This window comes from Meles meles, chromosome 7 (genome assembly GCF_922984935.1).
Source record: "Meles meles chromosome 7, mMelMel3.1 paternal haplotype, whole genome shotgun sequence".
Taxonomy (NCBI): domain Eukaryota; kingdom Metazoa; phylum Chordata; class Mammalia; order Carnivora; family Mustelidae; genus Meles; species Meles meles.
In genome coordinates this window covers 54739752-54811840 of record NC_060072.1, presented here as the reverse complement: position 1 = coordinate 54811840, position 72089 = coordinate 54739752, and the positions used below count along the sequence as shown (strand labels likewise).

The 72089-nt window shown below is 35.5% G+C and overlaps 2 protein-coding genes and 1 long non-coding RNA gene across 7 annotated transcripts; 1 reads left to right on the top strand and 2 right to left on the bottom strand.

Moving 5' to 3' along the window:
- Window positions 1–12256: 12256 nt before the first annotated feature.
- LOC123947542 (C-type lectin domain family 7 member A-like) lies at window positions 12257–16812 on the bottom strand. Its single transcript, XM_046013845.1, has 4 exons — window positions 16731–16812; window positions 15966–16117; window positions 12982–13088; window positions 12257–12588 (listed from the first exon to the last, which is right to left on the bottom strand). Exons 2-4 carry the CDS (start codon window positions 16044–16046, stop codon window positions 12459–12461), a joined length of 318 nt encoding a protein of 105 aa, XP_045869801.1. The 5' UTR covers window positions 16047–16117; window positions 16731–16812; the 3' UTR covers window positions 12257–12458.
- A 5900-nt stretch (window positions 16813–22712) lies between these two features.
- On the bottom strand, window positions 22713–25261 carry LOC123947543. Its single transcript, XR_006819762.1, has 4 exons — window positions 25159–25261; window positions 24415–24500; window positions 23794–23889; window positions 22713–22911 (listed from the first exon to the last, which is right to left on the bottom strand). It is a non-coding gene; the product is annotated as an uncharacterized LOC123947543 (long non-coding RNA).
- A 17713-nt stretch (window positions 25262–42974) lies between these two features.
- Window positions 42975–53931, top strand: LOC123947209 (natural killer cells antigen CD94-like). Of its 5 annotated transcripts, none has more exons than XM_046013262.1 (8): window positions 42975–43116; window positions 43473–43613; window positions 45463–45534; window positions 46596–46715; window positions 48000–48071; window positions 48230–48381; window positions 50306–50412; window positions 53539–53931. In XM_046013262.1, exons 1-8 carry the CDS (start codon window positions 43083–43085, stop codon window positions 53657–53659), a joined length of 819 nt encoding a protein of 272 aa, XP_045869218.1. In that variant the 5' UTR covers window positions 42975–43082; the 3' UTR covers window positions 53660–53931. The 5 variants fall into 5 exon arrangements, with proteins under 5 accessions (XP_045869218.1, XP_045869216.1, XP_045869219.1 ...); XM_046013260.1 differs by having other exon boundaries at window positions 47982–48071; XM_046013261.1 differs by having other exon boundaries at window positions 43001–43116; window positions 43476–43613; window positions 47982–48071.
- Window positions 53932–72089: the final 18158 nt, after the last annotated feature.

Below are 72089 nucleotides of genomic sequence, written 5' to 3'. Positions count from 1 at the left end.
CATATTCGAGAACCTGGGAGATGTAGTCAGTTAAACATCTGACTCTTGGTTTTGGCTCAAGTCACCATCTTAGGGTCACGAACTTGAACCCCTCATCAGACTCTATGTTCACCACAGAGTCTGTTTGGGTTTCTGTCTCTTCCTCTCCCTCTGCCCATACCTCCCTGGGCATATACACACTCTCTCTCTCAAGTAAATGAAGCTTAAAAACAATCCATATTTTATTTTTTTCTTTTTTTTTGGATATCTATATGAGATGATGGATGTTATCAAACCTTATTGTGGTAATCATTTCACAGTATGTGTAATGAAGTTATTTTGTACATCTTAAACTTATAAACTTAAACTCAATTATGTCTTAATAAAACTAGAAACTCAAATAAAATGGTGAGGTATGAATAAGTTATGTTGCTGCAATGTCAATTTTCTGATTTTATGTCATGTGTATTTTTATGTAAGTTGTTATGCAAATATTTGAAAAGTTATACAAGATGTTATTTTTGTGGAAACTTGGTGTAGTACCTGAGATCTCTGTATATTTTTGTAAGTTCTTGTCAGTCTGTAATTATTTCCATATAAAATGGAAAGAAAAATTGAGGAAGACATTTGTAGTGGTTATAACAAAAACAGTAATAAAGAGATGGCATTAAGAATATTTTTTTTTAAAGATTTTATTTATTTATTTGACAGAGAGAGATCACCAGTAGACAGAGAGGCAGGCAGAGAGAGAGAGAGGGAAGCAGGCTCGCCGCTGAGCAGAGAGCCCGATGTGGGACTCGATCCCAGGACCCTGAGATCATGACCTGAGCCGAAGGCAGCGGCTTAACCCACTGAGCCACCCAGGCGCCCTAAGAATATTTTTTTAAAAAACTTGTTCATTCGAATAAGAAAAAGGCAACCTAAATGTCAGAAAATTCTGATTGTATGAATAGTCACTTTCACTCATTGCCATAGAGATATTCACTGCATTATTGACAGTTAAAAATGAGAAATACTTGAGATGTCTGAGAATAAAGAAATAGATGAGTGAGGTATAATATATTTCATACAATGGAATTCTAGACTAAAGTTAAAATGAAGTTCCAGATCCACTTGTGTCTATTGGGAAAAGATGGAAGACCTAGTGCAGAATAAAACAGCATTGTAGATCATACACTGCAATAGCTCCATTTAGCTATACTTTCCTTCTGTATATTGTTCATTCATGAGTATGTCACATATATAAATCAATATACAGTAGTATATACATAATCATACAAAATATAACAGTTGCCCATATGTAGTCAAATACAAAATTACAGACAAAAATACATAAATTCAAGTTTGGGTTGTGTCCCTAAAAAGGGAAGGAATACAAAGCCCTTCCCACTACCTCTGGATCTAGAATACTAGACCTTTATTGCCAAAAAAAAAAAAAAAAAAGATGCCGCTTCCAGTCGGTGACGGGAGAAGAATTAGGCACAAACAAGTCAGCTGCAAGAGATTGGGAGCAGTGGGCAACAGTCGAAAAGACTGCAGCCACGAGCAACTCCACAGTCTCACTTTTATTAGATAGAAACAATAGCCAACAGAAGAATCGATGAGGGTCAAACGTTAGTCACACGTCTTGTGGACAAGCAAGGAGGAGGATAAAGTTTATAGTTAAACAAGCACATTCAAAGGACTCATCTAAAAAACAATGGGTGCTTCTGGGAAGAGAAAGGAGCAGTAACAGAAAAGGGAAGCAGGCGGTATTTCGTTCCACCCTGAGCTGACCTAGCAGGCGGTGTTCCGCCCTAGGCAAGCTGGGCATTCCCCGCTGCCCGGCTTCTGTGAAAGGGCGGCCTTCCACCCTGAGCGAGCCAGGCATCTCCAGCTGTCCAGCTTCACGGTCGTATATCGTCCTTCTCCTCAAAGACCTGTTGCCAGTATATGTTTTTCTTAAGGCCATATCTGAATGTGCTTGGCAACTAGTAAAATCCTCCAGGGACTATAGTTTAAGTAACAAATTGTTCCGAGGGGCAGTAGCAAAAAGGAAAGAAAGAAAGAAAAAGAAATATTTGTCAAAACACTTTTGAGAAAGGACAAAGTAGGAGAATTCACATTACCTTGCTAGAAGATGTATATAAAGACACAGTAATCAAGATATTGGTGAAAGAAAATAGATATTCAGATAAATGGGACACGATAAAGAATTTAGAAAGAGATTCACACGTAAATGGTCAATTGATTTTTGACAAAAGCGCCCTATATTTCAATAGAAGAAAAGTTCTTTCAAAGAGTGATGTTCAACCTCTTTGACCTGAGCCACAACAACTTCTTCCTAGAAACATTGCCAAAGGCAAGGCAAGCAAGGGCAAAAATGAACTATTGGGTCTTCATCAAGATCAAAACTTTTGCACAGCAAAGGCAAGTCAACAAAACCAAAAGACAACTGACAGAATGGGAGAAGATATTTGCAAATGACATATCAGATAAAGGGCTAGTATCCAAAATCTTCAAAGAACTTATCAAACTCAACACCCAAAGAACAAATAATCCAATCAAGAAATGGGCAGAAAACATGAACAGACATTTCTGTAAAGAAAACATCCACATGGCCAACAGACACATGAAAAAGTGCTCAACTTCACTCAGCATCAGGGAAATACAAATCAAAACCACAGTGAGATACCACTTCACACCAGTCAGAATGGCAAAATTAACAAGTCAGGAAAGGACAGATGTTGGCAAGGATGCGGAGAAAGGGGTATCCTCTTACACTGTTGGTAGGAATGTAAGCTGGTGCAGCCACCCTGGAAAACAGTATGGAGGTTCCTCACAAGTTGAAAATAGAGCTACCCTACAATCCAGTAATTTCACTACTGGGTATTTACTCTAAAGATACAAATGTAGTGATCCGAAGGGGCTCCTGCACCTGAATATTTATAGCAGCAATGTCTGCAGTAGCCAAACTGTGGAAAGAACCTAGGTGTCCATCAACAGATAAATGGATACAGAAGAGGTGGTATATATATGCAATGGAATACTATGTAGCCCCCAAAACTCCCTGAAATCTTGCCATTTGCAATGACATGGATGGAACTAGAGGGTGCTATGCTAAGCGAAATGAGTCAATCAGGGAAAGAAAATTGTCACATGATCTCTCTGATATGAGGAATTTGTGAGGAAGGATGGTGGTTTGTGGGGGGAAAGGAGGGAAAAACGAAACAAGATGGGACCAGGGAAGGAGACAAACCATAAGAGACTCTTAATCTCAAGAAACAAACTGAGGGCTGCTGAGGGGTGAAGGGATAGGATGGCTGGGTGATGGACATTGAAGAGGGTATGTGCTATGGTGAATGCTGTGAATTGTGTAAGACTGATGATTCACAGACCTGTACCCCTGAAACAAATAATACATTATATGTTAATAAAAAAAGAGCGATGCTGGAATAATTAGACATTTATATGCAAAAACTTTAAAAAAGGGAACTCAATCCATACTTTGTACCACATACAAAAATTGACTTGGAGTCTACAGGGAGGGTTAAGATGGTAGAAGAATAGGGCAACCTTAAGTTTGCCTCTCCAAATCATTCTGAACACCCCCCAAATTGATCAGAGGTCGTAGAGGACAAAGTTGCATGTCTACAAGCAAAAATCATAATACATAGAGGTAGGAGCTGAGGAGAACTGATTTGGTGGGAGAAAGAGCCACAGTGCAGCAGAGTGGCAGGAGCCCTGATCACAGAAAGAGGAGTGAGAATGAATGAGAGAGAGAGAGAGAGAGAGAGAATGGGTAAAAGTGAAAAAATGTGCAAGGGAATACATAAGAAAACTGTTCCCCCAAATTATTGACTGGAAAAACAAAAGGCTTAAATACTGCCAGTTTTTTGTAAACAGCGGAGTGCAGAGTCTGAAGATTCAGAGGTCAGCATCGTTGTCAGGGTTCTGCCTGGTGGTGCTCCTGTGCTGAAGGAGGGCGACACCTGTGAGCAGGCAGCACAGTCTGAGGATCCCCTGGGTGGCATGGGGTGAGACAGTTCCTCTGCTTGGAGTGCTTTTGGTAGAGGGGATATGGCTTCTCTGCAGGCAAATAATCCTGTGGCACCATTGGCAGGCTCGTTTGCCAACACAGGAACAAAGCCGGTGAGTACGGGAAACCCTGGTGCCAGTTGCAGGCTGCAATTTACCATAAACTCTGAACCGCTGCACCATCATGTGACTGTTTCCTAGGACAGGCCACACCAGCTACAATGCAGCCAGACCCTCCTCCAGAGGTTCAGCACAGTCTGTGCTTTGCCAGGGTCTCTGAAGTGTTGGGCTTTGAAACCCAGCCATGCCTGAGATCAAACACAGGAGTGCCACGTGGCCTGGCAGGCAGATAGCTTGGGCAAAGACAGGGTGAGCATGGGGATCTGACAGAAGCTGGGGACACAGAGCGGCTATTGTTTTCTCCTCTGAGAGAGCTTCCTGAAGATGGTGGGCAGGAACTCCCTATTCCAGAAAGGAGAGCAAGGAAAGGTATTTTCTCCCCTTGCCCACAAGTAGCAATGCCTCAGTAAGAGAAAAACTGCTCCACCAAGTGAAGACTGGAGGTATTTACATGAAGCCCTGCCTGCAGGCAGGTATCCCTAGGGCAAGTTGGCCTGAAAATCAGAGCAGCTGGCTCCTCCCTCAGAAGAACAGCAGTGAGGCGCCTGGGTGGCTCAGTGGGTTAATGCCTCTGCCTTTGGCTCAGATCATGATCTCAGGGTCCTAGGATCGAACCGCACATCTGGCTCTCTGCTAATCAGGGATCCTGCTTCCCCCTCTCTCTGTCTCTGTCTGCCTCTCTGACTACTTGTGATCTCTGTCTGTCAAATAAATAAATAACATCTTCAAAAAAATAAAATAAGGGGGAAAAAACTGTCAATTAAAAAAAAAAGAAGAAGAACAGCTGGAACCCTCCATAGGCACCAAATCAGTCATCGCGTCCTGCAAAAATTGAGCTCCAGCATAAAGAGGATCTAGGTTTCTTTGGGTTTTTAATTTTTTTTTTTTTTTGCATATAGGAAGGGCAAATTTTAAATTTTATTTATTTTATTTTATTTTTTAAAAGTACATTTATTTATTTTTTTCTTTTTTCCATCACACTTCTCTTAAAGCAGACCAAAACACACCTAGGATCTAGTTTTCTTCCTTTATTTATTTTTTTAAATTTTAATTTGATTTAATTTAATTTACTCTTTTTTTTTTTTTTAACCTCCAAAGTGACCAGACAGAGGAATTCACCCCAAGGGAAATAACAGGAAGAATTGACAGCCAAGGATCTAGTCAATACAGATATAACAAGAATTTGAAACAACAATTTTAAGGATAATAGCTGGGCTTCGGAAAAAAAAAAGCGTAAAAGACGCTAGAGAATCCCTTAATGCAGAGAAAAAAAAAAGAATTAAAATCTAGTCAGGCTGAAATAAAAAATGCTATCCAAAGATGCAAACCCAAATGGATGCCAAACAGCAAGGATGGATGAAAGAAAGCAATCAGTGACATAGAAGGTAAAATTATGGAAAATAATAAAACTGGAAAGAAGAGGAAAGGTAATGGACCATGAAGGTAGACTTAGTGACTTATTAAGAACTCAGTGACTTATTAAAATGTAATAACACTCATATTGTAGGAGTCCCAGAAAATGAAGAGAGAGAAAATGAGCAGAAGGTTTACTTGAGCAAACTATCACTGAAAACTTCTCTAATCTAGAGAAGGGCATGGTCATCAAAATCCAAGTGCAGAGTACTCCCATTAAATTTAATAAAAGCCAGCCATCGCCAAGGCATATCAGCCAAACTCACCAGATATAGAGACAAGGAAAGAATCCTAGAAGAAAGGGGAATAAAAGAAGTCCTTAACCTACAAGAGAAGACAGTTCAGGTTTGCAGTACACCTGTCCTCAAAACGGATAAAAAAATGAAGATCCATCTATATGCTCCCTACAAAAGACTCATTTTATTTAATTTTTAAATATTTTAAAGTTTTATAAAAGATATATTTATTTCAGAGTGAGAGAATGCACAAGAGTTGGGGGAGGGGCAGGGAGAGAGGAAGACAAGCAGCCTTCCTGCTGAGTGGGGAGCCTCACCCGGGGCTCGATCCCAGGACCCTGTAATCATGACCTGAGCCAAAACCAAGAGTTGGACACTTAACGGACTAAGCCACTTAAGTGCCCCACAAAAGATTCATTTTAGAACTAAACACACCTGCAGATTGAAAATGAGAAGATGGAGAACCATGTATCATGCTAATGGATGTCAAAAGAAAGCCAGTGTACTTATATAAAAAAATAGATTTTAAAAACAGACAGTAAAAAGAGATGAAGAAGGATATTCTATATAGTTAAGGGTCTTTCCCTTAAGATCCAACAATTGTAAATATTTATGCCCCTGACTTGGGAGCACAAAAATATAAAAAAAATTGATAACAAAAGTAAAGAAACTGATAATAATATAATAAAAGTAGGTTACTTTAACATCCCACTTACATCAATGAACATCTAAGCAGAAAATCAACAAGGAAACAATGGCTTGAATGACACACATTGGACCACATGGACTTAATACGTATATTGAGAACATTTTAACCTAAAGTAGCAGAATACACATTCTTTTTGAGTGCACATGGAACATTCTCCAGAATAGACCACATACTGTGTCATAAATTAGCCCTCAACAGGTACAAAAAGATTAAGATCATACCATGCATATTTTTAGATGACACGCTATGAAACTTGAAGTCAATCACAGAAAAAAAATTTGGAAAACCCACAAATACATGGAGTTTAAAGAACATCCTACTAGGGACAACTGGGTGGCTCAGTGGGTTAAAGCCTCTGCCTTCAGCTCCGGTCATGATCCTAGGGTCCTGGGATCAAGCCCCACATGAGGCTCTCTGCTCAGAGGGGAGCCTGCTTCCTCCTCTCTCTGCCTGCCTCTCTGCCTACTTGTGATCTTTCTCTCTGTCAAATAAATAAATCAAATCTTTAAAAAAAAAAAGAACATCCTACTAAAGAACGAGTGGGTCAAACAGGAAATTAGAGATGAAATAAGAGATACATGGAAACAAGTGAAAATGAAAACAAGACATTCCAAAACCTTTAGGATGCAGCGAGGGCAGTCCTAAGAGGGAAGTATATTGCAATACAGAGGCCTACCTCAAGAAGCAAGAAAAGTCTCAAGTGCCAGTCTAACCTTACACCTGAAGGAGCTAGAAAAGTAACTGGAAATAAAGGCTAAAGCCTGTAGGATAAGGGAAATAATAAATACTAGAGCAAAAATAAATGAGAGAGAAATGTAAAAATCAGTAGAACAGATAAAAGTTACAGCTGGTTCTTTGAGAGAATTAATAAAATTGATATACCCCTATCCAGACTTAACAAAAAGAAAAGAGAAAAGAACCCAAATAAACAAAATCATGAATGAAAGGGGAAAGATCTCAACCAATAACACAGAAGTACAAACAATTATGAGAGAATATTTTGGGGTGCCTGGGTGGCTCAGTGGTTTGAGGCCTCTGCCTTCTGCTCAGGTCATGATCCCGGGGTCCTGGGATTGAGCCCAGCATCGGGCTCCCTGCTTAAGTGGGGAGCCTGCTTCCCCCTGTCTCTCTGCCTGCCTCTCTGCCTACTTGTGATCTCTGTCTGTCAAATGGATAAATAAAATCTTTAAAGAGAGAATATTTTGAGCAACAAATTAGGCTATCTGAAAGAAATGGACAAAGTACTACAAACATACAAACTACCAAAACCGAAACAAGAAGATGTACAAAATTAGAACAGACTCATAACTACTGAAGAAATTGAGTTGGTAATCAAAAGTCTCCCAAACAAACAACAGTTCAAGGTTAAATGTTTTTCTAGGGAAATTCTAGTGGACATTTAGAGAAGAGTTAATACCTATTCTTCTGAAATTGTTCAAAAAATTAGAAATGGAAGGAAACTTCCAAACTCATACTATGAGGTCAGCATTACCTTGACCAAACCAAACAAAGACCCCAATAAAAACTATAATTAGAGATCAATATCCCTGATAGACATGGATGGAAAAATTCTCAACACAATACTAGCTAATTGAATTCAACACTTCATTAAAGGAATTATTCACCACAATTAAGTAGGATTTATTTTTGGACTGCAGGGCTGCTTCAGTTTTCACAACGCAATCAATTTGATACACCACATTAATAAAAGAAAGGATAAGAACCATATAACCCTCTAATTAGATGCAGAAAAAGCATTTGACAAAATACAGCATCCATGCTTGACAAGAACCCTCAACAAGGTAGTGATAGATGGAACATACCTCAATATCATAAAGGTCATATATGAGAGACCCACAGCTAATATCATCTTCAATGGGAAAAAACTGAGAGCCCTTCCCCTATGGTCAGGAACAAGACAGAATGTCCACTCTCACCATTACTGTTTAACATAGTACTGGAAGTTCTAGCCTCAGCAATCAAAAAGAAATAAAAGGTATCCAAATCAGCAAAAAAGTCAAACATTCACTTTTTGCAGACAATGTGATACTCTATGGAAAACCCAAAAGCCTGCACCAAAAAGTTGCTAGAACTGATATATGAGCTCAATGAAGTAGTAGGATATAAAATCAACATACAGAAATCTAGTGCAATTCTATACACTGATAACAAAACAGCAGGAAAAAATTGATGAATTGATCCCATTTACAATTGCACCCCCAAAACACAAGATACCTAGGAATAAACCTAACCAAATGTGCAAAAGATCTGTACTCTGAAAACTATAGAACACTTATGAAAGAAATTGAAGAGGACACAAGGAAATGGAAAAACATTCCATGTTCATGGATTATAAGAACTAACAGTGTTAAAATGTCTATACTACCCAAAGCAATCTACACATTTAATGCAATCCCTATCAAAACACAACCAGCCTTTTTCACATAGCTAAAACAAATAATCCTAAATTTGTATGGAGCCAGAAAAGACCATGAATAGCCAAATCAATTTTGAAACAGAAAAACGAAACAAAACTGGAGACAACACAAATCTGGACTTCAGGCTATATTACAAAGCTCTAGTCATCAAGACCACATCAAGTACGACACTGGCACAAAAACAGATATAGAGATCCATGGAACAGAATACAAAACCAAGAAATGAACCCACAACTATGTGGACAATTAATCTTTGACAGAACAGGAGAGTATCCAGTGGACAAAAGACCATCTCTTCAACAAATGGTGTTGGGAAAACTGGATGGCAAACATGCAGAAGAATGAAACTTGACTACTTTCTCATACCATACACAAAAGGAAATTCAAAGGGGATGAAAGACGTCAATGTGAGATAGGAAACCATTAAAACTTTAGAGGAGAACATGGGCAGCAACCTCTTTGACTTTAGCCACGGCAACTTCTTACTGGACATGTCACCAGAGGCAAGGGAAACAAAAGCAAAACATATGATTGGGACTTCATTAAGAGAAGAAGCTTCCACACAGCAAAGGAAACAATCAACAAAACTAAAAGGCAGTCTATGGAAGAGGAGAAGATATTTGCAAGTGCCATAGCTGATAAAGGGTTAGTATCCAAAATCTATAAAGAACACAACTCTGAGAAACAAACTGAGGGTTTGGAGGGGAGGGTGGTGGGAGGTTGGGTGAACCTGGTGGTGGTTATTATGGAGGGCACATATTGCATGGAACACTGTGTGTAGTGCATAAACAATGAATTATGGAGCATGGAAAAGAAATAAAATAAATAAAAAAATTTTTAAAAAGAACTTATTAAATCCACACCAAAAACCAAATCATCTAGGCAAAAAATGGGCAGAAAGCATGAATAGACATTATTCCACAGAAGACTTCCCAATGGCCAACAGACACATGAAAAGATGCTCAACGTCACTCATCATCAAGGAAGTACAAATTATAGCCATGGTGAGATACCACCTCATATCTGTCAGGATGGCTAAAATTAACAATAAAAGAAAAAAAAACCACAACAGGTGTTGCAAGAATGTGGGGAAGAGGATCCCTCTTGCGCTGTTGGTTGGAATGCAAACTGGTGCAGCCACTCTGCAAAACGTTATGGAGGTTTCCTCAAAAAGTTAAAAATAAAACTACCACACAACCTAGCAATTGCACTACTAGGTATTTACACAAAGAATACAAAAACATGGATTTGAAAGAATACATGCACCCCAATATTTACAATGGCATTACAACAATAGTGAAATTATGGAAGGAGCCCAAATATCCATTGACTCATGAATGGCTAAAGAAAATGTGGTATACAGATACAAGGGAATATTACACAGCTATCACAAGAATGAAATCTTGCCATTTGCAATGATGTGGATGGAGCTAGAGTGTATTATGGTAAGCAAAATAAGCCAGTCAGAGAAAGACAACACTTCAACTGTTTTCATATGATTTCACTGACATGTTGAATTTAAGAAACAAAACATATGAACATATAGGAAGGGGGAAAACAAACCAAATAAAAAGAGAGAGAAACCAGGAGAGGCTCTAATGATAGAGAACAAAGCAGGGGTGGATGGAGGGAAATGGGTAAGGGATGGGTTATGTCAGAGTTGCATATTGAAAAGGGCACTTGTGATGGGCGCTAGTTGTTGTATGTACGTGACGAATCACTGAATTACACTCTTGAAATCAGTATTGCACTGTACATTAACTAGCTAGAAGTTTTTAAAAAAATTAAAAAAAATGGAATCTAGAATTCAATGTAAACTTATAGCTTCTCGAAGACTGCATGGGAGAGATATTTTCAACCTCAAGTTAATTAAACATTTCTTAGGGAAAAAAAAACCTTCAGAAATCATGAATTTAAAAAATTATTATACTTTATCAAATTGGAAAGTTCTGCCCTTCTAAAGTTCCCAAATCTTCTAAAGATAATGATACGAGAATGAAAGATAAGAATAGAGACAAACTGTGGGTTGCAGTAGGGGAGGTGGGCAGGTGGGGCATGGATTGAATAGGTGATGGGGATTATGGAGGGCACCTGTGGTAAGCCCTGGGCATTGTAGGTAAGTTATAAATCACTCAAATCTCTACCTGGAACTAAATAAAATAAGATAAAATGAAACAAATTAATTAATTGGTATATCTAAAAAAATGCACTATGTAAACATTTTTAAGAACATGTTCTCAATTGAGGATAAAAACTATATTTCACATTTGTAATGCTAGGAACAAAGTGCAAGTTACTACTCATTTGTCAGAAACTATAAATCCAAGTTTTCCTGCTCTCCTTCCCAAAAGAAAAAGAATAATAAGAAAACAAACAGCCAAATAAAAGTAGGCAAAAATTTGAATCAACACTTTCTCATAAAAGAAACAAATTGAGGGTTGCTGGAGGGAGGTGGGGAGCAATAGGGTGGCTGGGTGATGGACATTGGGTAGGGTATGTGCTATGGCAAATACTGTGAATTGTGTAAGACTGATGATTCACAGACATGTAACAAATAATACATTATATGTTAATAAAAAAAGAAAAAAAACACATGGTTGACACAAAACACATTGAAAATATGGTTAGAATTTTTTATTCATTAGGAAAATACTAAAAGCACATTTAATTATAGTACACTCTTATGAAAATGGCTTTAAAATCTAGAGTACTAAATGTTGGAGGGATGCAAACAATGGAACTTTCATACACTGTGGATGGAAATGCAAAGTGATATACGCACCTTGCAAAAGCAGCTTGTAGTTTACCCATGGATAAAGAAATTAAGACCCAGAAGTTTAAACTTGCAAGAGAGCACATAGCTAACTCAAACTCGGATCTAATTCAAGATACTGTTTGCTTTCCAGGATACCACATTGTCCTTCTCTTGAAAAGTAAGGAATCAAATAGAAAGGCATACACAATTTTTCTGAATAGTAATAGTTTTAATTACTTTTGGCACTGGATTCCAAACAAAATATGCATGATAGTGATCGAAGTTTTGCAGGATTACTTCCTTAATTTGTTTGAGTTACAGAAATAAACTATAGAGATACTTGTTTTTTAGTCTTTATCAGAAGAACTGATATTCTCTTACTCCACCAAACTGTGCCCATAACATGGCAGTCTCTATGTGAAAAGGAGAGGTGGAGGGACCGATGTACCTCATTCTTGTGCACCCAGTACTCCAATGTCATATCAGTTAAAAACTGAAATGTGGGTACAGCCCATGGACTCTGAAAAACAACCTGAGGGTTTTGAAGGGGCGGGGGTGGGAGATTGGGGGAACCAGGTTGTGGGTAATAGGGAGGGCACGTATTGCATGTAGCATTGGGTGTTGTGCAAAAACAATGAATACTGTTACGCTGAAAAAAATAAATAAATTTAAAAAAATAAAAAAAAAAGAGCAAAGATACTCTGAAATGAGAGGGAAGATTAGGACTTTCAAGAGTCTGGGTCTTTATAAGAAAAAAATATTGTATTTGTCTTCTGTTGTTGTTCCTATTATCAGGTGGCCATAGAATTAATTTTCTTCGCACAAATAGAATGCATGAGTCTGGAACAGTCAGAAGGAGCTATCTGCTTTGCAGCCAGGCTTGCACATTTTCCAGCCTTTAACCCTTTCCATTCAATTGACCTGAAACAGGAGCATATAAATGATGTAAAAAATTTCATAAATGCAGACATAATAGAAAATATTGGTCCAAAACTAAGGTGGTATGTTTTTTCTTTCCTTATAGAAACTCAACCTTTGTGCCCTAGGCTATCCCAGAGAGTGATTTATAAAGAAGACAGGCATGCAGTCAGAAAGCCTCTCTCTCTACAGAGTCCTTTTCTGAGCTTAAGTCCTTTGGAGGTGTGCGTGGAGTTGGTGTGTTTGTGTGTGCATGTGTGTGTGTTTGTGCACACATGTATGTATGTATATGCCTATATACATATGTGTGCATGTTTTTCCTCTATACTTTTAGGAATGCAAATCCCTGTGTGTGATTATAGAAATTACTAGTTAGTATCTATTTTGGAACCTTACATTTTGTGGAAGGGTAATGAGTTATCTTCCCATGTCCAGGTACTTTGGATTCCTTTACGGGACAGTCCAATCCAAGTGAAATAGGACACCTGATTTTGAATGAAGTTCTGTAAAACAACGAACTCATTTTGTGAGAAAAAAATCTTTTTAAGTTTCTGAAATTAAGTAATAATCTTGTTAATATTATTTTGTAATTGTGAATAACAAGAAGCATATAATTAATTTCATCCTGATTCTATTTAAATTATAAAATAATGGATTTTGATTATTGATATTTTATTAAAAACAGAGGCATGATTGAGACATAAAATAAGGGTCTTTTAGTTTAACTATGTTTATTTCTTAATTTCCTTTCAGAACTCATTCCTGCAGCTCAAAGATGATTTCTTAGCAAAGTCTGGTTTTTGCCTTGGAGGGCAGGTATGATAGCTCTAAGATTACTACCAATGTTGTTTTATATATTTGTTCCATATGCACTGTGTTTATTTCTTACAAAATGGTCATCTTGAGGAAAGGGTCCTGATCCCATCAGATCAGGTGTTTGTATAGCTTGGTATACTTGCTAAGTATAAAATATCGATATTCATCTTATACTTTAATTTTTACAAAGCATCTGCACATATATTATTTTACCTGATCTTCCTAAATATGTTGGAAAGAAAATACAGTCAGCTTTTTTTGGGGGGGAGGACACTCAGGATAGTTTATTTATTTGAGTATAGTTGACACACAATTATTAATTTCAGGTGCAGAGTAAGTATAGTGGTTCAACTTTATAAGTTACTGTTCTGCTCACCACAAGTGCAGGTACAATGACAGCGAGTTTTATTACCTACTTCCTGCCATTTTCAAGTGGGGAGGCTGATGCTCTAATTCATTTAGTTACACAAAATAACATGTGAAAGAGAGTTAAATTCATGGTTTCTTTTTTTTTTTTTTTAAGATTTTATTTATTTATTTGAGAGAGAGACACACTGTGAAAGAGGAAACACAAGCAGGGGGAGTAGCAGGAAGGAGAGGGAGAAGCAGGCTTCCTGCTAAGCACGGAGCCTGATGGGGGCTCAATCCCAGGATGCTGGGATCATGACCTGAGCCTAATGCTTAATGACTTAGCCAGGCTAAATCATTAGCATCACTTAATGCTAATGATGCTTAATGACTGAGCCACCCAGGCACCCTAAATTTATGGTTTCTGAGTATACTTTCTGTTTCTCCATTCTGCTTTAATTTTCACCCTTAGTTTTTATTCCTTAGTTTTATTCCTACCCCTCGAGAAAATGAGGAAGGCTTAGTCACTCTACCCAGAGATGTGAGCATCTGAACATCAGCTGTGACACTTGACTTCAGGGTTTCTCCATATGGCTTTATTTATCAATGAAGATAAACTGAAGGAAAAATTAAGGCTTCTAAACCTGACACTCATACTTGGACTCTCTGTATACCCATGCAGCCCAAGTTAAGATTTCTTATGTTGAACCATGCGTCACCTGTGGGTAAACCAATAGAGGATAACTGAGTACATCTTTCACAATGTTCTGAAATTTCTGTAAGTCTATAGGAAGGCTGAAGGTAAACAAATTCAGTTAAGGTAGAGACACTCATAGGAAGAGCCAAAGTTCCACAAGCTAACCTTCTCATCTCTTTTCCTGTGCTTCTGTATTAGTGCTGGGTGGTATAAGTACAGTTACATAATATTTCTAAAAATGTGGTCACTTTCCATGTGTATTGTATAGTTCTCATCTAAGAAGATTATAAGGTATTTTCTCACCTCAATATGATTATTAATTTATGCTGAACAGATTTCACACTCATTCCCTTATCTGGCTACATTCACTATATTTTTATATAAATTCTTTACCTTGTCTGTAAAGAAATTAGGATTTTAAAAATTAATTGTATTAACAATAACAACAGAACAACTGCAGTTTTCTTTTTTTTAAATCTGAGATATAGGTGGTCATATAAGATTATATTAATTTCAGGTGTACAACATAATGTTGTACATAAGTAGCAGAGGAGGTGAACCATGAGAGACTATGGAAACAACCTGAAGGTCTTGAAGGGGTGGGGGGTGGGAGGTTGGGGGAACAAGGTGGTGTGTATTAGGGAGGGCACGTATTGCATGGAGCACGGGGTGTGGTGAAAAAACAATGAATATTGTTATGCTGAAAAGAAATACTTGAATGTAATGAGAAATGATCACAATAAATCTAGTCAACCTCTTCACCACACATGCAATTTTGTATTGGAGTAAAAAGGAGATTAATTCAGACTCTGCAAATGTTTTCTTTGTGGATTTCAAGTTTGCTTGGTTTTACTGATGGTTTTTATGGTCATATTTTTTATAGCTATTTCAGAGCTGTTGAACATAGGTGGATAATTGGACTAGTACAGAGAACTGAGTGATTCTTACTATTAATCTATCTTTGGTAGGATATTAAAAGATTACCCTCATCTGAGACTATTAACATATTAATTTTTTAGAAATAATGGTGAATTATTTCTATATTCAAAGCAAGACATAATGGTAAGTATTATAAAACATTCATTTCAGTTCTTTGGAAGCTAACATGAATTGAAATGTTATATGAGTTGGGATGAACTGATCTTCAATTTAAATTCATATAGAGATTTTTTCTTTTACCTCCAGCTTTACCTTTACCTTTATGATTTACTCTTAGGAGACATAAAGGTATTTGTGATAAAACAATATATTTTAAAGATAAATATTTTCTAGTTGCTTCATGTTTGACTTTATATTTGATATACTGTGGAAGCTCTAATAGTGGATGAATTAGACAAGTTAAATGAAATTCTAATCTCATTTCAGTTGGTGTGTCTGACTTCAACATGGATCTGTCTTCAACTGTCTGGATCTGAGTCAGCCTTTGAAGCACTCAAATATTACTGAGCATTAAGGTTTAGCAAACAACTATAGGTTAGACAAATACAATGTGAGGTAGAAAACAGAAAATGTACATCACCAGTTCCTTTTCATCTTCTATTTTAACAAGCTTGGAGCCCATTGTCTTGCACAAGTTCCTACTGTCTTCAAAGTTCTTCATTTCACTTGAAAAATGATAGCATTTATCTTCACAACATGACCATTGAGTTTTACATGTGCCATACTTGTTTCCTTGAAAACAAAAGATATGCCCCAGAGACAACTCAGTGTTGTCCCTGAGATGCACATCTGGTTTGAGAGATCGAGTCCTAGTTATTTGAAGGACACTTATTTATTTTATAAGACTGATGCTCTCCATTTCTGCTTTCTGAAAAGAGCCAGGAAGAGGGTCACATTATTTATGTATATCCAAAAATCTCTAGGAAAAGGACCCTACTGAAAGGACTCTATGGTGGAAAGTGGCTTCTTTGTTTTCTCAAGATGAGGAAAATCTGTAGGTACAGAGTTGATCTTAACTTAGTACTTGACTATGTTCCAGTGTGTTCCAGTATTAAAGGGCATAAAAATGATTAGTAAAGGAAAAAAAAGAAAATATGATAAAAGAAATCTTTGGGGATGTTTGTAGAAAAATATTATTTTGAAAGGTGGTGATATAAAATACAAAATATCATTCTTCCAGAAAAATCTAAGCTCTGGGAAAGACTGATTTCTTTTGCAATTATATAACAATGAAAATGGGACTCTATAAAAAGTCTGTAAGAAAGTCCAATTTGATCAGAGCAGCAGGATATTGCCAGGGAAACAGTAGAAACCTGTAGGTCTCAGTCAATCCATACCTGCATACCTGTGTTAAGTGGAGATTCTCTGAAAGTCGTAGTTTTAAATGTGGATTTGTCTTCTTGTGTTATATTGTCCAGCAAAAGAGTCTGTGGTTGGCTTATCTTCTGACCCTGAAAAACTTAAGTCTACATCATTAGCTTGAAGGATTCAACATGGGACTGAATAAATGGCATAATTTAAATTTTAATATATTAGTCAATGTCCATGAGTAAGGACCATTTTTTAAAAAATATTTTATTTATTTGACAGAGAGAAATCACAACTAGGCAGAGAGGCAGACAGAGAGAGAGGAAGAAGCAGGCTCCCTGCAGAACAGAGAGCCCGATGCGGGGCTCGATCCCAGGACCCTGGGATCATGACCTGAGCCGAAGGCAGAGGCTTTAACCAACTGAGCCACCCAGGCGCCCCGAGTAAGGACCATTTTTATTCCTGTTGTTTTTAGGCCTCTCTTCTCCACGTATGATTTACACACTTATACCCCATTTGTGGAAAATCCATAAACTGATGACAAGACATCTTACTCGACCTTGATAATACAACAATAAGAAATGCAAAGCTTCTGGCTTCAAGGAACTCACTGTAATGGGGAGAGCATGAAATTATAGGACTATGTGGTGGGTGATAGAGCAAAGGTAATGGGAGGTGCTCTTAGAACTCAGAAGAGGGCTGATGGACTAAATATATGTTCTAGAATAGTGTGGCAGGTCAGCAAGACTTCATGTATTAGTATTGACCTTAAAGTTGTTATTTTTCTATGGATGAGAGATAGGAAAGTGGAAAGGATGGATGATAAAATTCTAGATTTGGGTACTCAGTTTTCTAAAATTTAAAAAGGGAGACAACATCGTGTATTAATTTTGTTCAAAGTCAGTCCATCCAGAAGGTACATTGTATATAAGTGATTTTAGGGGAATAAGGCTGTGAAGAAAAACAAAAATCACATCATAAAAAAGATAAAATTTTATATAGATGCTAATTTATTAACACAGGACCTCAGTCTAAACGGTTTTAATTTCCACACCAGTACACTTGTGAAATCAGTAATGTTCAATAGTCTGCTAGTTATTCTTTTATTTTTATTTTTATTTTTTTAAATTTCTTTTCAGCATAACAATATTCATTGTTTTTTCACCACACCCAGTGCTCCATGCAATATGTGCCCTCCCTAATACACACCACCTTGTTCCCCCAACCTCCCACCCCCGCCCCTTCAAGACCCTCAGGTTGTTTCCATAGTCTCTCATGGTTCACCTCCTCTGCTACTTACTCTAATGGCTTTAATTATCATGAAGACTATGTCACTACCCCATTCACTGAAAATCATTGATATAGAATTTGTTTAACTTTTAAAAGCTACTTAACAGTAAAGCCAAATGATCAGATTTTAAATAGCACTTGATTGCTGAGCAAGGGATGAACACAAGTGAAAGATATGGGTATTATGAAAAGTAATTTAGAGGCACAATTGCTTTCCTGAATCTTCCATGCTGCAGTACTACAAACTATAACATTACCAGCTCCATACTGGGCTGTTTGCAATCACCTCAAACTCAAAAGTACTTATACAGCTCAATATCTTTTGCAAAACAGTATAATATCCACTGACCTTTTCTATTTCTTTTCTTGCAAATTACCACTACCCACATAAAAGGACCCCAGAATATGGACTTAAAATGTCATTTATTCTTCTCCTTTATTTCCCACAACTTAACAGCCATAAAATGAAGGCTGAATATTTATTCTTCCTTAAATATCTGCCTTTCTTCCCATCTATTCATTTATAATTCTTCTTTAGGTAAATCAGAGTCTTACTCTTTGTATGAGAAACATTTTCTGAACAGTTCATTTTTCAATCTAACTAAGGAATATCCTTACTATCCTTCTGTGGAAAGTCTGTGATAGAAATCCCCTCAATAGTTAGATGGTTTAATTCTTATTTGTTTTGTGTTTTGATTTTGAAATGATAAAATGATAAAAACAGAATTTGAGTGTTTACTACGTGACACAAATTGTATTTGATAATGAATGAATAATGTTTGTAACAACATAGAATAGTGTTCCTGGATACATGATAAAATTTCTTGATTAATATATTATTTTGTTCAGTGATTATTTTCTTTTAGTTACCCTGTTTCTCACTCTCTCCACAATATAAAAAAGTAATTTCCCAATAGAACCTTTTAAAATATTGATAATGAATTCTTACAACTTTTAAAAAATTTTTATTTGTTTATTGAAATATAGTTGACAAACTAATTTTATAATAGTTTCAGGTGTATACCATAGTGATTTGACAACTCTATTCATTATGCTAGGCTCACCACAAGTGTGTAGCTACCATCTGTCACCATGCAATGCTATTATGATAACAATGAATACATTCCCTATGTTGTATCTTTTGTTACCATGATTTATTTTTTCCATAATTGGAAGCCACTACCTCCCACTCCCTTTTACCCATTTTACTCATCCCTCAACCATCTTCCCCTCTGGTAACCATTAGTTTGTTCTCTGAATTTATGGTCTGTTTTTGGTTTATGTTTGTATGTACTTAAAAAAATTCTACATATAAGAGAAATCATTTGATCCTTTTCTTCTCATCCTGACTTATTCCATTTAGTATAAAACCTCTACATCCATCTGTACTGTTGCAAAAGGCAAGATTTCTTTCTCTTTTATGACTGAATAAAACTCAAAGAGTCTCTTATACACTGTAGGGAGGAACACAAATTGGTGCAGTCATGTGGAAAACGGTATGGAGTTTCCTCAAAAAATAAGAAAAAATAGAAATATCATATGTTCTAATAAATCAAATCCTGCGTATTTACCCAAGAAAAGGAAAACAGGAATTCAAAAAGGTATATATACCCCTGTGTTTCTTCCAGCATTACTGAAAATAACTAAGAAATGGAAGCAACCTCAGAATCTATTGATAGATGAATGGATAAAGATGTGGTGTGTGTATGTAAAATGGAATGTATCTTTTATCAGAATTGTCTTTTAAAGAGAACAGTTGATGTTTTATACGTAGTATTTTACTTATTTTAAGGAGAAATAATATACTTCAAAAATATGTAAATTATTTTAAAGATGTTCCTTTTATAACTTAAATTAAGCACTTTTCTTTCTTTCTTTTTTTTTTTAATTTGACAGACAGAGATCACAAGTAGGAAGAGAGGCAGGCAGAGAGAGAGGAAAGGAAGCAGGCTCCCTGCTGGGCAGAGAGCCAGATGCGATGCGGGGCTCAATCCCAGGACCCTGGGATCATGACCTGAGCCGAAGGCAGAGGCTTTAAACCCACTGAGCCACCCAGGCGCCCCAATTAAGCACTGTTTTAAATCCCAGTCATTTAATTGTTTTTAAATTGAAGTATAATTAACAGAAGTGTTATTTTAGTTTCAGATACATAATATAATAATTCAACAATTCTATACATTAATCATGCTCATCGAGATAAGCATACTTTTAGTCCCCTTCATCTGTTTTACCCCACCCACCTTCTCTCTGGCAACCACCAGTTTGTTCTCTTTTGTTAGTCTTTATTTTCTTTGTTTGTTCGGTTGTTTTGTTTCTTAAATTGTACAGATGAGTGAAATCATATAGTACTTGCCTTTCTCTGACTTATATCACTTAGTGTAATACCCTTTAGGTCCGTCCATGTTGCTGCAAATGGCAAGATCCATTGTTTAACAGCTGAGTATCTTTCCATTGTATACACACCACATCTTTACCCACTCATCATTAGATAGACACTTGAAATAACTGGTATTTTTCTTCCTTGGTTTTAAACTGCTTTTATTTTGATTCTGGTATAGTTAACACACACTGTTGTATTAGTTTTAGGTGCACAATATAGTGATTCAACAATTCCATACATCATCCAGTGCTCATCACAAGTGCCCTCCTTAATCCCCATCACTTATTTAATCCATTCTCTCACTGCTTTCCCTTCTGCTTACCACTGGTTTGTTGTCTTACATTCAAAAGTCTGTTCTGGGGCCCCTGGATGGCTCAGTGAGTTAAGCCTCTCCCTTAGGCTCAGGTCATGATCTCAGGGTCCTGGGATCAAGCCCTGCATTGGGCTCTCTGCTCAGCAGGGAGCCTGCTTCCCCCTCTTTCTGCCTGCTGCTCTGCCTACTTGTGATCTCTCTCTGTGTCAAATAAATAAATAAAATCTTTTTTTTTTTTAAAAAAAGTCTGTTTCTTAGTTTGTCTCTCTCTTTTTTCCTTTGATTATTTGTTTCATAAGTACCTCATATGAGTGAAATCATATGGCATTTGTCTTACTCTGACTGACTTAATTCACTTAGCATTAAACTTTCTAGCAAATAGCAAGGGATTATTTTTTATGGCTGAATAATACACACACACACACACTACATTTTCTTTATCCATTCATCAGCCAAAGAACACTTGGGTTGTTTCCACTTCTTAGCTAGGTAATAATGCTGCCAAAAATACAGGAGTGCATGTATTCATTTGAATTAGTGTTTTTCTACTTTTTGTAGAAAAATTTGCCATGTGATAAATTTATTTGCCATGTGATAAATTTCCCTATATTTACATGCAATCCATATAATTATATAAGTAGTGTGTTATGTTAACAATTTTCAATTTAAATAAGTTTATTTGAAGGAAAATTGTATACCATCACCACAAATGGATGTTACAAATTTTTTGCTACAATGTTACAAATAACCTACAACTACTAAAAGATAAATTATATCCATTGATCTCCAAATATCTTCAAGGTAAGGATGAATGCATTTCAAAAAGGATTATACTATTTATTAAACTGCATTTTTAAAAGACAATTAAATAAAAACAAATCTTGATGTGAAACTCATCTCTCAGAGTCCGGAGAGAAAAAAAAAAATGGGGAAAATAAAATACATAGCCTAGAAGTTCTTCTAGGTGTTCTTTAATTAATAAGGAGTAAAACACTTGAATGCAGCACTATGAGGCATTCTGATTATATAACTTGAATCATTCTAAGGTTGTTCCTCACCTTCATCTCTATAAGGTAAGATTTAAATGGACCTTACACAAATACAGCAGAATTGCTTGTCTCAATGTTGCTACAATATGTTAGGTGCAGAACTGAAATGTAAACTATATTTCAATCCAGAAGATACTAAATAAGGATCCATTACATGTAAGATGTCCTGAAAATGTTAGGGCTAACAAATGTAAAGGTTTTAACTTCTAAAGAGTATATTAAAAGTACGCATAGAGGAGACTTCCTGCCAGAATGGTGGCATGTAGAACTGCTCATCAGCAAAATAACCATAACTGATGAAAAGCACCATTATAAAATATCAACCATTTAAAGTCTTTGGAATTTGCCTAGGGGCATATGCCAAAGTAAGAAGCATTTATATAAGACAATGTGTTAAATGTTGATGAGACTACTGAGAGTCTGTACCCTTGCACCATGACTTGTGAGCTGAAAATTATTTGGTTGAAATAAGATTATGATTCATGAAATAAACATAAGTAGGGGAACTTCAACCTGATTCAGGGAAGAATGAAAAACTTAATGTTTTCTTGGCATTTGGTGACATGATCAGAGATGTATTTGTAGAAATCTTTTTTGGCTATTTAAATAGGAGTTTGAGAGTCTGTTGACTTCAGGGTAAATTAGGAAGTGATTGGAATAGTACAGGAGAAAACTATGGATGATTGTATTAAGTATTTATGAGAAGAAACAATTTAAAAACTAAATTTGTTCTGCAGAATGGAAACATGGAGGTAGAACTGAGGATGGGACCGCTCATTGAAAAGAGATGTCAGAGAGGAGGGAGCGATTCTTCTGAATCCAGCATGACTGACCATCAACAAAACCTCAAAGATGAGCTTTCCGAAAATATCTTGAATACAATACAGGGTTTATAAGTAAAGGAGGCATCAGAGGCTTCTGAGGAATGTTGTAATCGCCAAGTAATGACATTAGTGGTGAAGGTGGAAGGGTTTTCTGGGTAAAATTAGAGATCATAGCTATGGAACTAGCAGAAGAGGAAGACCAATAAAAATAGTCATTCCTAAAGCAGGAGATTTTTGGTTCAAGGCACAGATCTTGTCTAACTTACCATAGAATCCCAAGACTCCCACTGTTAAAAGGAGAAAGAAACAGCAGATTCCAAGAATCACTACAGTGAGACACCAGGCAAATGGCACTGAAGACTCTGCCCAGAGAGAAAATGAGACACGGAGAAAGTCAGCAGAGAAAACACTGAATTAAAGAGCAGGGTTTGGAGGGAGACTTTCCCATAAATTCAAGAGCCTAACTCTTGAATGTCTTCAAACTGGGAATGCTAAACTGAAAGGGACGTTGATCATCTGGAAATAATAATGAACTGAGAGTTACATGCCTGGCTTCTGCTCCCAACTCTGTTAGTATGCTATCTTGTAGGGAACGCACTGATTCTACCTTTATCAAAATAACTCCCCAATTTTTCTTAGTGATTTAAGGGTTCAAAGTGGAATAGATATATGGACTTTGTTTCAAAAAAGTAAACTAATATGTTCTAAAATATATCTGTAGAAATCACTTTTAATGACCCACAATCAGAAGGTATTTATTAGCTTGTAACATCCTACATTTGCTTAGGTATTTAAACATACACAGTTGTCTCACTGGAGCCCCACTAGTGTTCTCAACATTGGGAATAACCACAGCTATTATATGGAAGAAATTATAATCACAAACATGTATCCAATAATGTTAATCAAGTGTCATTTCTTTAAACATCACAGAATGAGTCAGTAGTGACATCAGGAGACCCACAATTGTTTCCAAACAAATTGAAAAGAAATAATTTCCACACTTGACTCGATTATGAATATATGATTATAGCACTCAAACTACTTTAATGTACAATGGATATTTGGTTTTCAACACTGCTTTTTCACTTACCTCGTAAGATATAGTTTAAGCAACCTCATGAACCTGGGCAAGTTTCACTCTTATTTGGGTCAGTTGCATCTGATTGAAGTTACTTGAGTCACATAGATACAGGTTAAGCAACTGGAGGACAGGTAAGCTAGGTGTTCTACATGTACTTTACCTTTTTCTATAGATGATTGCGTTTTTCTCGTCTTTGTCTGATTGGAGTTTGAAGTATATATTTTCACTTCTGAGTAAACTGGCTGGTCTTTCCTTTCTGAAGATTAAGACAGAAATGCACTTACTGCTTTATATTCACATTATTTCTGAGAAAGCATGTAATTATTAATATTGGCAGAGTAAGGTTTTTCCCAAATAAAGGAAATAAATGGAATTGTTTTCTGCTTAGTAGGTTAAGCCAATCAGGTAAATCTTTTAAACGACAAAATCTTGAACATAAGTTAGACATAATGTATCAAATGTTAAAATACAATGAAATTCTTAAGAAAAAAAGATTTTATTTATTCATTTGAGAGAGAGAGAGAGAGGATGAGCAGAAGGGGGTGTGGGGGAAAAAAGATGGGGAGGGAGAAGGAAAGCAGACTCCCCACTGTGCCAGAATCCCAAAGCTGGGCTGGATCCTAGGACCAAGAAGTCATGACCTGAGCTGAAATCAAATGCTTACCTGACTGAGCCACCCAGGTACCCCTTGTCCAAAAACAAGCAAACAAACATAAAACAAACAAACAAAAGAAACAGAAAATATATCAAGATTCAGTAAGAATTGGGGAAAAATACTTACTTTCTTTTTGCATTTGCTTCTTCGCTGGAATAAGTATGATCTCTGCATAATTTTCATTCATCTCTGAGAAACTTTAAGATACAATTCTATAAGACAGAAAGATTGTCATAATGTCAGGGTCCTGAGATTGAGCCCCACATTGGGCTCTGTGTTGAGCATGGAGCCTGCCTTGGATTCTTTCTCTCCCTCTCCCTCTGCCCCCCGCCCCAATGCTAGCCCTCCCTCTCTCCATCTCTCCAATAAAATAAAATAAAATAAAATAAAATAAATTATGATCATTCAGAAAAACTTTTATAGTGGCTTTAAAGATTGTTTGCCAAGTCTGGAGTATATCAGAATGCAGAAACTATATCACATAAATAAGCAAAGTCTTGATGCGAATGTGAAATAGAGAAATACATTATTATGTAGACAAGAAAAATTAATCATTGATTAAATAATTAGTTAATACTCATATCCTACCTTCCCTGATGTGACCATTTGCTTTATTAACACATGTGGTTAATGCCAGGGATATACTGAAATATTTGCTAAGAAAACTATAGTTATATTTAGTAGTACGCCATGAAAAATTCATCTTGTAAAGTAACTTTTAAGTCTGAGTTAATTAGCTTGTCTGCCTGCAAGATGAAATTGACTTTTTTTTTTAATTCTCTATTCTTTGTGTTCTCTATACACAATCAAGCAGCACTAGTCCCAGTGAGATGCGCTGAAAGCAATACCTATAGATATAGCTGGTGATACCTGTATCCGTGGGCTGCAGCTTCTAAGGGCACTGGAGTCTGATTCAAACAGAAGAGGGGAGCCCCAGCAGGCGGATGGGATAGACGTGGGAGCTGGGACCCAATGTGATTCTTCTGGGCTCTGTATGCTCTCTGCTCTTGTTACCCATCAGGCTTCACTATTTGTCAGCTACATGTGAAAGTGTGAGAAAGCAGTTCATATTTGAACTTCCGGCTTCTCATTTGCATACTTTAATATGGAAATAGGCAGTTTATCCAACAGAGAAGATGAAAGGGCAATATAATTTAAAGGGCCATGCCCATTTTGTGCAGAATCAAAATACAGTGTGTATATATATATATATATATAATAGACCACCATCACCACTAGACCATCACCACTAAGTGCTAAGATTCTAAATATAATCCCTATAACAGACACTAACCTTTAGGGTTCTAAACAGAAACTGTTCTTAATGAGATATTTAAATCCATCTTCTAAACTACTATTGTATCAGGAGAAAATCCATAAACAATAACAGCCCATCATTCCTCACATTTATCTGAAAGAAATATTTGAACAACAAATTCTTTAAGTCTTACAGTTTATTAGATTGAGAACCACTCAATCCCTGGCTCTTTCAAAATACATGTAAATTCAATTGGTTTACCTCTCGAAACATTTTTCCCCCTTTAACATGCTGCATTTGCAGTCTGCTTTTCAGTTCATTCCAACGTAAGTATAGAGTATATTTAAACTAAATTTGAAGTCTTAATAATTGTTGGTGCCCTTCCTCTTCAGTCTGTAATTATAAGAAATAGAAACACGTTAGCTTCCTTCTTTGTAGTCTGAAGAAGCATTGTCTGTGGGATCAGAAGTAAAAGGTCGCAAACACAGGTGAAATAAATGGATTCTGGCGCAGTAGAGGAAGACTGAAATGGTTTTATGTTTTCACATTCAATAATCACAGAAAAACACAGTAAAGGGATATATTTCAGTTGTGGATTCCATTCATATGGAAAAACTTTGGGGGAGTGGCACATTTGTAAACATCCTCCATTGAGTTCTAGTCTGGAAAAATGAGGTAATGGGAAATCTCTTTTGGTAGTAAAAGAAAGAAATGTTCAGACAGAAAGAGTGCAATCAAAGGATAACTACAGGCAGCCTGTGAAAGAATAATGCTACTTTTGTTCTGACTGTATGTTCCTTTGGGTTTTCTAAAGCCATTTCTCATTTGTGTCCTGATCTCTCCAGCTGCTAGAGACTACACACCTCAACAGCCCTCTGGCAAGCTCAGCACTCAACACCAATGTGATGGGAATATTAGACCCTGAAATTATTTGCTGAGGCCTCAGCTTCTCACATTTGTAAGTCTGTCAATTGTTTCCATTCTTCTTAGCACTTCATCCTTTTTTAAGGAACGATAAGACTATAATAGTTATTTTCATCATACAGCACATGTGTATTATTTCCCAAAATTTCACTAATTCTTTAATCTTTCCTATTCAACATGGGTCTCTTAGTCTTAATTATGATTAAGCCTCACTTTACAAGTTACTTTCTCTAATTTTTTAATATTAATTCACCCAGATTACTGAACACTTTAAAAGTCAGCACTGTGCTAAGCACTTAGAGGTATCAATTCAATTACATGCAACTGATGAAGCACTAAATTCTACCTCTGAAAATAATAATACAGCATATATTAACTAAATTAAATTTAAATGAAGACTTAAAAAATATGAAAATAAGTACAAAAAAAACCCCAACCCTATTCATGTAAGCCTCAAGTAGCCATTACTTAACATCAAGAATAAAAAAAAAACAAGTTTAAATAACTCAACATTTAAATTATGGAGGGGCGCCTCAGTGGCTCAGTCATTTGAGCATCAGACTTTTGATCTCAGCTCAGGTTTTGATCCCAGGGTCATGAGTTCAAGCCCCCATTGGGCTCCATGGTGGATATGGGGCTTACTTAAATACACGGAAAAGTTGAGAGTACTAAGAAAATGTTAGCATTGGGAACACAATATTTGTCATCTATGAGGCATACATATTCTTAAAAATAATATTTGAAAAATATTACATTTTTCAAAATAGTCTTTATGCCTTATTTCTCTGATTATAAAAATTAAGAATCAGTTTTATATTTTCTGACTTCCTTATACACTAAATACACTGCAAGCTTATTTTCCTTTCTGTCCCATGTAGTATTTAAATAATAATGGGTTACAGCCATTAGCAGTAAATATTTTGCTCCCTGAAGAAAGAAATATTAGTACTTTGTAAGTAGAGTTAAAAAAATTTTAACAATAACCACTCAATAAAACATTTAATTATTAGGCAAACAGAAAGATCTTTGTTATGATTTTTTGCAAAATAAGTGACAGACGTTATGTCTTCTATTTTCTTCAAATGACTAATAGTACTGTTACATATTTTTACACAAGAATATTCCTAAATGTAATAAAAAATAACTTGTTATTTTATAATAATCTTATTTATTGAATATAACTTTATATTAAATCTGAAGTTAGGTCATATGCACTTCCCAACACTGTTCCTTCCCTTCAGAAATTAATTTGGCCATTTTAGTTCCATTGCATTTCCATACAAACTTTAGAATCAGTTTGGCAACTCCTACAAAAAATATGGCTGGGATTTTTACTGGGATTATGTTGAATTACAGATAAGATTGCAGAAAATTGACATTTTACTATCTTAAGTCTTCTAATTCATCATCACTACCTTAAAATTGCACTTCAGCAGTGTATATCTCTTCAGTTTCTTTCTCATTTTTTAAAATCCAGAGACAAGATCAGGTATAAATTATACATTTACAATTCAAAGTAAAACTTTCCTCTGTCTTTTGTAATTCTCTTCCTCTCCAGATCCATCTTGTATTTTCAGGTCACATGTGGAGAAAACCCACTTAGTGGCACATTCAGATTCTCAAGCACTAAGTTTAGTCAAAAATATATAGCACATACAAACTTTGTATTGCTTATTAGGTTTTAGGTCTAGTTGATACCACATTGCACTAATGCTTGTTTTGGTAGGAAATAAGGAAAAATATGAAACACTGTATTCTCCAGAGTTACAGTTTGCTTTTCAAGTCAGAAATTCACCATACCTGGATCTTAAGAAAAAATTACATTATTTAGGGATTCCTTAAGTATAAGTCTTTTAAGAATACAATATGAGAGAAGAACAATAGCTGGGTAATGTAGCTTATTAATTAGAACATATTTTTGATATTACTGTTAGTCAAGTCTCACTGCTTAGCACATTATTTTCAAATATCTTGATAGTACCATGCAAAATGTATTAATTAAAATATTAGTAATTTTTAAAAAGATTTTATTTATTTATTTGACAGAGAGAGATCACAAGTAGGCAGAGAGGCAGGCAGAGAGAGAGGGGGAAGCAGGCTCCCTGCTGAGTGGAGAGCCCAACTCAGGGCTTGATCCCAGGACCCTGGGATCATGACCTGAGCCGAAGGTAGAGGCTTAACCCACTGAGCCATGCAGGCACCCCAAAATATTAGTAATCTCTTTAATAATTTCAATCAAACTATCCTTAGAAATTGATTTTTAGTTTTTTAAACCCTTGAAAAAACTTCCCTGGTGTATTTATAGGAGAATTTGATTGGCTTCTAGGTCACTTTATGGACAATGGAAAATTATACCTTACTTTTCTTAATAATGATATTAAATAAAATCTAAAGGCCAAATGTCCTTTTCTTACTGTCCATATGTAATATATCTAATGAAGTGTGATGTGAGGGGCACCTGGGTGGCTCAGTGGGTTAAGCATCTCCATTCGGCTCAGGTCATGGTCCCAGGGTCCTGGGATGGAGCCCCGCATCAGGCTCCTGCTCAACAGGAAGCTTGCTCCTCCCTCTCCCACTCCCCATGCTTGTATTCCCTCTTTCACTGCATCTTTCTCTGCCAAATAAATAAATAAAATATTAAAAAAATAAAGGGTTATGTGAAACATTGAATATGCTTTTACTTCTTTCCCATGTATTTTTTCTTTTTCCTTGAATGCAAACTTTCCATTTTAGAATTAATCCCAGTTCTGTTTCAAAGACCAAAATTCTCTGTGGTAAAACATGAATAAATGATTAAAAGATTATATCAGGCACAAAAACAGTAACAAAACATTGGCATCAGAATTATTCCCAAGAAGGGAGCTTGACCTTGGGCGAGGAGATTCTCCTCAGAGAAGGACTTCCGGATAGGGTGACGCCCACTGAATAAGGGCTTCAGTCCTGCAATGTAGAGCCAGATGGTGCGGTACAAAATCTGTGGCAGAAGCTAGCCTATTCCATTTAATGAACACTTTGTAAGTCACCATTTTGCTAAATTTTATGGTTACATGTTGAAGCTGAAAAAGCTGTTTCCCCAAGAATCTGAAAATCTAATAGGAAAAACCAATAATCATAAGTAATATAATGAGCTTCATTATCTGTATCTATATTTATCCATGCATCATATAGATGCATTACTTCCACATAAAGGATTACATTAATTTAATGTGGTTTAAATTTCCTTCAAGATTTCATCTTCTACTGATTATCATCATAGGGATTGGATTGTCACAGGAAATAACTGGACATTCTTGTACTTGGCATTTTTACTAACTGGATTTTGAGAAAAATATACAGAATATGCTCTTCTGATGTAGATGGAGAAATAACTGGCGGTGGTTGTAACTGAACTGAATGAGTCTGCTCCGTGGTGAGTCCTAGGTAGAGACTGCACCGGGTGGGGGTGTTTCACAAAGGAAGCTATTTGCAGCAAATAAGGAGATTATGGGGGAATATCTTCCAAAACTGGAACTCTCCAAGTGTGAGAAAGTGGGTTTCTTTTATTTAGAGTTAGGATGAATATTGAGAGAAGGGAGTTTTGTCATTGTATGTTAAGGCTGGCCGAAGGTTGCCCCCCGTGTACACAGAAAACATGCCTATACATACATCCTATATTGTGTTAATGAAGCTTGTGCTCCTCTTTGGGTGAAACTTCTAATATAACAAGGTAGAAATAACTGTGGACATTCCATGGTCCCCTGCATAGGTGTGAGTTGGTGGTCAGGCTTAAAAGATTTAGGCCAGCTGGAGCTCTTGTTGTTTGCCTCTGAAAAATAAGGTTAACAGTCTTGTGAAGGGGTAGGGGGGTCAGTTCAGGAGCAACAGATTTTATTAAAGAAAACATTTCAAAATTCCTCTTCTGAAGAAGTGTTAATTAACTTCCTCATTTTATTAAAGAAAACATTTCAAAATTCCCTCTTCTGAAGAAGTGTTAACTTCATTTTTTAATGTGTGTTTTTTACCTATTCCTAGTCATTTATACATTCCTAAACTATCAATAATGCATTGCTGTATTTTATTGAGCATAATAGAAAGAACACATAAATTAGAAGAAAGATAATTATAAATTTTCTGATCCATTAGAATTTTAGACATTATGAATAGATTGTATAGTAGAATTTTTAAATATTTTCATCAGATCGAAAAAGTATTCTTTTTATCCCACAGAAGCTTTTCAGACTGAGTGAAGGATGTGTAAGACATGGTCACACATTGAAATATATTGATGCAGATTTCAAGTAAATGTGATAGCATTTTTAAACTGTAGAGTGAAAATAAGGCTGATAATTCTTCTCATTTTTATTTACTTGTATTATAACTTCACATTACTTATATCCTAAGCAATTACAGAACATTGGCAAAAAAAAGTCATATCAAAAGGGGACGCAACTCATTAGAAAGAGCAGTAATTTCAATTTATTTTTTCCATTTTTATCGGTACTAAACAATACCTTTTAAGCATCCTACTGGGATTAGGGTAGGAAAGTCAGATAATATTCAGGATTTCCAGTGAAATTTGTATTTCAAATAAACCATGAACATTTTTATGGTGTAAATATTCCTCTGAAATTCTTTTATCTATCTAAAATTCAAATTTAAGTGTCCTTTATTTTTATTTGCTAAATTTGAAAATGCTATACCTCTACTATACTGGTCATTATAGAAATTAATGTGAAATGTTACAGTCTTTGCCCTTAAGAGGTGTATTTACAATATAGTCACATATGATAAGTATTATATAGGGATGTGTGGGAAATTACCATCTTTGTCTTCACTTGGTTTATAATTAGAATATTAACTGATGAAAAAGGACTTTAAAATATATATATAAAAATTCCATTAACATCTAGTAAAAATTGAAAAAAACCAAATCTCACCTTAATTATGTGTTATTAATATTTGTTTTGTGAAAAATGATGAAATGGTATATTCAAATGTCAAGCCAAGTTTTGATGAATTTTCCCTGATTATTAAAGTTAACCAAAAAATGCATTATAAAAAAAAGCAGGATTTCTAGTCATCCTAGAAAGTTTTAAGAGAAATAATTCATAATTATTCAAATTTAGAGTTCACTGTTAGTCTGGCTGGGACAAAAAAATTAAAGTTAAGTTACTGCAGATACTTACATATCCTTAAGTTCAGAGTATATTAAGATCATTTGTTCTAATTTGTCATATTCTAGATGGGGAAGTTTGGCTAATGGCAACTGACTAAAAAAACTGATACATCAAAGCTACAAAACTTGGATGAGAATCTAACTATATTGACTCCAGTACAGATTTTCTGAAACTATCCAGTGCCTTTTCCATTATATTATACATTTTTCAATTCAATTCCTTTTAATCAGGAATGCCTTAGATTATCAATCAGAAATGAAGAAATTCTACCATAGGATTTAGGACTGTGTACAACTCGAAAAAAAAAATGGGTTCTTTCAGATGACATTCTTAGCTGAATATGGGTCACAGTTATTAAATATGAAAAGGTAAATAGGGAATAAAAGGTGGAATACAAACAGTGATAAAAACTATGATTCCTGAATGAAAAAGGAAAAATGTATTAACAGAAGAAAAGTTGGGAAAAAATGCCTATAGTTATATAAAAATTAATTGATGAAGAAATGATATACTGATTTCAATTTTATTTAACAATTCAAGTATTATTTGTTTTTATATGTTCTATTAATGTAAAGCATGTCCCTTATAGAAAATTCAAAAAATTAATTAGACTATAAAGAAAATAAACAGCACCCATGCTATACAGCCCAGTGACATCTATTAGCAACGTTTTAAAGTATATACTTCCAGGGAGAGGGAATTGAGATGACAGAGGAGTGGGGGGTCCCTGGGGGGGTCCCTCCAACACAACTAGATTAACATCAAATCATTTTGAACACCTTGGAAATTGATCCGAGATTGAGAACAATTTGCACAGGGAGAGAAGGTGTCAGACCCCAAGTACAGGTACATGAACTGGGGGAGAGAAAAGCCATGGTTCCATGGAGGAGAGGGAACACTTTACACGGAAAGGAGAAAGAGAGAAAGAGAGAGAGGGAGAGAGAGCAGCATATTAGGTTCATGCAAGAGAAACACTTCCTCAAAAACATTAATGAAGAAGTTGAAAGGAACTATCACAAGTTTTTGGAAGTAGCAGAACTCAAACTCCAAGCTTTTAGAAGTCCACCCCAATTGCTAGAGTTGAGTCAGCCAGGCAGGGTGTTGCTCCTGGGGAGAAGGAGGGTAGAGACCTGGGAGTGGACAGCATGGTGTAGGTATCCCTTGGGCCACACTGGGAAAGAACATTCCCCTTCCTGGAGTACATTTGGAAGAGGGCATATTGCCTCTCCAAGGACAAAAGGCCCTTTGGGTGATATTGAGCAGCTCTTCATTGACAGGGAACAGAGCATAGATAATCTGGTTGCTGCTTTTCTCTGTGCTTTGCCTTTTACTCCAAGCACCTGCACGGGTGTGTGATTGCTTTTCTGGACCAGTAAGATCCCAGACAGAGTGAGGATGCTCTCCTCTGGAGGAAAGGAGCAGGTTGGCACTATGCTGGGTCCTTTAAGATTTGGAGTTTTGAATCCCAGCTGCACCCCAGAGATTAAACACAAGAAAGCTTTGGTACCATGCATGCCAAAGACCTGGGCTCAGACAAGGTGTGGGCATGGATCTGATTAAAGCCTGGGACACAAGAGGAGATTGCTTGCTTTTCTGTGAGGGCTTCCTGAATACCAATAGGCCCTAGCTCCCCTCTCTAGGGAGGAGAGAGCAGATCAATGCCATTTCCCCTCCCCATCCCACCCTACTCCTCCCCAGCCCACTGCTTCAGTGAGCAACACAGTGCCCCCAGTGAAGGCTGGAGCCGCTTACACCAAACCTCACACACCTGCACCCTGCAAGTTCATCTTTACTAGGGAAGATCTGACCGTGAGCCAGTGTAGTGAGCCTCTCCCCCTGAAGACCGGTACAGGTCTGCCACACGAACCAAGTGTAGATCATCCAGTGCTCCAAATTGTCAGTTTCGCTTCTAGTGGAAATAGGACCAGGCCTTTTCTCTCTCTCTCTCTCATTCTCTTTTCTCCTTGGGAATCAAACTTATGATTTTTTGATTGATTTTTCATTTCCTTTTCCATTTTTTTTGGATCAGGTTTCTTTTTTTCCTTCTTTTTCTTTGGAATCAGGCTTATAGACTTTTGTCAGTTTGTTTTGTTCCTTTTCCTTTTCTCGGATCAGTTGTTTTTAATGCTTATTTTAATAAACAAATCAAAGAACACCTGGTTAAAGTTCCAAACACTCCTCACTGCAAACTAAGAGGATCTCTGTAAGGACAGACCTGTGGGAAACAGCATTTAAAACACAACAGTAGAGAGTATACAGCAAACACGAGAAACACTTCCTGAAGCACCAGGCCCTGGATAGTGAAGAACCCCTCATGATATAACATTACTCTCAGGAAAATGAAATGTAACAAGCTTTCATATCTTTCCAGAGACAGAAACCTGGATCAAATGACAAAATGGCAGCATTCTCCTCAAAAGAAAGATCAAAAAGAAATCACAGCCAGCTATTTGCTCAAAACAGATAAAAAGAATATATCTGAACAAGAATTTAGAAAAATAGTCATAAGAATACTAGCAGGGCTTGAAAGAAGCAGAGAAGACACCAGATAAACCCTTGCTGCAGAGATAAAAAAACCCCGAAACTAATCAGGCTAAAATTAAAAAAAAAATTACAAATGAGTTGCAAAATTGATAATATAATCACGAGGATGGAAGAAGTAGAGGAATGAATAGAATGAATAGGTGACATAGAAGATAAAATTATGGAAAATGGAGAAACTGAAAAGAAGAGGGAAAGAAAACTATTAGATCACCAATGTAGCTACAGGGAACTCAGTGATTCCTCCAAGCACAATAATACCCATATCATAGGAGACCCAGAAAAGGAAGAGTTAGAAAAAGGGGAGAAGATTTATTTGAACAAAATTATAGCTGAGAACTTCCCTAATTTGGGGAAGGAAACAGGTATTCAAGTCTAGAAGGCACAGAGAACTTGTACCAGATCAACAAAGACAGGTCAAAACCAGGACATATCATAGTGAAACTTGTAAAATACAAAGATAAAGAGAGAGTTCTGAAAGAATCTAGGAACAAAATGTCCTTAACCTACAAGGGAGGGTAGACACATAATGTTTGTATAGACATGCCCATAGAAATCTGGCAGGCCCAAAGGTAGTGACTTGACATATACAATGAGCTGAATGAGAAAAATATGCAGCAAAGAATATTTCATTCAGCAATACTATGATTCAGAATGGGAGAGATAAAGAGTTTCCAAGATAAGCAACAACTAAAGGATTTGAAAAACACTAAACTAGCTCTGCAAGAAACATTAAAAACCCTTTGAGCAGGAAAGAGACCAAAAGCCACAAGGACTAGGAAGGAACAGAGACAATCTACAGGAACAGTGACTTTACAGGTAATACAATGGCACTAAATTCGTATCTTTCAATAATTACTCTGAATGGAAATGGACTAAATGCTCCAAACAAAAGACACAGGGTATCAGAATGGATTGAAAAAAAAATTGCTATCAATATGTTGCTTAGAAGAGATGCATTTTGACCCAAAGTCACCTCCAGATTGAAACTGAAAGGATGGAAAATGATTTATCATGCTAATGGACATAAAAAGAAAACCAGAGTAGCCATACTTATATCATACAAACTAGATTTTAAACCAAAGAATATAGGAGATGAAGAAGGACACTATAGGATGATAAAGGGGTTTCTCCAACAAGAAGATCTAACAATTGTAAATATTTATGCCTCCAACTTGGGAGACCCCAAATATATAAAACAACTAATGATAAACATAAAGAAACTTATTGATAATAATATAAAAATAATAGGAATCTCTAACAACTCCCTTACAGTAATGGACAGATCATCTAAGCAGAAGATCAAGGAAACAATGGCTTTGAATAACACACTGAACCAAAAGAAGTCAACAGATGTATTTAGAGCATTTCATCCTGAAGCAACAGAATACACATTCTTTTCAAGTGCACATGAAATATTCTCCAGAATAGAACACATACTGTGTCACAAATCAACCCTCAACAAATACAGAAAGACAGAGATCATACCGTGGTATTTTCAGACCACACTACTATGAAACTTGAAGTAAACCAAAATGAAAAACTTTGGAAAGACCACAAATACATGGAGGTTAAAGAACATCCTACTAAGGAATGAATGGGTTAACCAGGAAATTGAAGAAGAAATAAAAAACAATACATGGAAGCAAATGAAAATGAAAACATAATAGTCCAAAACATTTGGGATGAAGCAAAGGTGGCATAAGAGGGAAGTATATAGCAATACAGGCCTTCCCAGAGAAGCAAGAAAAGTCTCAAATACCTTACAACTAAAAGGAGCTGGAATAAAACATCAAAATAAAGCCTAAAGCAGCACAAGAAGGAAAATAATAAAGATTAGAACAGAAATCAATGATATAGAAAAAAATAGGGTAGAACAGATCAATGAAACTAGAAGCTAGTTCTTTGAAAGAATTAACTAAATTGATAAACCATTTGCTAGATTTATCAGAAAGAAAAGAGAAAGGACCAAAATAAATAAAATCATGAATCAAAGAGGAGAGATCATAACCAATACCTGGAAATACAAACAATTAAAAGACAATATTATGAGCAATTATATGCCAACTAATTGGGCAAACTAGAAGAAATGGATAAACTCCCAGAAAGATATAAACTACCAAAAGTGAAACAGGAAGAAAGAGGAAATTTGAGCAGATCCATAACCAGCAAAGAAATTGAATCTGTGATTAAAATTCTCCCAACAAACAAGTGTCCAAGACCAGATGGCTTCCCAGGAGAATTCTATCAAATATTTGAGGAAGAGTTTATGCCTATTCTGAAACTGTTCACAAAAAAGAAAAAGAAACAGAAGGAAAATTTTGAAACTCATTCTAAGAGACCAGTATTACCTTGATTCTAAAAGACAGATATCCCCATAAAAAGAATTATAGATCATTATCCCTGACCAACATGGATGCAAAAATTCTCAATCTGTATTTTATACAGAGCAAATCAAATCCAACAGTACATTAAAAGAATTATTCATCATGGTCAAGTGGGTTTTACTCCTGGGCTCCTGGAGTGAAGATGGTTCATATCTGCAAATCAATCAATGTCTTATACCATATTAATAAAAGAAGGAATAAAAACTATATAATCCTCTCAGCAGATGCAGAAAAGGTATTTGACAAAATACATAATTCTTTCTTGATAAAAACCTTCCACCATGTAAGGATAGGGAGAATATACCTCAACATAATAAATGCCATATATGAAAGACCCACAGCTAATTTCATCCTCAGTGGGGAAAAACTGAGAGCTTTCTCCCTAAGGTCAGGAACACAGCAGGGATATTCATTCTCATCACTGTTGTTCAACATAGACTGGAAGTCCTAGTCTCAGAAATCATACAACAAAAAGAAATAAAAGGCATCTAAGTTGTCAAGAAAGAGTCAAACTTTCACCCTTCACAGATGATGTGATACCCTATGTAGAAAACCTGGAAGACCTTACCAAAAAATTGGTTGAACTGATATTGATATAGAACTGATATAGAACTAATGAATTTAGCAAAGTCATAGGATATAAAATCAACATACATCTGTTGCATTTCTATGTACCAATAATGGAGAAGCAGAAAGAGAAATCAAGGAATCAGTCCCATTTACAATTGTGTCCAAACCCATAAGATACCTAGGAACAAACCTAATCAAAGAGTTAAAAGATCTTTACTCTGAAAACTAGAGAACACTTATGAAAGAAATTGAGGAAGACACAAAGAAATGGAAAAACATTCCATGCTCATGGATTGGAAGAACGGATATTGTTAAAATCTCCATACTACCCAAAACAATGTACACATTCAAAGCAATCCCTATGAAAATACTACCAGAAGTTTTCACAGAGCTAGAACAACCAATTCTAAAATTTGTATGGAACCAGGAAAGACCCCAAATAGACAAATGTTGAAAAAGGAAAGCAAAGCAGGAGAGATCACAAATCTGTACTTCAAGTTATATTACAAAGCTGTAATCATCAAGAGAGTAAAGTACTGGTACCAAAACAGGCACATAGATCAAATGGAACAAAATAGAGAATCCAGAAACAGACCCACAAGTACATGGCCAACTAATTTTCAACAAAGAAGGGGAGAATATGAGATGGAAAAATGACAGTCTCTTCAACAAATGGTGTTGGGAAAATTGGACAGCCACATGATGAAGAATAAAAATGGACCACTTTCTTACACCATACACAAAAATAAACTGGGGGCACCTGGGTGGCTCAATGGGTTAAAGCCTCTGCCTTCGGCTCAGGTCATGATCTCAGGGTCCTGGGATCAAGCCCCGCATCGGGCTCTCTGCTCAGCGGGGAGACTGCTTCCCCGCCTCTCTCTGCCTGCCTCTCTGCCTACTTGTGATCTTTCTCTCTAAAAATAAATAAATAAATAAATAAATAAACAAACAAACTGAAAATGGATGAAAGACGTAACGGTGAGACCTGAAACCACAAAAATCCGAGAAGAGAACACAGGTAGCAACCTCTTTGACCTCAGGCATAACAACTTCTTACTCAACACATCTCTAGAGGAAGGGAACCAAAAGCAAAAATGAACTATTAGGACTTCATCCATTACAAATGGCATATTAGGGTTAGTATCCAAAATGTATAAGGAATTTATCAAACTCAACACCCAAAAAAACAAATAATCCAGTTAAGATATGGACACAAGAAGTGCACGGACATTTCTCCAAAGAGGACATACAAATGGCTAACAGACACATGAAAAATTGCTCAACACTCATCATAACAAAAATACAAATCAAAATCATGACGAGATACCCCCTCACACCAGTCAGAATGGCTAAAATTAGTAACTCAGAAAACGACAGATATTGGCAAGGATGTAGAGAAACCCTCTTATACCAATGGTGGGATTGCAAACTAGTGCAGCCACTCTGGAAAGCAGTAGGTTCCAAGTTAAAAATAGAACCACTCTGTGACCCAGCAATTGCACTACTAGGTATTTATCCAAAGGACTCAAAAATACTAACTTGAAGGGGCATATGCACCCCAGTGTTTATACCAGCACTATCAACAATAGTCAAATTATGGAAAGAACCCAATGTCCATTGACTAATTAATGGATAAATAAGAAGTGGCATATATATGTACAATGGAATATTACTCAAACAAAAAAGAATGAAACCTTGCCATTTGCAGCAACATGGATGGAGCTAGCGAGTATTATGTTAAGTGAAATAACTCAGTCAGAGAATGAAAATTACAAGATTCCACTCCTGTGAAATTTAAGAAGCAAAACAGATGAACACAGGGGAAGGGGAGGAAAAATAAAATAAGAGAGGGAGGCAAACCATCTGAGACTCAACTACAGAGAACAAATTAAGGGTTGCTGGAGGGAAGATGGTTGGGGGGTTTGGTTAATGATTGATGGGTGTTAAGGAGCTCTCTTGTGATGGGCACTAGGTGTTGTAAGTGATGAATCACTAAATTCTACTCCTGAAACCAATACTACACTAGATTAACTAACTTGAATTTAAATAAAAACTTGGAAAAAAAAAATAAAACTGCTGCATGGTGTCTCAGAAAGAAAAAAAAAGGCAAACTAATTGAAATGTCAAGCATAATGATGGCTACTGGGGGCTGCGGAATGGAGGACATGGAGAGATATTGGTCAAAGGGAGAAACTTCCAGTCTTAAGAAATAAATTCTGTAAATCTGATGTAACGACATGGTGATTACAGTTAATGATACTGTAGTATAATACAGATATTATATACTTAAAAGTTGCTAAAGTAGTAGATCTTAAATGTTTGTACCAAACAGAAATGATAATTATATGATGGGATGAGGTATTAACTAACTTCATAGTGGGAATCATCTTGCAATGTATAAATATATCAAATTAACATGTTGTACACTTTAAACTTAGAAATGTTAAAATATATTAATAAAGCTGAAAAAAAACAACAAAAAAATAAAGTTCATACTTCCATTTCCTTTCTATCTTTGTATGATTTTAAGTTTCACATCTTTTTTTTTTCCAGCTTTATTAAAACATCATCTTTTGGGGGGTGGAAACATTAAGTTCTACTGTCTTAGAAAATTTCAATTATATAATATAGTGTTACCATATGAGTTCCTCAGACCTTATTCATCTTATAGCTGAAAGTTTGTATTCTTTTACCAACGTCTCCCTGTTTTCTTCACCCCATAGCCCTTGGCAACCAGTCTTCTGCTTTCTGTTTCCATGAGTTTGGTTTTCTTTTTCTGATTCTATATAAGTGATATCATGCAGTATCTGTCTCTCTTTGTCAGGCTTATTTCATGTAACATAATGCTCTTAAGGTCCATCATGTTGTGGTAAATGGCAGGATTTCTTTCTCACAACTGAATAATATTTGTGTTGTATGCATGTGTTTGTATCAGATCTTTATCCATTCATTTGTTGGTAGACTCTTAGGTTGTTTCCATGTCTTGGCTATTGTTAATAATGCTGCAGTAAACTTGGGAGTGCAGGTACTCCTTGAGATCATGCTTTCATTTCTTTGGATATATACCCAGAAATGGGATTGCTAGATCATATGGTAGTTCTATTTCTAGTTTTTGAGGAACTTCTGTATTGTTTTCCATAGTGGTTGCATTAATTTGACTTCCCACTAACAATACAAAAGTGTTCCTTTTCTCAACACCCTGTCAAAGTTTGTTAATCTCTTACCTCTTTGATGATAGCAGTTCTTAGGGGTGAGGAATTACTATGGGTTTGATCTGCATTTTCCCAATGATTAGTCATATTGAGAACCTCTTCATGTACCTGTTGGTCATTTGTGTATCTTCCTTGGAAAAATATCTTAGTTTCTTTGTCCATATTTTAGTTGTATTGGTTATTTATTTATTTACTAATGTACTCATATGTGTATTTATTAAATTATTTAGTTATTGAGTTGTATGCATTCTTCATATACTTTGGACATTAGTCCCTTATAAGATCTATGATTTATAAATATTTTCTCCCATTGCATGCTTTGTCTTTTCATTTTGTTGGTATTTTGCCCTGTGATGGAGACACTTGAATTTGACTAAAAGTCAAATAAAAGTCTTTTCATTCAGTCAATTTCTCCACATGAACATCTATGTCATAAAGTAGATTTCAATAAAATGATGATATTGTATGTATTGTTTCATTATGTTAGCAGGGAATTAACCAATTCCTCTTTTATGGACACATTTTTTTTCCTGATATTTCTGGTCCTTGGATATAATACTGTTATGGGTATCTTCTAAGATAAAGTTTGTTCACAGCATGACTTTTTTCTTATGCTGAATGACTTTTCTTTTACTTCCCTATCTCAAACAGAACTTATTTAAAAACATGATAAATGTAACACATGTATATAATGTGAAGCTTAAAATGGAGCAAATATGAATAATTTTTCCTCTCTCTTAAAGTCTCACTTGTCTATGAAGACCAGTATAAATATTTTTTATGTTCATATGAATTAAATAAATATATTTACACATAATTTCTTCCCCCTTTCTCCATCTATTTCTCTTGTTCTTCCTCATTTCCCTTCCACTTGTCTTTTTTTAATGCTGGACAAGTGCCCACTACTCTGCAACTTGATTTTTGCTTCTAAACAACAAAACATGTAGAACTTTTCTTCTGGCTTATTCCTTAAAGTGTTATCTCTTTAAAATGCATGGATATATAACTATTCAAGTGGAGAGATGATTAGTCATATCAAAAAGCTACAGTACAGTAAGTTTATTTCATTCTTTTTTTTTAAAGGGTGAATGTGTTTATTACAAACATGGCTTAAATAAATGCATAAACACTCTGGGGACAAATAATGAGACTGGGGAAGAATAAGACAGTATGAAGAAAGTTCTTGGATCCAGAGTTAGAAGTCATAAGAGATGAGATCATTAGCATAAAGTTGAACTTTCAAGAACACAGTCAGTGATCTTAATGTTGGAAATTTATTTCATCTTAATAGAATGAAAGGATATATGAATGGAATACTATATATCCATATGATATTCAAACATTAGGGATCAATGCTTTTTCTTTTTTCCCACTTGTTCTTATCTGAATCCTTAACCAATGCAATGCAATCAGATTTTTAAATTTAAAGTCAGAGGGGCGCCTGAGTGGCTCAGTGGGTTAAGCCGCTGCCTTCGGCTCAGGTCATGATCTCAGGGTCCTGGGATTGAGTCCCGCATCGGGCTCTCTGCTCAGCGGTGAGCCTGCTTCCCTCTCTCTTTCTCTGCCTGCCTTTCTGTCTACTTGTGATCTCTCTCTGTCAAATAAATAAATAAAATCTTTTAAATTTAAAGTCAGAAAATAAACAAATAAAAATGAAATACAAGATGGACAAAAAGTCAATGTATGATTGTTTTTATTAAGTTTCAGCTCTTTCCATCCCTAAATTTACTGAGATCTTTGAGTGAACAGTAATGTTATAATATTTGCTTTAGCCAGCCCACCTTACATTTCATATATTAAAAGATAAAATGCAATATATTTTTAGGATTTACTTGTAAGACTGATCTGAACTGGATATAGAAGAGTGGAAAACATGACAACTGCCTATGTCTAAGGTATCTTGTGTGGGTTCAACCAGACTGACCTAAATATACATTTGTTTCTTTGAGGTTATAACCCCAATGATGAGAAAGGATCTTATATGTCTATTTTTGTTTATGTACAATATCTACCTCTACTCACTACAAATATTGAGCCATGGGAGTCCAGTAAATAGTGAACAGTAGATTGTTGGTGGTCACCCAAATTTATTTCTTTAAATAGAACCTGTTTTTACTTGAAAAAAGAAAAAAAAGTTGGTGGAGAGGCGTGGTACCAAAAAACCTTAAGCCAAACTGTCAATATCTAGATCTACAGATTTTATTATGTGTTCTATATCTTCAATAGCCATTTGTTATAGGTTGTCATTTAAATTTCTCTTTAACAGATATCTGTTATTTCCAGTATTTTTCCTTTTCTTATTCCTCTAGTTGGCTAGACCCTTAGTTTCACGCACCTATGTCTTCCTTCAGTACATACTCAATTCTCATGAAAATTTTCACTATGAACTATCAATTATAATTTTTTATGACAGTGGCTTTTCCTAATTTATTTCCAGATTATTACTTGCACAAATCAGACGCTATTAAAAGGCTTGTTTTACATAATTTAATTAAATGGGAATTTTTTTTTTAATTTTTGCAAAATGGTTAGAAATATATCCAGTTATTTTCACATTTCCTTTGTGGTTTTTACCAAAGTAAGTTAGTCTCATACAACTGTAAGTAGCTGCCCTACTTAGACTAGGTCTGGACTTTTCATCAACTCTAGGAGGATAATAGAGAACAAATCTCTTCCTTCACCTACCAGCATCTTTGTGGGCTCTTCTGCACTACAGGAATAAAGAAATCATCTAGAAGGCTTCATAATGCCCGATGCTTCAGACTCTGAGCTGCCTCCAGGTATTTTTTTTTAAATTCAAAATCCTATACCATTTTAATGAAAGTAACATTTTAATTATCTTTGTCTATCTTCACTGCTGGTTATGATTATAACAGGGGCACAAGTTCTTATATTTTCTTTAATATTTTTCAGACATACTGAAAGGATGCTTTTAAATAAGATTAATGGAAATAATGATCTGTTTCCTGGCTCAATCTAAAGTGTAATCAACCATTTAAATAATTTTAGCTGAGTGGGCTATTGAATGGAAATGTGGTTTGAATGTCTACTATTGTAATTGTTTTTCCAGTAATTTTTTAAAATAGTCATGAATCTCTTAGATTAAGTTCTAATCTCAATTTATTTTCTATGTTAGAAGAAATCACAGAGCAGACAGAGACAATACCTATTGCGGACTTGGAACCATCTCCTGACCTTCCTCCCTCTCTTCCTTCTCCTCTTCCTCTTCCTCCAGAGGATGAATGGAGCCCAGTTTCTGAGCCCACCAGGATGAATGGTACAGTATACATAGCAGATTTTACTCACTTATGTCCTCTCTTTGTTATCTTATAGTACTTCTTCACCTGATTTTATACTTTTCTCTGTTACTATTTGGGAGTTTTACAATTTAGAGAAAATATAGAGATTTAAAAATTTTCAGAATGTATATGGAAGCAAAATAAAAGTGTATTTTCTCACAAAGACAATTGAAAATTTCATACATTAAGGAAAATATTCAAAGATTTAAAAAAGCCATTTGCCCAAATTTAGACATGTTTCCTGACATGAGACTGAGAGACTTAAACATGATCAAAATTCAAAATTTAAAACATGATCATGATTTAAATTTCAGCAAATTTGTAAAAAGACAAGAAAGGTAGAAGTCTACTACATGATTGCCTCCTTTTGATTATTGAAAAAAAAAAAACATTTAGTAGAACAAGATTTCTCAACTTCAGCACCTCTGGCATTTTGGGCTAGATAACTGTGTGGTTCAGTGATTGTTGGATGTTTAGCAGCATCTGTGGCTTCTACTCACTAAACACCAGTAATACTTACCCCTCAGCTGTGACACCAGAAATGTCTCCAGACATTTACAAATGTCCCTTAGGGACAAAATTGTCTTTGGTTGATAACCACCATTACTATATTCGGAAATTTGAAGAAATGATTTGGACATTAGTTATTAATATAACCATTCTCTTTGATGGCAGAATTTCACCTTATTTCAGAAGTATAATCCTTCAGAAGTACAAATACTTTTTTTTTTTTAACACTACAGTCTATAGAAAAGACTGTAAACAATGATGGCTTGAAGTTTGGTTTCCAGAATGTGGCAATGTAACATATTATTGTAGTGAAACTGAAGAAATTACAGATGATGTTTGGCCTAAAACCAAATATCCTCCAGTTAAAAAATTCCATAAGACTTGCAGTAATCCTTTAGGAGAAGAATATACCACCAGTCAGCAAGTTCAAATAAAGAATTCTATCTTAATAATAACAGAGATTTAAAATAATTAAGTACTTCCTCATCAGAATATATTAGTGAGGATAAAGTAATCTGAACTGAAATTTTATACCTGGTATTTAAGGATATTTAATGCCTGTATGTAAAATTTTCACCTGTGGTGGAAGTCCCTAAGATCATGCTCAGGTTTGATGATTGACTGGGAGAACTCGCACAGATACATGTACTTATAGCTAAGATTTATGACAATGGAAGTTACGAGCATAGACAGCAAAAGGAAAAAGTACATGGAGTGAAGAATGGTGGAGAGTAGGGTCTTTTCCCAGTATAGTCCCATGGGTCACACAAATTCCTCCAGTAAGATGTGACAATGTGTATCAAATGTTGCCCTTTCAGGAAACTCATTAGAGAATTGGTGTTCAGGATCTTAATTGGGAGTGATTATATAGGCAACCTCTGGCTGACATGTAACAAAATTCCAGACTTCCAGAAGGAAAGTAGGTGTTCATCATAAACTATATAGTGTGACAAACAGTTTAGGAATAGTGAACCATTCTTACCAATAACTGTGGTGGGAACCATCTTGAAATACAGGTTTCTAGATGCCAAAGGCCAACCTTACAAGCAGACCTTTCAAAGGATGGTACTCAGGTCTACTATGCTAACTCATTTCTGCACATCTTTTTAAGTGTTTTTTTTTTTTTTTTCCTTCGCATTTGGCCTAAAAATTTATAGTAATTCACACATTGGATAGTATCAGAAATTTGGGGATATTTTAAGAGCAATAACAAGTGGAAAATAATGGTGTTAATCTTTCAAACAATAGAAGCTCACAATATCTCTCATTATCACTTACTCTGTTTCTTAGCTTCCTCTTTTTCCTTTTCTCTGCAAGGAATCGTTCCTGTGATGGTGGGAATCTCCAGCCTGCTGCTCTTGATGTTGTGTGGGTTCTTTGGGTATCAGTGTAAGTCTAATTAGAGGAAAACTTTTCTCAGATTATATTTCTTTAAACCATCTTCAGATAATAGTTTTCGGTAAACGTTTTGTTGTTATTGAAAAAAGAACGGGCAAAAAGTGACATGAAATTAGGGGTGCCTGGGTGGCTCAGTGGGTTGAGCCTCTGCCTTGGCTCAGGTCATGATCTCAGGGTCCTGGGATTGAGCCCTGCATTGGGCTTTCTGCTTAGCAGGGAGCCTGCTTACCCGCCCACCCCCAGCCTGCTGCTCTGCCTACTTGTGAGCTCTTTCTCTCAAATAAATAAGTAAAATCTTTTTTAAAAAAAGACATGAAATTATCACAACATTTTAGTATATGGAAGAATTTAACTTTGTAAGTTCTAGTAACTACAATATTTTTCTAGGGAAGCAATATTATTGCAATTATGTAGAGATTTTGATAATAACAATTATTATTATTACTATTTGAAAATTACAACTTGCTAAGAAATAAGGTCAATGAATTTACAGCTGTATTTATTTGGAACTCAGAAAGTAACTTCTTTTATAATTTGTTTGAATTTTCAATATCTCCAGCAGCCTAAATTAGATCAATAGAATGTTTTCATTATTACTAAAATTATTCCCAACTGGTGATTTAAAAGTAAATGTTTCTCTTTCATTGATAACACTAGTTTGATACTGAAAACACTATAATTTTGATCAGGGAGTGAAATTCTACATATTAAATCAACACATTAAATCATGATGCCAAAAGTTTTATTCAAGATGATGTTTGCCATTTTTGTTGTCTGTTTCAATTGAATTGGACCATTTTTCTATTAATAGAAACATGTATTCAAACTTATAAGGAAATCATGGCGATATTTTAGATTTAGATGTGAACTTTAGAAATAATAATGGATAAAGGAGAGAGTATTTGGCCAAATAACTTTTTACAACTTTTGAAAACATTTATGGAGAACTTCAGTAGATAGGAAACTAAAAAAATATATTCTTTATAATTGAATACACTGCTGTTTCATAATTAAGCATGTGGCTTACATGTATTGGGAATTCTTGTTTTTAGACTTTCACACTGTTGAGGCACCAGCAACCAAGATGAAGATCTTGAACGAATGGATTGAGTCTTTACAAAACAAAACTGAAAATTTTCTAGAGATCCAAAAAGCTCTTGACCAAAACAAAGGTAATATGAGAGCTAGAACAAACTCTCTTTACAGAATGCAAGGTGGTTCTTACTACAGCCCTAAAATGGCTGATTGTCAAACTTAACAGGAGCTCTCTGACACAGCAGCATGACAGTTTGGACGGTTTCTTGCTTCTTTTTCCTATCATCCTCTGAAACTGAGTCACACATTTTGAGACACAGCCTCCTATTTTAATTAGTTTATCCACTCATTTATTCATTCACATTTGTTCAATGCACATTAAATGCCAGCCACCGGGCTGTGATCAGCATGATCCCTGCCCTTAGGAGGCTCAGGAGAAATCATATGAACTGAAAATAAATCAAAGTGTCTAGGTGTGAAGCGGAGGTACGTGCAAGATATTCGGGGAGCATGGGGAATGGGAGAACTTAAATATCTGAAAAATCGTAGTATTTTCATAGTTTCTAAATGTCTCCTAAGGAGAGAAGTTTAAAATAGTAGAGTCGGGCACCTGGGTGGCTCAGTGGGTTAAGCCGCTGCCTTCGGCTCAGGTCATGATCTCAGGGTCCTGGGATCGAGTCCCACATTGGGCTCTCTGCTCAGCGGCGAGCCTGCTTCCCTTCTCTCTCTCTCTCTGCCTGCCTCTCTATCTACTTGTGGTCTCTCTCTGTCAAATAAATAAATAAAATCTTAAAAAAAAATACTAGAGTCATTATAAAGCTTATTTTATGCTAATTAATTATAGTATAAAATAGTCTGTTTACCATAAATAAATATTTTACAAAAGCCTCGTATTACCATATTTGTTTCCTGCGAAGTATCAAATCTATACTGAATAACTGAATCAGTCATTTGAGAGTCCTTTCATGATAGGTTCTGTTAAAAGACAGATTTCCTTCTTCTTTTTTCTCATTTTATTGAGATATGCTTCACATATAACATTGTGTAAGTTTGAAGTGTGTGGTATGCTGGTTTAATGCATTTACATATTGCAGTATGATTGCTACCATCATGTATCATGTCACATATTTATCATTTCAATTTTATATTGAGAACAATTAAGATCTAGTCTCTTAGCAACTTTGAATTTATAATACAGCACTGTTGACTATGACCACTATGTTCTGCATTTTAAAAGGCTGGTTTCTAAGCAATCGATTATTTCAGCTAGAGATGAAACTAATTCAGAAGAGAAGGGAACTAAACCAGAATTATTTGTATATTTGCCACGTGAGAATTTCATTATTATGACCCTTAAGATAGTTAAAAAAAAACTCATATAATGTGTATTCTCATCTATTAAGTCTTACTGTCCTATGTAGAAACCCTAGAGTGGCTCTGGAGCCAGAAGGATTCTCTCTTTGAGGCTTTACACAAGCTAAAGGAAAAACAAGGTAATTTGGGGGAAATCGAGAAAATTCTGAGTCAATAATTCTTTTTTTAAAAATAAAAATCTTATATATCTTAAAAGGGAATGGTCTGAAGCAATAAGGCCTTGTTTGTGGGCTTTGAGGTTCTGTGGACTCTGAGCTATAATTATCTTCTTTCCTAGGAGTCAAGTGTGGACCTCTTCTGAAGCACTGGGTTCAGTACAAAGACCACTGCTACCATGAAACCATGGAAATGGTTTCTTGGTTAAACTGTTCTGATCTGTGTGTCTCTTTGAATGCTACATTTTTTAAGACTGAAGGGAGTAGATTGGAGGTGAGATTGTATTTTATTCTTTGCTTCTGGGATATGAATATGTAATAGGTACCAGTTAAAGGAACTGTTCACCTGAACCTCTAAAACCAGAGAAAGGAATACCCATGCTTCGTTTTTCACTCATCTTTTCCTGGTATGCTCCACTTCAGCACACCTTTTCTTTCCCAACACACCAGGCAGACTTTCCCTGTAGAAACATTGCATTGCTGTTCCCTCTGCATGTAATGTTCTTCTCTCCTATAACCATGACTAACTACTTCACCTTCTTCAAGTATGCATTCATTCTGTTACCACCTTCTCAGTGAGACCCACCCTGACAACCCCCATTTAAAGCTGCAACTTGTGCATCAGTGCCCACCTTTTCTTCTACACCCCGCCGATGCCTTCCTTTGTACTCCTAGTCCTTCTGACCCTGCTCTATTTTTTTTTCTTTTCCTTGCCTGGCCTTTAATTTCTTTTATTATTTTAGATGCAGTATAGTTAACATACAGTGCTATAGTAGTTTCAGGCGTATGACACAGTGATTCAACAATTCTATATATTACTCAGTGTACATCATAAGTGCACCCCTTTTTTTCAAAATTAACTTATTCTATTTAATTCAGTGACTGAAATAATGACATCATTATGTTTTGATAACAGTAATATTTAATCATTACCATCTAATTGACTCATCCCTCCCCTCCTCTATGGTAACCAACAGTTTGTTCTCCATAGTTAAGAGTAGGTTTTTGGTTTGTCTCTTTTTTTTCTCTTTGTTCATTTGTTTTGTTTCTTAACTTCCACGTATGTGTGAAATCATATGGTATTTGTCTTTCTCTGACTGGTGTATTTTATTAAGCATTATACCCTGTAGCTCCGTTCATGTTGCAAATGACAAGATTTTATTCTTTTTATGGCTGAGTAAAATTCCATTGGAGATATATATATATGCCACATCTTCTTTATCCATTTATCTATTGATGGACACCTTGGGCTGCTCCCATATCTTGGCTATTGTAAATAATGCAGCAATAGAAATAGGGATACATATATCTTTTCAAATTAATGTTTTAGTATTCTTTAGGTAAATACCCAGTAGTGCAGTCACTGGGTCATACGGTAGTTCCATTTTTTACATTTTTTGAGGAACCTCCATACTGTTTTCCACAGGGGCTCACAGTTGGATTCCCACCAACAGTGCAAAACGAGGGTTCGTTTTCTCCACATCCTCACCAACAAGTGTTGTTGATTTTAGCCATTCTCACCAGTGAGACGTGATACCTTATTGTGATTCTTTGCTCTAATTTCTTTTATAGAATTTGTCACCTTCTTACATATCATTTGTGTATATGATGTTGACTTCTATCTGGACACAATCCCCCCAAATTGGGAATTTTCTCATTTTTGTTCAATGATATATTTTAATCTAGAAGAACAGGCACAGAATTTAATAAGTGCTAAAATGAGTGGAGGTGAACCATGAGAGACTATGGACTCTGAAAAACAACCTGAGGGTATAGAAGGGGCGGGGGTTGGGAGGTGGGGGGAACCAGGTGGTGGGTATTAGTGAGGGCACGTGCTGCATGGAGCACTGGGTGTGGTGCAAAAACAATGAACACTGTTATGCTGAAAAGAAATAAAAAAATAAAATGTAAAAACAAAAAAGAAAAACAATTTATTTTTAGTGTGCAATGTCCTGCTGATTATACAATTTTCTATTAGCTATCTTTTCTTTTTCTTCATATTTAATTCCTGGTTTGAGAAAAGCACAGACACTACAGAACTAAGTACTTTTTTGATGTTTCCTTTATCAGTGAACATATATAGACTGCAGTATTTTTATTTTTATGATTCTTTACTTCTTGCCTGACACAAATTACACATTTTTCATCTCTAATGTACTTTTAGTATTAATTCTTTTGTATCTGTTGGTTCCATCCAGAATATCATGAAATTAATTACAGTAAATCATACTTGGCTTGGCCTGTCTTACAAGGAGGAGGACAATGAATGGAAATGGGAGGATGGCTCCTCTCCTTCTCCTGAGCTGTAAGTTTCTAATATATAACCCAATTCTTTATTTCTTTCTTAATGTCTTTTGCTTAAGGAGTTTGAGGAAATAGAGAAGATTACCTGGGACAGAATCTGGACATTTTTATTTCTTGCTTTTGTTATTTCATATTATACTGTCAGTAATTTTATAAATCATAAAGTTGTTCAGATATTTTTAATTAGTGTAAATATGCTTCTATTATTAGATGATCTGATTAATTACAATTTTAGATAAGAAATGTAATGTGGGGATGCCTGGGTGACTCAGCTGGTTAAGAATCTGCCTTCAGGTCAAGTCATGATCCCAGGGTCCTGGGATCTAGTCCTACATCTGGCTCCTTGCTCAGCGGGAAACCTGCTTCTGCCTCTGCCTGCTGTTCTCCCTGTGTGTGCTCGCTGTCTTATTCTCTCTCTCTCTGACAAATAAATAAAATCTTAAAAAAAAAAAGAAATATAATGTGAAGAAGAATATGATTATATACAAACTTTGGGACATCTCTGTTGTTCTTAGAAGTATAATTTCACTCTTTGGCCACAGAGTTTGTGTCCTTTTTATGGTTTTAAGCACATATTGGTCAACTGTGATCCAGAAACATTGCATTAGACAACTATGGCATGTGTGTGTGTGTGTGTGTGTGTGTGTGTGTGTGTTTCTATATCTATCTATCTATATATACATCTGTTTCATCACTGTGTGACAAACTTAGAATTTCAAAGTTTTGATAATTTTGATAGCTGATTATTTTTATTTTGTTCTTTAAGGTTATATTCTTCTGATGTTTAGTGAAACTATTTTTCCTATAACCTATAATAATGCTTTTGACCATTTTATCCTATTTACTTTTTTATTTTTTGCTATAGATTCTTATATATTAAGTTTATAACCTCTCTTTCAGACATTCTTACCAGTTTTTTCCTTTAGTGATTTGCTGTTTAAGTTTATTTGCTTTTATTAAACGAGCAAAGAGTTAACATTTAGGTATACTGAGATTGTCTTTATACATTTAAAATTTGTTTTGACATAAGATGGAGAAAATTGAAACATGTACATGTGTATTCACATTAGTTATAATTTTATCTATCCCTAATATGTATATTTCAATTAGGGAATCAATTGTTAGAGTACTTTTTAAATGATTATTTTTTCATCACTGAATTTAATGTCATATTTGTCATATATTAAAATTTTAATATTTAAATAACAACTCATTGCATATGTCATTTAAATATTTCATGGTTTGTGTAAATATTTCAACATGTGAACAACCTTGAATATTTTTCTGGATTTACCTATACCATTGTGTTAAATTCTGAGTCTGCTTATTTCCGTAGTTGATAATTTTATTTATTACTTTCTCTGGTTTTAATAATGAATTTTATTCTTCTTCCTTTGCCAAATGAAATATCATATTGGTTTTGAAATCACATTCTTTCCTTTTAAATTATAGAGAAAGGCAAGATATATCTTTGGCACATTTTCATTATAAGTTCCAAATAAGTTTGCCTTACAAGAAATATCATTTTCAAAGTAACGATTATAAAAGATAAAGGGATTTAATATTTCCATCTCAAAATTTGTTTAAGTATACAGGTTTTTTTAATGGAAGCTTTGGTATCATTGTATAAGTTTTCCTTTTTAAAAAGATTTTATTTATTTATTTTGGGAGAAATGAGAGAATGAGAGAGGCAGCATGAATGGGGTGGGCAGTGGGGGAGACAGAAGCAGTGTCCCTAGCAGGAAGCGTAGCATGGGGCTCGATCCTGGGACCCCGGGATCATGACCAGAGCCAAAGGCAGACACTCAACCAACTAAGCCACCTAGGTACCCATTTATCAAGTTTCTTATGTGATCATGGTCTATCTCTTCATATAGGGTAATCATATTCCCACAATCACAGTAAGTTTCATCAATCTTTTAGGGAAGGAGGAATGTCATAGCCATTATGACAATAAAAATATTTCTTAATAATTTTAGCAATCAGGGACACCAGGGTGGTTCAGTGGGTTAAGCCTCTGACTTCAGCTCAGGTCATGATCTCAGGGTCCTGGGATAGAGCCACTATTGGGCTCTCTGCTCAGCCGGGAGCCTGCTTCCCCCCCACCCTTCTCTGCCTGCCTCTTTGCCTACTTGTGATCTCTCTTTCTGTCAAATAAAAAAAATAATTTTAGTAATCAGATTCAGGATGACATTAGATGACATGGTTGATCTTTTTTTTATTAGAATTTTGTAACTTGAATACTCTCCTCTGCTTCAAACCCTGTACAATGTTTCCTACACAGAATACTCAATAAGAATGTGGAATTAATGAATGGAAGAATGTATAAAATATTTTGACAATTTATTTTTCCTACGCAGTTCAGAATTTTTTTCTAATTTCTTGACATTTTGAAAAAGAATGTATTATGCATTTAATAATTGAGTAGATAAGCTTTACTTTTTCCAGGAAATACTAGACAACTAATTTTGCTGTAGAGTTGATGAAAGGTAGTTTTACTGACAATACCTAAAATGCTCTAAATCTTTAGTCAAGACCTAAATTCAACCAGAGTATTTGATAGCATCTGCTGTATGTCATTTATGTCAGTGGTGACTTTGTAAATTGAAGAACTCATCAGAGCACAGGGAAGGGTCCTGATATATTACACAGACAGACACCAAAACACACATATGTATGTGCGTATATACTAAGTTTCATTACTAATATTGAGTATCTAATGTAATGTTTTTATAAGCAAAATATCCCTCCTTCAACTGCAGCTGTGCATGCATAACTGAATGGCTTCTATTATGCCAATCTGTACTAAAAGCATAATTTTATATTCCAGGTCATATGTCCATGCTATTGGCATAATTTTCCAGCCAGATCATTCTCTTTCTCTCTATACTGGTGTATATTTTCCCTCTTGTAAATAATTATCACATTTTGTGAAACTTATTTATTGTGTATATATTCATCTCTTCTATAAATGCATGAGTTCTGTATGCAAAAGAGGGAGAGTGTCGTTATAGCCTTGAGTTCTTGACAGCATTAGGCATAATGAATTTCACATAGTGGTTTTAAAATATCATTTAGTGTGAACATGGTGAGTATGGCCAATGACTCGTGTTTTCTAATTTCTCAGGGGTTTGCCAGAGCCAAGTCTGGATTTCCAGGGAAAATGTGTGTATGTAAATTCACACACTGTTGGTACTGATAACTGCACTAAGTCCTCTTCATGCTTGTGTGAGAAGAGTGTCCTCTAAAAATCAGAAGAAGAAAATTAAGAGAAAAGTTATGAAGCCAACCCTCAATAATATTACAGACTCAAGATCTGCCGGTCTTTATTTTATTGTTTTTTCATGTTATTTGTAACTTTTTTTTTCATGGCAGAAAATGATAAATGACTTTGTGATAGAAGGCAAGATCTTAAGTTGTAGCAGAAATCTCCAAGTAATACAGAAAGTTTAGAAATCCAGAACCTGTTTGATTTTGTGAGAATTATATAAATGAACCAATAAACATATCACTTATTATGACTACTTAATCTTTCTGGGCCTCTTTTATATATATATATATATATATATATATATATATATATATATATTTAAAGATTTTATTTATTTATTTGACACAGAGAGAGATCATAAGTAGGCAGAAGCAGGCAGAGAGAGAGAGAGGGGGAAGCAGGTTCCCCGGTGAGCAGAGAGCCCGATGTGGGGCTCAATCCCAGGACCCTGAAATCTTGACCTGAGCTGAAGGCAGAAGCTTAACCCACTGAGCCACCCAGGTGCCCCTGGACCTCTTTTATATTTTAAAGTCTATTTATTCATTTATAGTTATGACCCTATGGAAATAAGCCTTTAGAACAAATACAGTGGGAAATAAAAGTAAATGATTTAACGCATAACATACAAGAATGTAAAAAATACAGGAGTATCAACTGTAACAAAATCACAAAAAAAGAAAAAATAAATCAAATCTCTGAAATCATCTGTTTCCAAAGTTGCTCACAGAAGTCTTCCTACCAGATTTTAAATATATCAGTTTCACTTATGTCTTCAATTTCTTGCTTCCCCTTTTAGTGGAAAAGGCTACTTTTGAATAGACACTGGATTAGCTTCCCACAGCTTCTGTTCTCTGTTCAAGTTTTATGCCATTAATCTTCCCATCACATACATGCAACCACTTCCACTTAAAATACCTACTTCCAAGACAGTAACACGCTCATGCATCTGTACCCACCTGGTTCTACTCATGTCCCCTTCAATTAGCCCCTTATTTAGGCTTCTTTTCTTATTTACATCTTTCAAATATGCATGTCTATCAAACATACAGAAGGGACTTTTTTTTTTTTTTTGGCAATTTAGGCTTCTTTTCAAAGTAAATGTACTTGAGGGAAGAATCTACACAAATTATGTATTTTCTCACTTTCAAATAATTACTCAGGATACTGTTATTTGTATCTTCTTTTTCTCCTCTTTATTGAGACTGCTTTTGTTTAAAATACTAATGGTCTGTTTGGTAGTCATTCATTTGTTCATTCGCTTTGAATTTTTTTATATGTCTGTTTCTGTTTTAGGAAGTATGTTAAACTCAGAAGTCCAATATATTTCAATGCTTGTATTATTTGCTCTAGCTACAGAATTTTACTGGAATACTTATTTCATTCTTCTTGGCACTTTGTCATCATCATCATCGTCTTTGGATACAGTATTATTTTACTTTGAGCAGTTCTCCTCCATCTTGGTTTTCTTCCTTCCACTCTGCTCCTATACTTTTAGTCTCCTTTTCAGATCTTTTTAAAATTGCTTCCTAGTGTTTTGCAGTTGAAGTTTTCATTAGGGAACAGTCATTTCATTTAGGATGATGTTCAGTTTATTGACACAGATAAATTAATTGTCGTTGCTACTTTCCTGTCCTTTTACCTGTTCTATAAGTCAGTTTGACTTCATTAATTACAAGTAACAGAAACAGGATTCAGGGGCACCTGGGTGGCTCAGTGGGTTAAGCCTCTGCCTTCGGCTCAGATCATGATCTCAGGGTCCTAGGATGGAGCCCCGCTTTGGGCTCTCTGCTCAGCAGGGAGCCTGCTTCCTCCTCTCTCTCTGTCTGCCTCTCTGCCTACTTGTGATCTCTGTCAAATAAATAAATAAATAAACCTTAAAAAAAAAGAAACAGGATTCAATTTAGCTTGAACAAAATGGGAAACCTTTGGAAATGTACTTGGTTATTATGTCTAATTGAAGAAAAGTTTGAATGAACAAACCATAGGAAAGGTAACAATAGAGCTTAGCCACAGGGAAAATAAGCCAGGAATCAATTCTATCATTCATCTGTGATGCTTTTCTCTGCCTTTCTCTATCCATGTCAGTTTTATTTATTTATTTTCATAATGATGGTAGATTCCTTCCATGTAATTGGAAACAGATAATAACGACTCTCAGGCATCCATCCTATAGCTTTTATGATGAGAAAGTTTCCTATTTAATTTTACTAGAAAAATATAATGTCATGGTAAGGGTGAGCTAAGCCATCAATACATGGGCACCTTAGGTATAGGCTTATGTATGGAAGGGGAAGAAGTTCTCAGAAGAATGGGTATAGTCTGACTGACAATAGCATGAATGCTCCCACAAATATGCACTGATTTTTTCCTGTGCAAATAAAAGGTGCCACAAATCAAGTATGTTCCTCTAGAAAGCCTAGAGATTTTAAGAAAAATAAAATAATAGCAAGCATACATTTAGAATTTACTCTGTCAGGTGCAATTACAAGTGATTTATGTATATTAATCAAATTTATTCTCAAACAAATAAGGTAGATTGTAATATTTGATAGAAGAAAGAAGTGACTACTTGAGGCTTTCCAAGGTTATAGAACTTGTTTGTGGCAGAGCTGGAATTTGAACTCTGATATCTTAATATAAAAATCCAGGCCCTGAAACACACTAGCATATGTATTTTCTCATATACCTATTCAAAGAGCACCTCACATAAACATAATATACCACTTAATGACAGGTAAGATTGCACTAGAAGCCTTGGAAAATAGTGAATAAGAAAATTTGATGACTCCATATTTGATACAAAATGATGGGGAATTCAGAAGACGATACAAGCTTTTACAATTTTGCAGTAGAATTTCAGTGACAGTTAAAGAGCATATTCTTTGGGGAGTACATGTAAGGGACACAATTCAGATTTAAGGGTGAACCAGGAGAGGAATCCTAGGGGATTTCTAGAACTATATCTTGATATGTAGCAGAAGCCTCAAATTGCTCTTTGAATACATTGTGAGTCAGTTTCCAAGCGAAATTGTATCTGAGACAGAGGTTACTGAATCAAAAATCCTCTTGTGACCCGCACTTTATAGGAAAGAAGGACAATATTGGACAGAACGAGCTGCAATGAACTCACAACCAACTTAGAACTTCAGCCGACTTCATGGGAATTCCTGAAGCTGGGAAGGTCCATCAGAATAATCCCAAACTGAAGTGAAGGCCAGGCCTTTATCTCTTTTGTTTCAACCAGACATGGGATGTAGGTGTCCAGTAGGACGGGTAGTGATCCTGAGTGAATTAGATGTCTTTAGCTGAGGGCAATGCCTCTGGGCTAAGATCTCAGAGCTGTCATGCATCAGCATCCCTGGCATCTGTGGGAATTTGTATTATAGTCCCGAAGGGGGAATCAGGGCACAGCACAGCAGCAATGATGGAATAAAGAATTTAAACCTCAAGGAGAAAACGAGAATTGGTCAGAGGTCAATGTTATGCATAAGAACCTTTTCTACATGGAAAATGGCACAGAGAAAGGTATACTCCGTGACCACTCAACTTCTGACTGAAAGGAGATGGAATAAAGGGGGGTTCTTTACTCATTTGAATCAGTTGTTTAGAATCATGGATTAAGTTCAGTGATATCATTGGACATCTAGTTGGCTGATGGCTCTGCTCAGTGGGGAACATAGGAGAAAGGGTTTCTGGAGGTCCAGAATTCTAAGTTCTAGGTATAATAAGTTTGGTATATCTGTGAAATATCCACTGATTACATGCTCTAAAACTACAGCCCCATTGGTTTAATGAGACTAGAATGCTCAGAACCTCCTAGTTTAGAAATTTCTTTTTAACTTATACATATGCAATTAACTATAGAGCAAATTGTAGGTAAAACAAAAATTCTCAGAAAATTAGTTCTGCACTTAACCTTTACATTTATCAGTAAAAAATAGATTTTAAAAAATATTCCCAAATGAAAAGCACTTTTAAAAAGTCCTCTTCTGCAAATTCAGAATCATATTGTCCTTGATGCCTCTCAGCCTGTGAATGGACACAGAGAAAGTCAATAAACACACACACAGCAAATTGTGTGGAAATAAGAGAACACTCAGTAGTGTAGTTCTTCCTGTGACCTGCCAAGGGGTTTCATTGTTCTACCTGTGACTTGCCAAGGGGTTTCATTGTTCCAGAAATGTCTGTGAAAAATGTAGAAAAAAGAAAGTTGGGGGATTATGAGGGACTTAAACTGACTCATATACTGTTAGCTGTCAATCAAGACATTTTCTCCTCTGCATTTAATTTCTCCAGTCACAGCCAGTTATATTAAAACTTCTGGTAAAGAAAATTTTCATCTAAGGGTGCCTGGGTGGTGCAGTCAGTTGAGCATTTGACTCTTGATTTCAGCTCAAGTTATGACCTCAGGTTCATAAGATCCAGCCCTGTGTTGGGCTTCATACTCAGTGAGGAGTCTGCTTGGGACTCTGTCGCCTTCTGCCCCTTCCCCAACCCACATGTGCAATATTTTTAAAATAAATAAATAAATATTTTAAAAAAGAGAAAATTATAATCTATTCCCCTTATCACAGTAAAAAAAAAACAAACCCCACATTCAACAGCGGTTTACTGAAAACAGGAAAGAGCAACAAGTGGAAGAGAGTAGACTTGAACATTTCGTGAGCATAGAAATATTTTGACTATATTTACATAGTTTGCACATTTGGAAAGGACTGAAAACAATCATGTTTTAATCAGCTGGAGACCAAAATAAAAGCCACTATAACTGCAATATGTTCCTTTCATTTCTTTATGACAAGATGTCAAGTTCATACCCGGCTATCTACGTTTGCAACTAACATAACTATTTTGTTGACATGGTGTGGAGGTGTAACACAATTTATATAAAACACAAAAATACAAAGTAAGCAATGGAGAAGGAGATCTAGCACCATATGTGAATGTGTATTGAAATGATGTCAAATGGAGCCACAGGAGAATGTATTATTACATTTTACTGTAAAAGAAAAGAATGTGGAAAAATTAATACCTTAGAAACTTTTGAGTATTTCAAGAATAATGAAGTGATAGGTTTAGCTACAGACATTTTATCATTTGTGATCTTGGTTTTAGCAGCTTTGATGGGATAGTAGAAGAACTAAAGTTAGGTCCATCCATGTTTTTGCAAATGGCATGATCTCATCTTTTTAATGCCTTCTATGGGTTGTAAATCAGACCGAAGAAGATAAGTACCATATGATTTCATTCATATGTGGAATCTAAAGACCAAAAAAACAAAAAACAAAACAAAACAAAAAACAATGAATAAAAAAAAGCCAGAAACAGCTTTTTTTTTTAAAGATTTTATTTATTTATTTAACACAGAGAGAGAGAGAGAGAGAGAGAGAGAGAGAGATTGAGATCACAAGTAGGCAGAACAGCAGGCAGAGAGGAAGGGAAGCAGACTCCCTGCTGAGCAGAGAGCCCGATGTGGGGCTCGATCCCAGGACCCTGAGACCATGACCTGAGCCGAAGGCAGAGGCTCAACCTACTGAGCCATCCAGGCACCCCCAGAAACAGCCTTTTAAATACAGAGAACAAACTGATGGTTGACAGAGGGAGGGACGATGGAAGGATGAGCAAAATGGGGAGAGGGAGTGGGAGATACAGGCCTCCAGTTATGGAATTAATAAGGCACAGGGATGAAGGGCACAGCATAGGGAATAGAGTCAGTGATGTTGTGATATGATACTGTCATAAGCTGTTTATCATAACACCACGGCTGCTGGCACTACTTGTGGTGAGCATAGCATACTGTATAGACTTGTGGGATCATTCCCTTGTACACCTGGAATGAATGCAGCATTGTGTGCCAACTCGACTCAGATATTTTTCCCCTATTTTCATTACATAAAAATATGATGAGTAATACTCTAAGGAAAAGTTAAATAAATACACAGTGATGTGTTATAAGAAATTATGCCACAGTACCAATAATTGCATGCTTTTAGGGAAGATTTGCAACATCAACCAAGCTTCCAATTCTTCAATGACTTAAAGAATGTGTAAAAAAAAAAAAAAAAAGGATTCTGCTAATTTAGGTCAAAGGGTCCATCAATGACAGACCATAAAATAACTACATGTGTTGAATTTCTGTCCCAGTACCAACTGGGAAATTGTGTTCCTTCCCCTCAATCCTTAATTTGCAGGCATCTTCAAATTGTTGCCAAATGATCTGGGCTTTAGTCCGTTTATATATAGCAAATTATTGCTTAGAAGATACAGCTAATTTTTTTTTTTTTTTGTAATGAGAATAAAACCAGGTTGCAGTGGTTTATGAGATGGAGAAAGGAAGTTTAGATTTTTTTTCCAAGGTATTTAACTAAGGAGAGATTGGGCAGTAACTGGAGAAGGTGATGAGCTGGGGGAAGGTTGACTTATTGGTTACCCAACATCCTCTCTAGTACGCAGAACTTCTAAACCAGTATGGTCACAGTGGTGTCTTTATTTTTCTATTGTGAAGTAGTCAAGGACTTAGTTTTAACGCTTTTGCAAAGACATAATATCACTGATGTGGTAAAGTACGTGAACAAAAGCAGCTATTTTTAGTGGAATTACAGTTGGTATGTCAGTATGACTGAGTAAATGTTTTAACTGAAAAACATTTACAACATTGAGTAGTTTGTTTCCCCTTGGGAATTTAGAGAAAGAAATAGATGTAACAGAATGGTCACATTAATAAAAAAAATTCTGGGGGCGCCTGGGTGGCTCAGTGGGTTAAGCCACTGCCTTCGGCTCAGGTCATGATCTCGGGGTCCTGGGATCGAGTCCCACATCGGGCTCTCTGCTCAGCGGAGAGCCTGCTTCCCTTCCTCTCTCTCTGCCTGCCTCTCTTGTGATTTCTCTCTGTCAAATAAATAAATCTTTAAAAAAATAAATAAATAAATAAATAAAATTCTGCACTTGTGCTTGCTATTGTTTAATTGAAGAAATATTAAACGAATGTGGTTTAACTTGGTTAACTTGGTTTAACTCAGTGCCTGTAATGATATCTTGTAGATGACTCAAACGTCTTATTTACTCCTACGTTATTAAGCCAAATACACAGCTCTCATTTCTGCTTCTCGTTTTTCTTTTACAGCAAAGATCATAGCTGCAATACACACAGTAAAATTATTTCTCAATTGTATATGAAAGAGAGAAAGCAAAAATAATTAAATTCATTATGTGCCAAGAAATTAAGACATAATCAAATTGCCCAGTGTTTTTTTAATATTGGTCTAGTTATATGCAGTTAAATTATAGGAAGAATTTTATAACCCATATTATATATTTGGCCTCTGCTTTTAAGCATCTATGAATATATTTAAGTGAATAATGTTTTCTCTTCTCTGTGTATTTTAATTATGTGGAAGGTGTTAGGGTCCGTGATCAAAGGAGCGAGACTGATACAAAGCGAAGGTCAAGCAAAGCTTTATTTCCTGCCAAGCATCGAGAATCAAACTGACCGGTTCAGGGCCATCTCTTGCAAAGAGGTGAACCCTCCCAGCCTCACAGACTAACTTTTATAGAGATAGTTTAGCCGGGCTATACACAGGTGGCCAATGAGATTGCAATACACAGAGAAAACTGCACAGTCATGCTAGGTCTGCAACACACAGAGAAAACTGCTAGGTTACACACGGGTGGCCAATTGAATTTCAATTTACCCTAGTAGATATACGCACACCCCACTGATTGGAAGTCTTTACCTGGCCTGACCCCCCTTGTATCTGGGCTTTGCAAGTAAGTTCCTCTGGGAGGGGCAGGGTCAATCTAAGTTCACTGCATAAACACAAAATGACTCCCTCTGGCTAAGCAGGTCCTTACAGAAGGTAAGCTCATGGAAACTAGAAAATTTTCATTTTAAAATGAAGGACCAAGTCAGTAAGTAGATCCTCTTAGTCTCCATTTTGCTTACCTTCATTTGATAAGGAAATATGGAGGATGTGTCTGGAAACTGGGGCTATCAGACTGAACTAGCTGATGGTCACAACAAGTAAGAAAACTTCAGAGATCTTCTCAGTTACGTCTGCTTCCTCAGTAATATGGATTGAGGAATGTCAGTCAGGAAGAAGGGAGTGGAAAAAGTCTAGTGCTGTAAGGAGTAAACACACACTTGAAAACAAAAACAAACGAACAAAAAATCCTACTTTTATGGACATACAAAATTCTTCAAAAATGGCCAATCTCAGTGTGAAATTGAAGTTAAAATGGTAGCAATGGGCTCTGTGGAACAGTAAAAGTCTCAGTATTTCAGCATACCATTTGCCAAGGAAAACTCATACCATTCAAATTATTTATCATCTATCTATCTATCTGTCATCTATCATCTATCTACTTACCAGCCTATCATCTATGTATCTACTTATCTATCATTTATCATGTATCCAGCATTATCATCAGCTAAGGACTCAAAACATGTCTGGCATTAAATGATCAGTAAATGGTGGCTAAAATTAAATTTACTATCTCCTACATTATTATGCTTTCCCTACTATATTCCTTATATTTAACAACTTATTGTAAGGTAAGCATAAGAACTATACTTAATAATTTAACTGCAAATAAGTGACAAAAGAATTTGCACCTAGATGATTTCCTCTTTGTTTTGAACAGATTGAAGATGTCTCGATGATGCTAAACTCTTTATTTTTTTTTTATTATTTTATTTCATTTTTCTATACCCAGAACATTTATATATGTTCTGTGCTAACAGATAAAAAAATGTTAAAATACAAGTCAATGTTTAATATGAAAAAGAATTAAATTTCTATTTGAGTTTTCAACCAAGAAAGGGGAAAATGAAGGGGCGCCTGGGAGGCTCAGTGGGTTAAGCCTCTGCCTTCAGCTCAGGTCATGATCTCAGGGTCCTGGAATCGAGCCCCACATCAGGCTTTCTGCTTGGTGGGGAGCCTGCTTCCCCCCCCATCTCTCTGCCTGCCTCTCTGCCTACTTGTGATCTCTGTTTGTCAAATTAATAAATAAAGTCTTAAAAAAAAAAAGAAAGGAAAATGAATAAAAACCAAAAATCAAAGCTAGAGAGCCAATGCTGTAAGTAATTATTGGTAGATTAAGACTCACACGGGGGCCATTGAAAAGCTTTAATAAGCTTTAGTTTAATGACGGATGGGGATATTTACTTTACTCTTAACTGTTAATGTACTGCATCAAAGTGATTGAAATATTTCTTATCACTCAATAAGTCTTCTGATTATTGCTTATGTACAACCATAGCAGAATGTGAGGCATCATGGAAGCATGCATGGGAAAGTGCTATTTTACAACTCATGTAGATGTATGTATGTATGCAAAAATGATTCAGCAACCCATCTTAGTTGGGTTGTTAGAGAACTCTTACTATATTTTTTTTATCATGTTACCCAAAAATTAAGGAAACGATAAGGGTTTTATGTAGACAAATCTGCACACTTGGCTTTTGTGACTTAAATATCTATTTAATATAAACTAGTTAGGAGTTTTTTTTTTTTTACACATATACAAATTATGTTATTCTAATGATTACCTTATTCCAAATATTCCATTATTCCAAAGGTTTTGTTTATTTTTATTTATTTTTGTTTATTATTTATTTATTTATTCATATTTTTATTATGTTATGTTGGTCATCATTAGTTTTTGATCACTGGTTGTTATATGCAAACAATGAGTCATGGAGTTTGTTTTAGAGTCCATCTGGAGAAAAGTGAAATAAGTAAAAAAAATTACAATGATAATAAGTGAAAATTTGTCTGATGAGGTTAAAACATCTTACTGTCATATTTTTAAATGAAACATAGGTTTATAAAAATATGAATTTTATTGTTCTTATTCAAGTGGCATCTTAAATAATTTAAGAAGGACAGCTTATTTCATAACAATTGTATAATTTAGAAAATTATAGATTTACATATTTCTTACATAGTGTATGTCAAAATATACTCAAAAGAAGAAAGTAGATTGAGAAATATAAACTGAAAAAATAGTGAAAATGAAGTAACTGAATCAGAATGTGAAGGATTTTTTAAAGCAAAAATTACAGAAAAAATTTTAGGAAATTTGTGATGGCTTGTAATTAAACTGGCAACAATTAATTTTTCAAAAAGGAAGACAAGAATAAATTAAAAATATATTTATAAGGTGCATCATAGACATGAGTTAATATTCTTTTTTATTTATTTATTTATTTATTTGACAGAGAGAGATCACAAGTAGACAGAGAGGCAGACAGAGAGAGAGAGAGAGAAGCAGGTTCCCTGCTGAGCAGAGAGCCCGATGTGGGACTCGATCCCAGGACCCCGAGATCATGACCTGAGCCGAAGGCAGTGGCTTAACCCACTGAGCCACCCAGGCGCCCCATGAGTTAATATTCTTAACATCTAAATATGTCTTGTGTAGATGTAAAAAAATAAAGATGTCGGTCATGTACCATTCCCCCTTATCTGTGGGGGGAGAAGTACCAATCTTATATATACTGTTTTTCTTGTGTATAATATCTATAATTGAGTTCAAGTTATAAATTAGAACAGTAAGAGATTAATAACAATAAGTAGTATTAAAATAGAAAAATTATAAAATAATAAAAGTTATGAGCATGTGTCTCAAAATATCTTGTTGTATGGTTTTCATCCTTCTTCTGCTGATTTGAGATGGGAAAATGCCTAGGTGATGAGATGAAGAGAGGTGATTGATGTAGGCATTGTGACTCAGTGTTAGGCTACTGTTGACCTTCTGACAATGTCAGAAGGAGAATTGTCTGCAGTTGACGGTGGGTAACTGTTGACGGTGGGTAACTGACACCACAGATGGGGGGGAGACTACTGTATATATTTTCTGAGGCACTGGGGAAATATTGTGAAGTAATAGACAGTAGCATAGAATTATATTCTAACAATGATAAGAATCTTGATTAGAATCTCACAGTAGTGTAGTTTTTAATCTTTAAACATTTAAAGTACTATATAACAGTAGAAATAGAGAATGGAGGACTAAATATTGGATAGGATACTACTTGCTAGAATGACACTTTCTGGTCAAGACTGAAGAAGTAAAAAAACAGAAGGAGATTAATATGTAAATTTAACTAAAACTCTCTGCTTGGTAATATTGAAGGTGTTTTTGCTATTTTGTAAAATGCCGGACAGGGATCAAAGTTTTAGATTTTTTTTTTTCTTCCACTGGGCAACAGTGGAGGAATAATATTTGTTTTAATCAGGGTATTTGAATTCAGATGAGATGTGATTCCAGCAAATGTGTAAGTGAAAGGGATTCTTTACTACCTCCTAGAATCTATGCCTCCTGTAGTGACTTAGAAAATTACCTGAAGTTGTACATAAAAGCATTGAGTTTGCATGCTTGTTTGGGTAAAGAGAGACAACATCAATGGTTTTTTTTTTTTTTTTTAAGATTTTATTTTTATTTGAGACAGAGAGAGAGAGAGAGAGCGCGAGCGAGCGCACAAGCAGATAGAGCGGCAGGCAGAGGGAGAAGCAGGCTCCTCACCGGGCAAGTAGCCCAATGTGGGGTTCAATCCCACGACCCTGGGATCATGACCTGAGCCGAAGGCAGATGCTTAATGGACTGAACCCCCAGGTGCCCAATGTTTCTTTATAATAAAAATGCATTTCATAATCCAAGTTAGCTTAGTCAAAAAGGAAGCAGGTACATGTGGATTAAGTGGGGAGAGTGTTAAGCTGTGTTAGACAAAATGACATAAAAAAACAAAAGCAAAACAAAACAAAAACCCCACCTTTTTCTCTCTCCAAAATCCATTCCTTTGAAAATGCTGCACTGCATTCTTCTTTTTTTTTCCTTAAGATTTTATTTATTTATTTATTTACAGACAGAGGTCACAAGTAGGCAGAGAGGCAGTCAGAGAGAGAGGGAAGCAGTCAGGACCCTGAGATCATGATCTGAGCTGAAGGCAGAAGCTTTAACCCACTGAGCCACCCAGGCGCCCCTGCATTGCATCCTTTTGACAGAAGAGGCCACCCTTGACCTAGGAATCCAACAAAGCACCCACCCTACCACTCTCCATGAAAAGTATGTTAAAAGTATTTTAAGATATTACAGGAAGAACATAGAAAATGAGAATCAAGACATTTCAGCTGATGAAAATTCTCCCATAAAAACCAAACAGGAAGCGTAAGAAAACTGTAATACAACACTCTAAACTGATTTAAATATCCAAAAACAAAAAATGAGCACCTGAACCAAAAACTCACAAGTTAAGGAGAAAAGCAAAGTAGAAAAAAGCCCAATTCGTCTTTCTTCCCATTTTTACATACTTACTATTGTAGGGAATTTTATCAACTAAATTATTCATATCAGTTAACTAAGCTTCCAATTAAGTAAATATAATAAAGAATAAAAAAATAAACACAAAACAATGTAAAATGAAAATGAAAGCAGAAATAGAAAATAAATCAGGAAGATAGTAAACCAAAAGCAAGTTTTTAAAAAAGACTGGTAACGTTGATAAATCTCTACGGAGACTGACCAAGGTGGAAAAAAGAAAGAAAATCAGAAATGAAAGAGAAACCATGGCTACTGACACTACAGAGATTAAAAGGAAATAATATCTGTCAAAACATAATCAACCATAAATCCATTGTTTTTTCTTTTCCCCTGCACTCTGTCCTGTTTTATTAATCTCTTAGGCTATCCTTTATGTTAATATCCCATTGTTTTTATGCAATCCATGCTGACACCTCTTCTTTCATTTTTGATGTTGGTAATTTGTGTCTTCTCTCTATGTTTCATTTGTTTGTTTGTTTTGGTCAGCCTGACTTGAATTTTATCAGTTTTATTGATATTTTTAAAGAATCAGCTTTTGGTTTCATTGATTTTTCCCTTTTGCTTACTGTTTTCCATTTCATTAATTTCTGCTCTAATTTTTATTACTTTCTTTCTTCTATTTGCGTTAAGCTTAAATTGTTCCTCTTTCCTTACTTTCATTACATAGAAACATGGTTTTGTGATGTCTTTATTTTTCTTACATTTATTTAATGCTAGAAGTTTTTGAAAATATATTTTCTCTTCAGACATCTTTGATGCATTTGTTTTTATAAGCGTGCTGCTTAAGCTTCAGCAGTTTGAGCATTTCCCAACTATCCCTTGTTGTTAATTTCTATATTAATGTAATTGTGGTCTATGAAGATACCTTGTATGATTTCTATTCTTTTAAACTTGTTAAGGTATGTTTAATATAGGTGTTCAGATAGTATATATAATTGTAGGGCTATGTCTATATGGTGAAAGGATATTTGATAATTGTAAAATGTCTTAATATGTCGAAATTTTATCAAATGTTTGCTAATTAAAAACAGAAACAAAGGAATAAAAAATTAAAAAAACAGAAACAAATGGATCATTTTTGCAGACTCTTTACTTTTAAGTCACACTTGCCATTTTAGTACTTCTTAACTGAATTCACTAATTTGACTGTAATTTAAAATTAGCAGTTTTTAGTTTGAATTGCAGATGGGGTCTACCATGGAGGGGAGTTGTCTATAAAAGCAGAAAAGTTGGAAATTCAACCACTTAAATTTTTCCAATAGGTTTATTTTAAAAATATTTATCCTAGTTGCTTATATTTTATGTCTTTCACAAACATTTCTCTCTCTTTTAAAATTTTTATTTAAATTCAAGTTACTTAACACACAGTGTTAACACACACAGTGTAATATTAGTTTCAGGTGTACAATATAGTGATTCAACACTTCTGTACGTCAGCTGGTGCTATTCACTTCAAAAACTATGACTGCCAGAAAAGTTAAGAAAAAAAATAAGAAAAAAAGATACTTGAGTTATATCCTAAACATTATTTTGTGCTTTTCTACCTGCGATACAGAATTAACAGAAGTTCTAGGAAACAGCATAAATTTCACCCCACTTATTTATTCACTGAACTCACGCTGATAGAGTTCATTCATGTGACTTGTTACTGTATTAGTCCTACATTGCAAAGATCGGTAAGCATAGTCCATCAAGACACTTGTGGTCTATGGGAGAATGAGACACAGACATCATGGTGCAGAGCAGTAAGACAGTGGTTAAGGTGAGCCTAGACTATGTTGGCAGTTTATAAAAGGGCCTTACACCAATATAGGCTGTGGAAAGTATTCTGACACTAATTTTCTGTGATACTTTAAGATTTAACCAAATGCAAGGGAGTAAAAAATATATCAGGCAAGACACAGCATGTTCAGAGGCAGCACTGTTTTCTGTCTGTGTTTCTCACATGCTCTATCAAGTAATAAGAACAAAAAGATAAAATATTTGTTGACTCTCAGGCAATAATGAGGAATTGAAAAGAGGTGGTGGAACTCTACCCAGGAAGCACTTAGAAGTGCAATAAAATTGAATGTGCACAAAAACTGAATATATGGATAGCCAAAGAGTGAGTAGAACAATCAGTATGAGCTTGAGTTGGTGAGTGTGTGCTGGCATATCTCTGCTCACACCTGTAGATACAGAACAAGCAGTAACACTGTGGTGGGACCTCAGTGGCTTTCAGGGGATGTGTAGCTCAGCCGATGAGGTCAACATCGTTGGAGGTGCTGTTTGCTGACTATGTGGCTGAAACGATGTCCTGCACTGCGTGTGAACTGCTTAATGGAAAGGTTTCAAATGAAGCTGTTTCTATAAATATATTTCTTGACAACAGAAAGACTATGAAGAATAAAATAAGAAAATTTTCTGGGCAATAAAGTAAAATAAGCACAAGTGGAGAAAATGAGATTAATCTAAAGATACTCACTAAGAGAAAGAGGAAGGCTAATCTCCCATCCTTATGAACACATAAAATTTGACCATGCCTAAATATGCAGAGGGGATCTGGAAGCTTAGGATTATGCTGATCCATTGTTTATTATTATTAATTATAATTATGAACATGTTTATATTTCCATCATGATATCCGTCATTAACACTCTTATCACGCATCTCTTGAATTGCCTCTGGTGGCTTGTAATTTGTATCTTCCTAGCCTTTCTTAAAGGTCAGTTTCATTTCTCTACGACAACCAGTGGTATTTGTTAGACTTAAATCAGCCAATTATCAGGTGATTTATGCAAATATTGCATAACCATTGCCTATGGATCATAATAAAGCAGTTTAAAGAGACACCGGATTGAGGGTGCATGCGTGGGTGGTCATTATCTCAGGGTCATGAGATTGAGCCCTGCATTTGGCATCTGGCTCTGCACTCAGCTGGGGTTCGCCTTGAGGATTCCCTCTCTCCCTCTCCATCTGCTCCTCCTCCAGCTTATGTGCTCTCTAAAATAAATGAATAAATCTTAAAAAAAAAATCTGCAGGATTGTTCTTTACCTTGCTATGTTTCTGTCTTCAGTTCCTCTCACTGCCCTCCTAATACTGAATGCTTCCATGAGGACCACTTGTTAGGTTCATGATTTCATGTGATTTTCTTTGTTTTGTCTCCTTTTCCCCTAAGTTATGCCATTAACACTTAATAATTTCTCAGGACTCAAATAAGATACTATCTCTTAAAACACAACTGTTCTTAACCTCTATCCTATGCCAACCCATGCCAGAATTTGATTCTGTGGTTCTCCTTAAAAGCACACATCCCTATGTCACTGCCCTTACACAATTACTTGTAATTATTTCTATATATTCTTCCAGTAGGCTAAACCAGTGTAATCCCGGTGACTGCCTCTCTTTAGTGTACAACAGAGACCTGGCTACCTTTCAAAATCTCAATAATTATTTGTTTAATGAATTAATACATACCAAACAACATACATTTAATTAAGTCTGAGTATTTTTACTTCTTGTATGTCTCACAGGTCTGGAGAAAAGCTTTGGTATAAATTATAAGTTGTTAGTCATAATTGTGAGATGAATTAATGAATGATGTAATGAGTAGCTATTTAATAATTCAACCTCTAGCATGATGATATAGTTCAATATTATTTGTATTATAGCCTTCTAAGGGACACTTGTTTTTATCAGAGGAAATCTGTCGTTAAATTATTTATTTAAAAAGAATAAAATTGAATGTAAGAACTGGGACTGAGGACTATAAGAATAATTAGTAGCAAATATCATTAAATACCTGTTCATAATGGGCTTATGAACCTTTTCCATAATGATAGAAATGCGATAATGAGGATATGAGGAAAAGATATATGTAATGTCAAGATTAAGCAACAATTTTAAAGAGCAAAACTTGGGGTGCTCTAAGTTTGCAGTGTTTGTGATTGAGACAGAAACAAGGTAACCACATGGGGGATCAAGCCTCCATTCTCCCAAATCTTGTACAATATGAAACAATTTCTTAGAGATATTTGAAAATGGAGAATCTGAATGACGTATACTGAGGTCCATTTGCCCTTTCAGTCCATGTGTCCTACATTCTGAAAGTGTGATAAAATAAACTGACTTCAAATAGCCCAGCTGTGAGAATTTCCTGTTCAAACCTTAATGGATGTATTGATGAGAAAAGTAATTTTTCCATGCTTGCCTCATTCTGGGTTTTCAAAGGACAATCTGAGAAGGTCACAGGTAATGTGTATTCTTATCCTGGATTTATGTTAAGTTTCTCCCTTTATACCATAGCTCTTGCAGGCCTGTATGAGAGTAACCTGGCCTCCCCCCAAAAGAGGCATGACTTTCTGGCTGACAAAAGGTATGTGTCACTACTCTTCCTTTCTACTAGCTCTACCTCATTTAGGGAGAGATTTCAAATGCTGGATGGTGTGCACCTGAGGTACAACTATGTACAATCAAATCACAGAGAACATTGGTGTTTTTATTTGAACAATTAGGGCAAAAATATCCATAAAATATAAAATATGTTAAAAGATTTCTTAAAGTATTCAAATTATTGTCTGTAGGAAATTAACCAAGTGCACACACACATTCATATTTCGGTTTGTAAATCAATATAATTTAAAGTGAAACCCACAAAACATCATGATAAGGAACAATTAATTTTGGATTTTTTAATCAGTACAAGGTGTTTTTCATATACTAATATGCTAAGGTACATTTTGCTCAACCTTTATAAATAAATTCTTTAAAAGAAATTTGTTGCATGATAAAGGCCAAACATAATTCCTTATTATATTTACCTAGATTGAATAAAAGCAGGTTGACTTTCAATAAATATCAAGATACGGTAGCATCTGTAAAATGCTAATTTAAAATTAATTATAGGGACGCCTGGGTGGCTCAGTGGTTAAGCATCTGCCTTTGGCTCAGCTCATGATCCCAGAGTCCTGGGATCCAGTCCCACATTGGTCTCCTTGCTCAGTGAGGAGTCTGCTTTTCCCTCTGCCTGCTGCTCTCCCTGCTTGTGCTCTCTGACAAATAAAATCTTTTGAAAAATAAAAATATACTTAATTATAGAAAAGGACTTTTAGTATATTTTTAAAATTTATTTGAGAGAGGGAGAGAGAGAAAGAGAAAGCTGGCGAGGGGCAGAGGGAGAGAGAGAGAGAATCTTAAGCAGTCTCCACACTCAACACAGAGCCTGGTGTAGGGCTCTATCTAAGGACTCAGAGATCATGACCTGAGTCAAAGGCAGAGGCTTAACCTACTGAGCCATCAAGGCACCCCCTTATGATTTTAATATTTTTTCTCTAGCTACTTAACTTTAAGAATATAATATATAATGTGTATAATACACATAATATGTGTTAATCAGCTCTTCTTGTTATCAGTAAGGCTTCTGGTCAACAGTGGGCTATTAGCATTTTTTAACCCCTTTAATATATAAATGTAAGCCACTAAATAAATGTGATGTAGTTAGTCACTCCTGAGTACTAACTTCATTCAGGTATTGTTTGTAATTTGTAGTTTTTGACCAACAACTCATGAAGCATTATGCCATAGCATATTTTGAAAGAGTACAATGGTAGATACAGGTTTGGGGTCCAAGTTTATGTATCGGATGCCCTATGCATTGGGGTTCTCTTGTATGTAAACTTTCTAAATAATTGTCTCCATCCACCCTGTCTCAGTGTTTCATTTTTCTTCCTGTAGATCATCTCTATAGGAATGATGTTCCTGTAGAACAGAATGATATTCCATCATCTCTGGAAATGCTCACTGATGGGATTCTAGGAATAATCTGCCTTATCTTGATGTCATTGTGGTAATAATGATAGATGTCATTCTCTGTAAGTAAATTTTTGAAGGATTATAAAGGAACTTTTCATTTTAATGATTGTCAGTGCCTCAAAATATTTCACAAATATTACAGAATAGAACTTTCATTTTAATATATTCTTTTAGACTAAATGTGGAATGGTTATTCTGAATTTTTTCCAAGGTATAAATAACAGAATGACTATAGAGAAAATCATATATATGAGAATATCGTACACATATATTCAGATTTTATAACTCAAAGACATGC

Excerpts from the sequence above, each read along its gene's own strand:
- LOC123947542 (XM_046013845.1), bottom strand. The coding sequence starts at position 16,046 with ATGAAGAACTTTGAAGACAGTAGGAACTTGTGCAAGACAATGGGCTCC. Across the intron at positions 13,089-15,965 it reads TAGAAGATGAAAAGGAACTG|AACTTCATTCAAAATCAGGT; the intron begins GTGATGTACATT and ends GTTGTTTTACAG. Across the intron at positions 12,589-12,981 it reads TCATTACCCTTCCACAAAAT|GTCAATTGAATGGAAAGGGT; the intron begins GTAAGGTTCCAA and ends CTCCTGTTTCAG.
- LOC123947209 (XM_046013260.1), top strand. The coding sequence starts at position 43,083 with ATGCCCGATGCTTCAGACTCTGAGCTGCCTCCAG. Across the intron at positions 46,716-47,981 it reads AGCTCTTGACCAAAACAAAG|TCTTACTGTCCTATGTAGAA; the intron begins GTAATATGAGAG and ends TCATCTATTAAG. Across the intron at positions 50,413-53,538 it reads TCCTCTCCTTCTCCTGAGCT|GGGTTTGCCAGAGCCAAGTC; the intron begins GTAAGTTTCTAA and ends CTAATTTCTCAG.